This window comes from Rhincodon typus, chromosome 38, assembly GCF_021869965.1.
Source record: "Rhincodon typus isolate 14 chromosome 38, sRhiTyp1.1, whole genome shotgun sequence".
Taxonomy (NCBI): domain Eukaryota; kingdom Metazoa; phylum Chordata; class Chondrichthyes; order Orectolobiformes; family Rhincodontidae; genus Rhincodon; species Rhincodon typus.
The window spans coordinates 18,781,267-18,853,355 of NC_063369.1; the positions used below are offsets into that span (position 1 = coordinate 18,781,267).

Genomic DNA, 72,089 nt, shown 5'->3' on the forward strand with positions numbered 1-72,089 from the left:
TCTGACTATTTTTCAAAACTTCAGAAGAAGAGCCATCCTAAACTTGAAACAGAGGCATTCAGAGGTGAGTTCATGAACACAAATGTCTGTTTATGTGTGTGGATTTCAGACTGGCCGTCAATTGTTCTCCCAGCCTCTCCCATCTCCACTTCCCATCCCAGTTCAACAGATTGGTTCTGAGGCTGGGAACTGGACATCTGGTCTCCATTAGAGATGCAGGAGTTGAGAGAAATTCGAGGAAGAGAAATGTGGAGGTTTCAGAGGAGTCAAAGAGAGATTTAGGGGCAAATTGGGTGGTCTGATATTCAGAAGAGATGGAGGTGGTGTGAAGAGTAATTGGCAGATTTGAAGAAGTGATGGGGAAGAATTGAGGGGAGTTGGCAAAGGGTTTGAGGTAGATGGAAATAAGTTTGAGGGGAATGGAGCAGTTTTTGAGCAGGTTTTGACGGGACACTGAGGGAAGTATGAGGAGAGGTGGAAAGATGCTTAAGATGAGTTGGAGGAGTTTTGTGAGATGGAGGGAGGCTCAACGGGAGATGGTGGGAGTTTTGAGGAGTGATAGAGGGAGGCTTGGGGGGGAGATGAAAGGGTCTTGAGGGGAGTTGGAGAGAGTTTTGAGAGGTGATGGAAAGAATTTCATGGGAATGGGGGTATATTCAACAGGAGATGGAAAAGGTTTTGAGGGGATACAGTTGGAATTTGAAGAGCTTTCTGGCTGTTATGCAACACTGCTCTTTAACTTCTAGATTCATTTCAAAATCATTCTCTGATTTGCTTTGATTTCTGTGCAAGTAAAATGGAGAGAACAACCTGATCTTGGCTACAATAATGAATTTTTCATATTGTGATGCAGAGAATTATGGGGATTTTATTCCAAACAGTATCTCAGGTTTGTGCAGCTACAAACTCTGAAACTTGCAGTTTTTTTTTTGAATATGTTGTCACACCTGGAATCCTCCACAGTTAGTGTTTTCAATTCTGTGATGAGCTGGGAATGCATTCATTGGAATGGAAGTCTGCACCAGAGGAGCAAATGTTATCTTGGGCATTCATAGAGTGAAGAATGAACCTTAGCTCATGGTCCTGAGCTGATTACAAGGGAGTGTTGCACTGACAGAGGTATGACATCTGAAGGGTGAGGATGAATTGGGGAGGCAGATATCAAGATAAGTGAATTGGAATTAATGGGGGAGTGGACAGTTGCTGAATGGGGAAGTGAATGGTGCAATGATAGTGTTCCTAATCCTGAGCCATAAGGGTCCCTGACTTTTTAACTCCAGAGTTTATTAATACTATTTGAAATCCACAAGCCATAGTGGTGGGATTTGAACCCATGTCACCAGAGTATTAGCCAGGGCCCCTGGATTACTGGCCCAGTGATGTTACTACACTACCATCAATACATCCACATTCCAAACTACACAGGTTAATATTTCACCATCTCATCCTCAAAGGTGAACACAGTAGCATTGATCATATAAAGAGAAGAAACATCCTGTCCAAAGGGATTCAGTGAAGTGTTCACCGTTCACCATCTTCATGTGTATTGACATACTTCAATGTTAATATTTATATGAGATACTTGCCAGCTATTACTAGATAGTGCTCGATTCCAAATTCCTTAAATTAACCAAACTCTGTCCAGCACAGTTTTGAACTTTCCAATTGACCACAGCAATTTTTTTGGGGTGGGTTAGAACAGGGAGAAAGTTCTAGATTGCATTAACCTCAGTGAGAAGGATTGTGTCCTGACATCACAGTTATAGTGTTTTCTCTGCTTGGCTTCATAGTTCACTGTGTTGCACGTTTAATCAGCAAAAATCACAGATTAATAACCATAACAGGGGAAACCAAAGGTCTGTCACAACCAGAATTGAAATCAAACAGACCAGATCACAAGAAAATGGCATATAATTATGGGGAGCAAGAGTGATTGCCTCGATAAAAGGTTGCCACTGGCTAAACTCCACCAGGATCATTCAAGGGTTTCCAAAATGAAGATGCTGGTGAGAAGTTATGTCTGGTGGCCAGGCTTGGATGCCAACATTGCTGTGTTGGTGGGGCAGTGCCCAGAGTACCAACAAGAACAAAAATTATCACCGGAAGCTCCATCACATTTGTGGGAATGGCTGGGTAAACCCAGACTTGGTTATATGTTGACTATGCAGGTCCTTTCATGAGCTCAATGTTCTTAGCCATTGTGGATGCCCACTCAAAGTCGTTGGATGTGCATAAAATTCTTCCATAGATCTCTCAAAATTGCTACCCAAGTTGATAGTGTTGTTAAGAAGGCATATTGGTGCCTCTCAGATCGCGACAAAGACACCAATGTTCAGCACTATTCCTGACACCTCAGTTACTTAGTTAATCAGTTACTATGTCCAAATGCAGCAAGATCCAGGCTTGGGCTGATAAATGGCAAGTGGCGAGTCACATCTGTGTCACACCAATGCCAGGTAATGACTATCTCCAATAATTCCCCATGACATTCAATGACTTTACTATCACTAAATCCCCCCTTATTGACATCCTGGGGGTTAGCATTGACTAGAAACCAAATTGGACAGGCCACATATATATGATGGCTGAAAAATTACATCAGATGCTGAGAATCCTGGAGTGAATAACCTTCAAGGTATAAGTCAGAAGTGAAATGGAATACTCCCCACTTGCCTGGATGAATGTGGCTCAGGGCAAAGCAGCCCGCTTGACTGGTATTCCATCCACAAACATCCACTTCCTCTATCACTAAGACTCAGTAGTGGCAGTGTGTAACATTTATAAGTTTAACTTCAGAAATTTGGGGCAGCATGGTGGCTCAGTGGTTAGCACTGCTGCCTCATAGCACCAGGGACCTGGGTTCAATTCCACCCTCGGGTGACTGTCTGTGTGGAGTTTGCACATTCTCCCCGTGTTTCCGTGGGTTTCCTCCGGGTGCTCTGGTTTCCTCCCGCAGTCCAAAGATGTGCAGGCTAGGTGGATTGGCCAGGCTAAATTGCCAGTAGCGTTCAGGGATGTGTAGATTAGGTGGGTTATAAGAGGATGGTTCAGGGTGGGATGCTCCAAGGATCAGTGTGGACCTGTTGGGCCGAAAAGCCTGTTTCCACACTGTAGGGATTCTATGTCTTCTAATTCACCAATGTTTCTTAGACAACACCTTCTAAACTACCAACCAGGACAAGGGCAGCAGATACATGGGAACATCACTGGCTGCAAATTCCCCTTCAAGGCACTGACTTATGGAACATATAGCCATTCCGTTTGTGTCACTGGGTCACAATTCTGGAACTCCCTCACGATGTCATAGTGAGTGTACCAACAGCACATGGACTGCAGCAAATCAAGAAAGCAGCTCACACCACTTTCTCAAAGGTAATTAGGAATTTGAAATAAATGCTGGTTCAGCCATGTTCCATGAAAGAATAAAAACAAATTCCCATGCCAGGGGAAATATCCTCTCAGCATCAAGACCCCTCAGAATCTTACATGTTTGAATAACATTCTGTTGATCAGATGTTTATAAAACTTCATCTCTTCAGATTTTACTTGGCCTGTGAGAGACCTGGTTTCAGGATAATGGCTGTGTACAAATGCAGTGTGCCATTGCTTGTTCGACAGTCAAGATGTCAGAATCAGAGTAAGCCATTTAACCCCTCAAGCCTGTTCTACTATTCAATAAGAACATGGCTGACTTACGGCCGAACTGCATATCCCTCAATACCTTTGCCTAATAAAAATTTATCTACCTCATTTTAAAATTAACAACTTATCCTGCCCCCACTGCCATTTGTGGAAGTGAGGTCCAAACATCTATCACCCTTTGTGTGTCACATCTTTCCTAAATGGTGTGGCCCTAACTCTCAGATTATACCCCATAGTTCTAGAATCCCCAACCACTGGAAATAGTTTATCTTTATCTACCTCGTCCTTTTTTGTTAATATCTTTAAGACTTCAATTAGTTAACCCCTTAATCTCTTAAATTCTTGAGAAAACAGGCCTGCTTTGTATAATCGCTCCTCATAGCCCTTGAAGCCGTCCCTGAAGCCTAGGTACCATTTTTGTAAGCCTTAGCTGTACTCCCTCCAAGGAATCTATACTTCTTAAGGTGTGGCGTCAAGATCTGCTCACAGGTACTGTTCACTGTGGCATCTAACCAGTGTTTTATATAAGTGAAGGATAATTTCTGCATCTATGTACTCCAGTCATCTAGCTATAAAGGCCAGCATTAATTAGTTTCCTTAATTATTTTCTGCACCTGTTTCTGACACTTTAAAATATACATACCTGAACCCCCAAGTCTCTTTGGGTATTGACTGTAGTCAACTTCATACCATCTAGAAAGTACCCTGATCTATCCTTTATCGGTGCAAAATCAGTAACAGCACACTTACTTTCACTGACCTCTATCTGCTACAGTTTTGTCCTTTCATTTAGTCTATCAATATCCCTTTGTAATTTTATGCTGTCATCTACACTGTCTAAAATGCCAACCTATTTGTAACCTCAGCAAATTTGGTATGTGATGTTCCATGACGTTATCCAAGCCGTTAATAAATAGTGTGAATAATTGAGGCCCGCACAAAGATCCCCGTGGGCTACTACTGGTCATGTCCCAACAGAGCCCTTCAGTGTACTGATTGAGAGAAGGATCTTTGGTGCAAGTCCATAGCTCCTTGAAAATGGCAATACAAGTAGATAAGGTAGTAAAGAAGGTGTAAGGCATGCTTGCCTTCATCAGTCAGGACACTGAGTATAAAAGTTGGCAAATCATGTTCCAGCTGTCCAAGACTTCACTCAGGCCACATTTTGACTATTGTGCGCAGTTTTAGTTGCCACATTATAGAAAGGATGTAGAGGCTTTGGAAACTGTGCAAAAGATGTTTACCAGGATGTTGCCTGGATTGGTGTATAGCTTTAAGTAGCAGTTGGACAAATTTGGATTGTTTTTGCTAGAATGCTGCAGAATGATGGACGATTTGATAGAAGAGAGTCATGGATAGGGTGCATAGTCGAAGTATTTTCCCCGTAGTCATAGTCATAAAGATGTACAGCACAGAAACAGACCCTTCAATCCAACTTGTCCATGCTGACCAGATATCCTAAATTAAACTAGTCCCATTTGCCTGCATTTGGCCCATATCCCTCTAAACCCTTCCTAATCATATACCTATCCAGATCCCTCTTAAATCTTAGACCTATGCCCTCTAGTTTGGACTCCCCCACCCTGTGGAAAAGACCTTGGCTATTCACCCTATCCATGCCCCTCATGATTTTATAAACCTCAGCTTCCAACACTCCAGGGAAAATAGCCCCAGCCTACTCAGCCTCTCTCTATATAGCTCAAACCCTCCTACCCTGCAACGTCCTTGTAAATATTTTCTGAACGCTTTTAAGTTTCACAACATCCTTCCTATAACAGGGAGACCAGAATTGCGTGCAATATTCCAAAAGTGACCTAACCCATGTCCTGTATAGTTGCAACATGACCTCCCACTCCTATACTCAATGCACTGACCAATAAAGGCAAGTGTACCAAATGCCTTCTTCACTACCCTGCAAGATGGCGACAGGGTAAGTCGTTCCATTCGGAGCTCCACTGTGCTCGCCAGTTCTCCTTCTCTTTCTTTCTTTTTATGTCCTTCCTTTTTTTTCTCCTTTCTTCCCCCTACCTCTGTAGTAATTCTATTCCCCCACCCGTTTTAACTGCCTACCTAAGGAGTCGGGAAGGAGCCGGGTCATGAGTGAGAACCACGTGGTGAGAGCTGAATGCACAGGTTGTGTCCTGCAGCGACGGTGGATCAAGCGTGGACCAGTGTGATGACAACAGATCAAGAGTGGGCCGGCAAGAGTGGGCCGGTGAGGCAGCAGGGAGTGGGGCCGGTGAGGCAGCAGGGAGTGGGGCCGGTGAGGCAGCAGAGAATGGGACCGGTGAGGCAGCAGAGAGTGGGGCCGGTGAGGCAGTAGAGAATGGGGCCGGTGAGGCAGTAGAGAATGGGGCCGGTGAGGCAGCAGAGAGTGGGCTGGTGAGGTAGTAGAGAATGGGGCCGGTGAGGCAGCAGAGAGTGGGGCCAGTGAGGCAGCAGAGAGTGGGGCCGGTGAGGCAGCCGGGAGTGGGGCCGGTGAGGCAGCAGAGAGCATGAAGCTGGCAGCAGAGAGTGGGAAGCTGGCAGCAGCATGGCATAGGCTGGAAAGCCCTGAATGAAACTAAGGTGGAGGCATGGTGAGGGCTGGAAAGCCCTGAGTGCGACTGCGGCAGTGGAAATGAAAGTTGGACTCTCTTGTTTTCCTTTTCTTTCTTATCTTATTTTAAGTTAATGTGAATGGCGCCATGTATGTATGACGAAGGTACACAATTTTCACTGTATTTTTACAATGAATACACGTGACAATAAATGATTCAGTTCAATACCTCTCATTCCACTTTCAAGGAGCTATGAACCTTTACCTCAAGGTTTCTTTGTTCGGCAACATTTCTGACCATTAAGTGCTTAAGTCCTGCTCTGATTTGCCTTAACAAAATGCAGCATCTCACATTTATCTAAATTAAACTTGATCTGCCAGTCCTTGGCCTATTTGCTGATCTGATCAAAGTCCCATTGTACTCTGAGGTAACCTTCTTGGCTATTCACTACATGACAAATTTTGGTATCATCTGCAAACTTACCTCCTATATTCACATACAAACCATTTATATAAATGACAAAAAACAGTGGACCCAGCACTGATCCTTGCCGCACACCACTGGTCATAGGCCACCAGTCGAAAAAGCAACCTTCCACCACCACCCTCTCTCTCCTGCCTTCAAGAAAATTTTGTATCCAAATGCTCACTCTCCCTGTATTCCATGCGATCTAAGCTTGCTGACCAGTCAAGCATGCGAAATCTTGTTGAGTGCCTTGCTGAAGTTCATATAAACAACATACACTACTCTGCCTTCATCAGTCTTCTTTATCACTGCTTAAAAAAACTCAATCAAGTTAGTGAGGCACAATTTCTCACGCACAAAGCCATGTTGGCAATCCCTAATCATTCCCTGCCTTTCCAAAAGTAAATCTTGTCCCTCAGAATTCCCTCCAACAACTTACCCGCTATTGATGTCAGGCTTACTAGTCTATAGTTCCCTGGCTTTTCCTTACTACCTTTCTTAAATAATGACACCAAATTAGCCAATCTCCAGTATTTTAGCGCCTCATTCACGGGTAACAATGATGAAAATATCTCAGCAAGGGCCCCAGCAATCACTTCCCTAGCTTCCCATAAAGTCTTGGGGTACACCTGATCAGGTCCTGAGGATTTATCCACCTTTATGCATTTTAAGACGTCCAGCACCTTCTCCTCTGTAATATGGAAACTTTCTATTTATTTCTCCAAGTTCACCAGTTTCATATCCATCTCCACAGTAAAAACTGATGTGAAATACTCATTTAGTATCTCAACAATCTCTTGTGGTTCCACCCACAGGTGGCTCGTTGAATGGTACGGAACACAGGTTTAAGACGTACGGGGAAAGTTTAAAGGAGATGTGTGAGGCAACTTTTTTATGCAGAGGGTGATGGGTGCTGGGGTGGTGGGAGAAGCAGATGTGATAGCAAGAGGCATTTAGACAGAAACATGAACAGGCAGGGAATAGGGGGATACGGACCATGTTCAGGCAAATGAGATTAGTTTAGAATGGCATGGTGGTCAGCATAGACATGGTGGGACAAAGAGACTGTTCCTGTGCTGTACTGTTCTATATTCCAATCTTTATGCCATAATATCTGTACTCCAATCCAGACAACATCCTGATAAACCTCTTTGGCACCCTCTCCAAAGCCTCCAAATTCCTCCTATAGTGTGGCGGCCAGAACTGCACAGACTACTCCAAATGTGGCCAAAATAAAGTTTTGTACAAATGCAACATGACTTACTAACTTTTATACTCAATGTCCTGACTGATGAAGGCAAGTATACCGTACACATTCTTTACCACCTTATCCATTTGTCTTGCCACTTTCAGGGGTCTATGGACTTGCAACCCAAGGTCTCTCTGTATATCAATGCTCCTGAGGGTCCTGTCATTTACTGTGTATTTTCTTACATTTGACTCTCAAATTGCACCACCTCACACTTGTCCAGATTAAACTCCATCTCTCATTTACTTATTTGGATTTTAATTTGTATTTTTAAATTTCCTACTGGTATTTGGTTTTTAATCTGTAAAACATTTCTCCATTTACCTTTAATCCGAAAATAATTTAGAATAGGTATTCAAATTAGCAGTTGTTTACCAACTAACAAACTTACGGCTTTTCCTGTAACGTCACTTTTTTTTTTAACTGTTTATGATCTCTGTGTCTCCTTTCCATCAGGTCCTCTCTCTCCCGCTGAGCTCCCAGGCAAGTCTGTAGACCTATAGCCTCGACCACGCTATTTATTTCCTGCACGGTCACAGTCTCCTCCTCCATTGGTTCATTTTTACTCTCTGCCTCAAATTCCCTAAGACCATACTTTTCTATAAAAGATTGTAAGTAATTATCAAGGAAAGCATACAAGAGACTGATGACCTCGTCCCTTTTTCACCTAATGTCTGCTTCACAAGACTCCAGTCACACATTAATGCAACAAATGAACACTCTAGTGCAGACCACATTAAGGAGCTTCTGTAACAAATGTTGGATCAAGGATGGGCACAGTTACGGGTCAGAATAAAGGGAACTAACCATGTTCTGGGCTACTTGACAGAAGGAGAAAAACCAAGGAAATGGAGGCTCAGTAAGAGATAGGGAGAGACACAAAGTAATTTGAGAAACAATTTGGACAGGATCAGACCACATCTTTCACATATTTTAATTACTGTACATATTTGAATTATTGTACAATGTGTTTCATTAATAAGGCAAAAACAGCAATGCCATAGAAAACCATAAGAGATTAAGTGTCTGAATTGTATGAGTGTGGTCTGGAAAGCATTGACCCCCACTGTTGGCTGTATCTGTGCTGACTGTTTGTATATGTAAATGTCAAAATTTCCCTTTCATGGTAATTTACTGTAAGCTGATTCAGCCACCATACCTCCCGGCAATTAGTAGCATTCGGAGTAAGTTGGTCTGCAATCTGAAGCTCACAATTTCTCATTGACTTAAATGAATGGTCTGAAACAAAAGTTCTGCTTCACTCAAATAAAAGCAAAATACTGCAAATACTGGAAATCAGTAAAAAATACAAACCCTTTTGAAGAAAAGCCTTACTGGGCTTGAAACGTGAACTGTTTCTCTCAGAGATGCTACTAGACTTGCTGAGTTTCTCCAGCATTTTCTAAGTTTGTGCTTGCTTCACTGGCTGTGAATTTCTGACAATCCACCAAATGCCACAGTAACACTTTCAGTTCAGCTACTGTGCTGTCTTGATTGTAACAAGATCAGTCAGAGTACTTCATACAATATGAGTTCCTTGTTTGGGGCTGTTACCCTGGACCAATCAAGGAGCCATGGTTGACAGATATAAACAGGAGTGCCAGAGGTTCTAATCTCTCTGACAGGTGGTTCTGAGGCAGCTAGATCAGGTATCAAAGACTCTCCACGTGTAAATGAAGGGTGACTTGGTAACGGGATACCGGCCTTTGTGGGGTTATTTCAGTGGTGATGAGAGTGGTATTATTGATGTAACCATGCAAAAGTGCTGACTGACTGAAGCCCAATTGGATTCAAACAGGCATTACAACTGGTTTTATCAATGGAAAATGTGGCAAGTGAAGCATATGAGTTGTAGGAAATTCTGATCGAAGTGGACACCCTCACCAGTTTGACTGAGCTTGCGGAACACCACCTGAGTGAAAGCAATTGCATAACCTCACTCAGGACATATCCTGAACAGAGGGACTCCAGGTCAGCCCGCAACAAAACACCAAAACAAAGCCAAGTCTCAGCCAAATGGTTAATATTTTCCTTCAGATCCAGGCCAGCAAGCCATTATAGTTACATATTACATAGAATCCCTACAGTGTGGAAACAGGCCCTTCAGTCCAACAAGTCCACACCGACCCTTGGAGCATCCCATCCAGACCCATCTCCTTATAACCCACCTAAGCTACACATCCCTGAACACTACAGGCAATTTAGCATGGCCAATCCACCTAACTTGCACATCTTTGGACTGTGGGAGGAAACTGGAGCACCTGGAGGAAACCCATACAGACACAAGGAGAACGTGCAAACTCCATACAGACGGCCACCCAAGGGTGGAATTGAACCCAGGTCCCTGGCACTGTGAGGCAGCATTGCTAACCACTGAGTCACCGTGCCAGTATGCACACAGAAGACATCAAGAGTCCCACTAGACCTAAACTGAATAAGAGAACTCATGGTATCCAGGAGAGTGCATACACAGGAATGTCTCCTTACATCTGGTTTGGAACAGTTAAATTGCTTAGCAACATCCAAATCAGAACCACTCAAAATAAACGTCTGGTTAAATTGTCACCTGGATTGAATGGAGGTTGATACTGGCATGGCCATTTCAGTGATTGCTGAACAAGCAAACTCCCTCTGGATGCCAACTCTTAAGTTTGTGCAAGACCTCAGATTGGCGGAGAACCTACAGGAGGGAACCTTTACAGATTAAGGGTACAACTTTGGTTCTGGTCTCTTATGAGAAGCAGCTGTTTCAGATTACCACAGATTGTAGTGAAAGGCTTGGGCCCAAGCATAATGGGGCAAAATTGGTGTAGAAAGATTTACCTAGATTGGCTCAACATTTTTAAGTTTGGATATGGGATGAGGCCAGTGGTGGGGAGTTTTTGAAACTAATGAATTCCATATTGAGGCCATCGGACTGTAAGCTCCCGAAGCAGAATATGACGTGTTGTTCCTCCAGTTTGCGACTGGTGTCATTGTGACACTGGAGGAGGCCCAGGGTGGACATGTCACCAAAGGAGTAGGAGGTTAAAGTGGTTGGCACCGGAAGGTGTTGTTGATTATAGTGTACAGAGCACAGATCTCCACGAATTGGTCACCGAGTTTACGCCTGGTCTCACCAATATAGAGGAGACCACACTGGGAACAATGGATACAGTAGAGCAGGTTGGAGGATGTACATGTGAATCCCTGTCGGATTTGGAAAGTTTGTCTTGGGCCTTGGACGGAGGTGAGAGGGGAGGTGTATGGGCAGGTGTAGCACCTCCTGTGGTTGCAGGGAAAGGTGGCGGGTGTGGTGGGATTGGTGGGGAGTGTGGAGCAGATAAGGGAGTCGTGGAGTGAGTGGTCCCTATGAAAGGCAGATAGGGGTGGGGAGGGAAATGCCTCTTTGGTGGTGGGGTTGGATTGTAGGTGGCGGAAGTGGCAGAGGATGATGTGCTGGATGCGGAGGTTGGTGGGGTGGTATGTGAGGACCAGGGGGAACTCTGTCCTTATTTCTGTTGGGGGGTGGGGGTTTGAGGGTAGAAGTGCAGGAAATGCAAGAGATGCAATTGAGGGCATTATGTATCAATGGAAGGGGGAAGTTGCAATCCTTGAAGGAAGAAGACATCTGGGATGTCCGGGAGTGGAACCCTCCATCTTGGGAGCAGACGCGGCAGAGGTGGAGGAATTGGAAGTTAGGGATTGCATTCTTGCAGGAGGGTGATGAGAGGAGGTGTAGTCAGGGTAGCTATGGGAGTCGGTAGGTTTGAAATAGATGTGGGTTCTGAGGTGGTTACTGGAGATGGAGATGGAGAAGTCCAGGAAGGGCAGGGAGGTACTAGAGATTGTCCAGGTGAATTTGAGGTTGGGGTGAAAGGTGTTAGTAAAGTTGATGAACTGTTCAAGCTCCTCTTGGGTGCATGAGGCAGCACTGATACGGTCATCAATGTTGTAGAGGAAGAGGTGAGGGACAGTGGCCGTGTAACAGCAGAAAAGGGATTATTCCATGTACCCTCCGAAGAGGCAGGCACAGCTCGGACCTATACGGGTGCCCATAGTCACCCCTTTAGTTTGTTGGAAGTGAGCGGAGTTAAAGGAAAAGTTGTTGAGGGCAAGGACAAGTTCCGTTGGGCGGATGAGGGTGTCGGTGGAGGTCATGGGTTTGGAAGGTACTGACTAAGAAGCCTCGGAGAATTTCTGACGTGCATCTTATAGATGGAGCGCACTGGTGCTATTGAGTGTCAATCTCGAATGTTTGTGGATGTAATGCCAGTCAAGTGGGACTGTTTGACCTGGATGGTGTCAAGCTTCTTTATTGTTGTGTTGCCTTGTTGTGTGTATTTACTACTTAATTTCTGCCATCCTCTAATTTATCTTTGATCTTTCCTTTCATTCAACGTAGTCCTTTTCAACATCAGAAAACACATCACAGTCGATTGTGAAGAGGAACCAGATTGGAATTAAAAGTTTGACTCTGTTTCTGCTGCTAGACAGGTTGAGTATTTTCCAATACTTTCTGTTTTTATTTCAGCATCTACAGTTTTTTGCTTTTATAAAGCTTCACTAATCATGTGGTTAGAGAAAATGCCAAAATTGCAGAAGACACAAGGCCAGAGAAAATTGTAGCGGTCAAATGGGGTGAGAGCATGGGCTGATGTGAAGACAGAAGTGAGGATCTTAAGAAGAATGAGCCAATTTATGGTTTTCCTTCTCCCAAGCTTATTTTTGCAGTTCTTTGTTTGTGCTGCTGAATTCTCACTGTCAGTTTAATATGACTTCAAGAAATATCCTCATGAATGTTTGGGCACTTCCAAACACTTTTCAGTCTGTGTATTTATCAGGAGAATTAAGTGCAAGAAAACATTGTTCAAAAGACAGGATGAACCTAGTTGACATCCTGCAGAAAAAATCTCTGTCCAATTGTTATTGAGTACTTACTGTTACTCTTCATCTCAGGAACGTTCATCCTAAAATCAGCCTGGGAACGCCTTGCATCTTCGGACATTCTGGTAACTGAACATAAAGAAACGTATCATGGCCTGAGCACACAGCATATAATTTCTTCTCTTGCTTTCATTTTGTTTTCCTTTGTAATCGAATAAAATGTAGGGCCTGTGGTGCTATGTGTAGTATCCCTGCCTCTTAGGCCTGAAGAATGCAGGTCCCACTCCTGAATGTGATGAAAAAGGAATGTCTCTCATAACGCAGTCAAAAAGGCTGAACGTCAACCTGCAAATGCTTTCAACATATGCCAATGGCAAGTGGTAAGACTGAAGAGATTCCTGGCCAGCCATGTGATGGGAATAATAGGAGAGCCTTTCCCAATTCTCCAGTTAGAGGCACAGATACCTGGCTAGGTGCTCCATGAGAGTTAAACTGATCACAATAGGAGGATGGAGTAACACGCATACCAAGGGAATGCTTACTTTTACTTCAAAACAAAAACAGAAATTTGGTTCTGGCTCATTGCTTGTTGTATTTTGGGTCATGCAACCAATCAATGCCAGTCACTCGTACGAAATGTTGCCTCTGATTAAGCTAAATGCCTCAATGATCATGAAAAGGAATTTCTCCCTCATTAGTTTCTCTTTCTTCCCCCACCCCCGCTCCAATCCCTCCGTTAAACTCTTTCCCCTTATTCAATACCCTCCACCTGTCAAAAATGTGCTCTATTCTCTTGCCTATAATCAGCTTCCCCGACTTACCATTAGTCAGCTGTGAAAGTTGGGTCATGATACCATTGTGTGAGTTTCTCATCTCCTTTGAAATTCCTGTAACTGAAACGGGGGCAAAGCATTAGTTGCAGTCGTACAGGGGTATTACTGAAAAAAGAGACATGGTGTTGACGCTTTTGCGCCTGTATGCATCAGGACACCGGCAAAAACTCAAGTTTCAAAGGGGCAAAAGGGTACATGAGAAAAGGGGCTAATAGATTGGGCAATCAACTCTGATTGGTTAAGGCATTGCCATGTAGCGAAGACCAGGGAACAGTTATCACCATATTTTGCTTTAATTCTAAAGAGGCTATCGTCTAACATTATACATTGTGTTCTGAGCTTTGGAAGTTCCAAAATTTGACAGCATTTACTGAATAACCCTGACTGTGTTAAGAATTACAATAGCAAACAATTTAAAATTATCACTAGGGCTCATAATGTGGTTGACTTATGCCTTCTAGAACCTACATACTTTCATATGTAGGGACCTACCTTCTAGACAAAGGAGGAATATATCTAGGCACTGCACCTTTTGTTTGAATTAAACAAAAGCCTGGAGGGGTAAACATTTCCTGCCATATTTCCCAATGGCATTCCCTTGGCCAATCAGAATTGACTTTTGTAAACTAAACAGAAGTCATTCATTGTACAATATTGGTTTTGTTTCCTTTGAAATTTGGCATTCTTGCATCTGTCCAGATGAGGGCAACTTGAAAAGCTTCAACTGTAGGTCTCTTTTACTTCATCGAATATTCAAACTTCAATCCTTGTGATGGTCTCTGAATTGTGAAACCACAGCTTCTTCCAACAGCTCTACGAGGGGTGACTGGGATTTACCATCTGAAGAAATTTATAATTGAAGTTGTGTTCGGATCACTGATAGGGTTGCTTAAAAAATTCATGGAAAAGCTGAGTCATAGTGGTTTTACAGCATGGCAAAAGGTCCTTCAGCTCATTGTGTCCACAGTGGTCATCAAACATCCATCTTTTCTAATCCCATTTTCCAGCACTTGGCCCGTATGCTACTGCATCTCAGGTACTCATCTAAATGGTTCTTAACAGTATGGAAGGTTTCCCTCTCTACCACCCCTTCAGAAGATGGGTTCCAGATATGCACATGCCTCTGGGTGAAAAATACGTATCCTCCAATCACTTTTAATCCTCCTACTCCCTAGTTTAATGCTGTTCTCCCTGGTTATAGATCCCTCTTCAAAGGGGAAAGGTTTCTCTTAATCTATCATGTGCATGCCCCTCAGAACTTTGTACATTTCAATCAGATCATTCCCTCAGCCTTCTCTGCAATAACATAAAGAATCCAACCTATCTAGTCTTTTTTCATAGCTGAATTGTACCAGCACAGGAAACATGCTGCACCTTCTCTAGTGCAGTTACAGCCTTTCTATCTTGTGGTGACCAGACCTATACACTGTACCCCAGCTGTAGCCTAAGTATAATAAGTTGTCCCAAGGTACGATATTAGTTATATCGCAGTTTTCATTTCTTCATGCATGGGATGTGGGCATTGCTGGCTGAGCCATCATTTACTGCTCAGCTCTAGTGGCCTTTGAGAAGGTGGTGGTGAGTTGCTTTCCTGAAGCATTGCAATCCATAAGAGTGTAGGTAGACTCAACGCTGTTAAGAAGTGAATGCTTGTGTATGTAAAACCAATCAATGGGCTATTTTGTCCTGGTGTTAATCCTCTTGAGTGTTGTTGGGGCTCACATAATAAGTATTAATCCTTGCTGGAATACTATGAACAGTTCTGGTCCCCTTATCTATGGAAAGATTCACTGGCATTGGAGGCAGTCCAGAGAAGGTTCACTGGATTGATACCGGGTATGGAGGGGCTATCTTATGAGGAGAAGCTGAGTAGGTTGGGCTTGCACTCACTGGAATTCAGAAGAATGAGAGGTGATGTTATTGAAATATATAGGATTCTTGGTGGCCTTCTGAGAGATTTGTGGGATGTAGATGCTATATAAAAACATAAGAAACAGGAGGAGCAATGGGCTATTTTGCGCCACAAGTTTGCTTGCTATTCAACAAGATCATGGCTGATCTACCCCAGGCCTTAATTCCTTTTTCCTGCCAGCTCAAGAGAGCTGTTAACTCCTTGAAATTTCAAAAGTCTATGTACTCATAAAATGTTTTCACTGATCTAGTCTCCACAACTCTCTGGGGTAGGGAATTCTAGACATTTGCTATTCTCTGAGTGAAAAAATTCCTTTGCATCTCAGTTCTAAATGAGTGTCCTTTTATTCTGTAACAATGTCCCATAGTTCAATGCTCCTCCTCTAGTGGAAACAGTTTCTCAACATCCCCCCATGTCAAGCTCCATCAGAATCTTGCAGATTTCAATGAGATCATCCCTTTTTTTGTAAATTCTAAAGCAAACAGGCCTAACCTGTTTAGCCGTATTTGCTAAATCAGTTTCTTCATCCCAGAAATCAGCCTAGTGAATCTATTTTGAACTGTCTCCAATGCAGCATCCTTTTTGAAATACAGAAACCAACTGTACATAGTACTCCAAGTGCAACCACATTAACACTCTGTAGAGTTGTAATAAGACTTCCCTGTTTTAGATTCCAAGTCCCTAGCAATAAAGGACAAAATTCCATTTGGCTTCTTAATTATTTCTGCACCTGCATGCTAACCTTTTCTGTTTCATGCACAAGAACACCAAGATCACTCTATGCTGCATGTTTTTGGAATCTTTATCCATTTAAATAATAGTCTGTCTTTTGATTCTTTCCACCAAAGTGTGAGACCTTGAAATTTCCTATGCTAAACTCCAACTGTCCTATCGCTCAAACTAGTTATATCCTGTTGTGGATTCTTCATGCTCTCATCACTATATACCCTCCCTACAATTTTGACATTGTTCAACAAATATGGATATATTACACCCAGCTACTTTATAAGATCACAAAAGTACAGAAGAGGGCTTTCAGTTGGTCGAGTCTATACTGGTAAAAATATACTGACACAGGTTTCACTTTCCTGCACTAGGCTAATAGCCTTGATTGTTGTGACACTTCAAGTGTCCATCAAAGTACTTTTTAAAGGTTTAAGTGCAATCCAGACCCCCAACACCCTCTGAGTGAAAGGTCTTTCTTCAAATCCACTTTAAACTTCTTGTCTTTCACTTTAAAATGATGTGCTCTTGTTATTCACCCTTAAACCAAAGGGAATAGTTGCTTTCTATTCACCCTGTCTTTATCCTTCATAATCTTATACCGCTCTAAAGGGTCTCCCCTCAATCTTTCCTGCTCAAAAGAAAGTAACCTGAGCTTATCCAGCCTTGCTTCATAGCTGAAATGCACCATCCCAGTCTACATCCTGTAGAATCTCCTCTGCACCCCCTACAAGTCATGAATATAGATAGTAAATAATGGAGGTCTTAGGACTTATACTTGTGGCACTCTATCCTGAAAAAGACCAATTATAATCTCAACTCTATTTATGCTGATTATTCTTCAATCCAAGCTAAAAAAAAGTTATTCCCAATACCTACAGGTTAGACCTTTTAGAACTGAGACGAGGAGACAACTTTCACTCAAAAGGTAGTGAACGTATGAAATTCTCTATCACAGAAGGCTATGAAAGCCAAGTCAATAAATATATCCAAGAAAGATCTAAGGTTTTAAAGGCATCAAGGAGTATGGGGTGAAAGTGGGAATGTGGCACTGAAATAGAGGATCAACCATGATCATACTGAACGGTGGAACAGGTTTGAAGGGCTGAATCGCCTACTCCTGCTCCTAGTTTGTATATTTGAGCAGATAGAGTCATACAGTTGTACAGTACGAAAACAGACCCGCGGGTCCAACACATCCATGCCGACCAGGTTTCCCAAACTAAACTAGTCCCATTTGCCTGCGTTTGGCCCATATTCCTCAAAGCCTTTCCTGTTCATGTACCTATCCAAATGTCTCTTAAAAATTATTACTGTACCTGCATTGACCACTTCCTCCGGCAGCTCATTCCATAGACAAACTACCCTCTGTGTAAAAAAGTTGCCCTTCAGGTTCTTTTTAAATCTTTCCCCTCTCAACTTAAACCTATGTCCTCGTTTTGAACACCCCAACTCTGGGAAAAAGGCTACTCACCCTATATATGCCCCTCATGATTTTATGAACCTCTGTAAGGTCACCGTCAACTTCCTATGCCCAGCCTATCCAACATCTTTTTATAACTCAAACATTCCAGTCCTGGGAAAACACTTTTAAACCTTTCAAGCGCCCTTACCAATTTAATAGCATTATTCTTATAGCAGGGCAGCCAAAACTGTACGTTGTACTCCAATTGTGGCCATACCAATATCTTGTACAGCCATAACATGGCATCTCAACTCCTGTAATCAATGCCTGACTGATGAAGGCAAGCGTACCAGAGGCCTTTTTCACCACCCTGTCTATCTGTGATGCTACTTTCAAGGAACTATGTACATGCACGTCCAGGCCTCCCTTTTTGACAACACTCCCCAGGGCCCTACCATTAACTGTATAAGTCTTGCTAGGCTTGTCTTACCAAAATGCAACACCTCGCACCTTGCATCTATCTAAATTAAACTCCATCTGCCATTCCTTGGCCAACTATCCAAGTTGATCAAGATCCCTTTGTACTCTTAGATAATCTTCTTCACTGTCCACTATACCACCAATTTTGGTGTCATCCACAAACTTACTAATCATGCCTCCTATATTCATATCCAAATCGTTTACATAAAAGATGAACAACAGTGGATGAAGCACCGATCCTTGCGGTACACCACTGGTCACAGGCCTCCAGGCAGAACAACTACCCTCTACCACCACCCTCCGTCTCCTACCATCAAGCCAATTTTGTATTCAGTTGGTGAGCTCTCCCTGCATCCCATTGTGATCTAACCTTACCAACCAGTCTACTATGCGGAACCTTGTCAAAAGCCTGACTAAAGTCCATGAAGATGTTTAATGCTCTGCCTTCATCTATCTTGGTTACCTCTTCAAAAAATGCTATCAAGGTTATGAGACACGATTTCCCACACTCAAAGCCATGCTGACTACTCAGTCCCTGCTTTCCAAATGCATGTAGATCCTGTTTCTCAGAATTCCTCAAACAACCAACCCACCACTGACATTAAGTCTGTAGTTCGCTACCATTTTGTTGCAACCTTTCTAAAATCGTGACACAACATTAGCCACCCTCCTGTATTCCGACACTCACCTGTGGAAATCAGTGTTAGGTGTGACCAGTGGTGTGCCACAAGGAAACAGAACCAGTATGTATTCACCACAGAGTAAAATTAAACTGTTGAAGATCTCCACTACTCCAATGGTTCCTAACCAGACTTTTGAATAAATAATTACACCTCAAAGCAAAAGGCTTAATGATTTATTAAATACAGAATAACTCTGGCAGAGGAAAAATTAAACAATGTAAGCTGATTAATGTCTTAAACCACCCACAGAAAAGACAGACAAACAAACACAGCTAAGGGATAAATAAAAGAAAATAAGAAAACTGGCCAGATTACTGAAATAGTCTTCACAATACGTTGTTTCACGGCATAGATGTGGACTCCTTGGTTGCTTCCTGAAACATTGATCAGGGTCATTTTCACAGTTCACCCAGGCAAAGGCGGTAATAGTTCCAAATCAGCCTTCTAATCTTTGGACTTCCAAAAGCTGGTGTGGGCGATTAGATAGAGAACTTGCAAATTTTCATGCTGTGTTGTCAGCAATCAAGCTTGTCCCCAGAAAATACAGTTCAAAAATAACTTTAATTCTGGTTGCACCCTGAGAAAATGACCACCTCTTCAGGAAGTCTCAATCTCCATTCAACAGCTGCCATCTGCTGGAACATAGGGTCTCTTCCAGACTTCCCAGCTACTGACCTCATTAATAGCCCACTTCTGCTATCTGTTTAACATAATGCTCTTCCCAGGAACGCTGGGTCTGTTGGAAGCCTTTTAATCAAGAATCAGCCTGCAATTAGCCTCCAGCCCTGGGCTCACAAACAAACAAAGCTCCTTTGGGCTGTCCTTTTCCTACTACCACAAGCTGTCCTAACATCCACAAGTCATTTCCAGTTGATAATGCCCAGTTCACAACTCCAAACCAAAACTGAAAATAAAAACAAAAGTAATGAAATAGCAGCGAGAATTCTAACACCTTCCATGAGGACTACTATATTGTCAGTCCCACTCCCTTTGAAAGACATTGTAGCTGGGGATTTCAGTTGTGATGCTGAAGTCCTGTAATATGTTAAGATTAATAAGGAGGAGGTATTAGATGTTTTAGCAGGCACAAAAGGTTCATAAATCACCAGGACCTGAGACAGGGTTATAGTTATCCTTGGCTGCTATGGGAAGCAAGGAAGGAGATTACAGGGGCCCTGGTGGAAATATTTAATAACTTACTGGCTACAGGTGAAGTGCCAGATGACTGGAGAGTAGCTACTGTGGTTCCTTTGTTCAAGAAGGGCAGCAGTAAAAGGCAAGGTAATTACAGAGCAGTTAGTCTGACGTCAGTGTTAGGGAAATTACTGGGAAAAAAAAATTTGAGGGACAGGATTTAGCAACACTTGGAAAGGCAGAGATTATTCAGGGATAGTCAAGAGAGATTTGTTGGAGGGAGATCCTTTCTAACTAATTGAGTTTTCTAATGAAAAGTGACTAAATATATTGATGAGGGCAGTGCAATTAATGTAGTTAATATGGACTTCAGTAAGGACTTTGACAAGGTCCTACATGGAAAGACTAGTCCAAAAGGTAAGAGCCTATGTGATCCAAGGCAAGTTGGCAAACTGCATCTAAAACTGACTTGTAAATAGGAAGCAAAAGGGGATGGTGGAGGGTTGTTCTGTGATTGGAGGCCTGTGATCTGTAGTCTACCACAGGGATCAGTGCTGGGACCCTTATGTTGTTAGTTATGTACAATAATAACTTGGATGTGAATGTAGAAGGTAAAATGAGTAAGTTTGTAGATGATACAAAAATTGGTAGTGTTGTTGATAGCAAGGAGGATGGTTTCAGGCTACAGTCTGACATTTATTAGCTGGTAAAATGGGCAGAGCAATGGCAGATGCAATTTAATCCTGGTAAGTGTGAGGTGATGCATTTTGGGAGCTCTAAAAGGTGAACATTTACAGGTAGATAAGATAGTGAAGAAGGCATTTGGTATGTTTGCATTTATTGATCAGTGCATTGAGTATAGGATTTGGGAGGTCATATTGCAGCTGTACAGGACATTGGTTAGACCACGATTGGAATACTGCATGCAATTCTGGTCTCCCTACTCTAGGAAGGATGTTGTGAAACTTGAAAAGGTTCAGAAAAGAATTACAAGGATATTGCCAGGGTTGGAGGGTTTGAACTATAAGGAGAGGCTGAATAGGCTGGCGTTATTTTCGCTGGAGCATCGGATGCTGAGGGGTGACCTTTTCAACATTTATAAAATCATGAGGGGCGGGATAGGAAATAGACAAGGTCACTTCCCAGGGATGGGGGAATCCAAAACTAGAGGGCATAGGCTTAAGATGAGAGGGGAAAGATTTAAAACAGATTTAAGGAGCAACTTTTTCACACAGAAGGTGGTGCGTGTATGAAATGAGCTGCCTGAGGAGGTGGTGGAAGCTGGTACAACATTTAAAAGGCATCTGGATGGATATACAAATAGGAAGGGCTCAGAGGGATATGGGCCAAATGCTGGCAAATGAAATTAGAATTATTTAGGATATGTAGTCAGCATGGACAAGTTGGAGCGAAGGGTCTGTTTCCATGTTGTATATCTCTTTGACTCCATAATGAATGGTAGTTCCTCCCCTATGAGGCTTTTAAGGCTTGCTTCAGGGTTCATACAAATCTCTCCGCCCAACTGTTTGCTTCTGGGTGATATAGAGCCAATCTCACATGTCTGATCGAGTGATTTTCCAGATACTCCTTAAAATCTTGGCTACAAACTGTCGGACCATTGTCACACACAACTCATTCAGGATTCCTAAACCTGGCAAATATTCCACCCATCGTTGCTTCCGCTGATAGTGCCTTAATGACCGCCACCTCAGGCGTCTCAGAGTGGGCATCTATTACAACTAGCAGCATCTGTCTCTCTACCAGTTCTGCAAAATCAACGTGAATTTGCTGCCATAGTGTTTGAGGTCATTCCCGTGGATGAAGGGGGCAATCACAGCGACGCCTTTCTTACTAATGTGCAGGATTCATACGATCCTGCTTTCTCCTCTATCTATAAGTCTGCATTTGGCCACCAAAAACAGTTCCTTACTATCTCTTTCATTCGCACCGTACTGCAGTGCCTTTGGTGCACTGTTCTAGCACCTTTTCTCTTACTGGGGGAAGGAGTAACAACTCTCATTTCCCCAGATTAAACACCAGTCTGGTATGGACAACTCCTACCTCCTGGGCAGGATTTGGACAGGTTAGGAGATTGAACAAAGAAGTGGCAGATGGAGTACAATGTGGGAAAGTGTGAGGTCATGCACTTTGGTAAGAAGAATAAAAGCATGGACTATTTTCTAAATGGGGAGAAAACGCAGAAGTCTGAAGTGCAAAGAGACTTGGGAGTTCTAGTCCAGGATTCTCTCAAGGTAAATTTGCAGGTTGAGTCAGTAGTCAGGAAGGCAAATGCAATGTTGGCATTTATTTGAGAGGATTTGAATATAAAAGCAGGGATATACTACTGAGGCTTTATAAGGCTCTGGTCAGGCCACATTTGGAGTACTGTGTGCAGTTTTGGGCCCCATATCTCAGGAAGGATGTACTGGCCCTGGAGCGGGTTCAGGCGAGGTTCACGCGAATGATCCCAGGAATGGAAAGCTTAACACATGAGGAACGTTTGAGGACTCTGGGACTATACTCATTGGAGTTTAGAAGGATGAGGGGGGATCTAATTGAAACTTACAGAATACCGAATGGCCTGGACAGAATGGAAATTGGGAACATGTTTCCATGGGTAGGAGAGACTAGGACCCAAGGGCACAGCCTTAGAGTAAAGGGAAGACCTTTTAGAACAGAAATAAGGAGAAACTTCTTCAGCCAGAGAGTGGTAAATCTATGGAATTCACTATCACAGAAGGCTGTGGAGGCCAGGTCATTGAGTACATTTAAGACTGAAATAGATAGGTTCTTGACTATCAAGGGGATCAAGGGTTATGAGGAGAAAGCAGGAGAAAGGGATTGAGGAACTTATCAGCCATGATTGAATGGCACAGCAGACTCGATGGACCGAATGGCCTAATTTCTGCTCCTATATCTTATGGCCTTACGGTGTATACGGGACTTAGGCTGTCCCCGTGACCAAATATGGGACTGAGAGCGTCCCCGTGACCTCTACTAGATTCTTGTTCAGAACAGAAACCTGGTCCTGGGATTAACCTAGGTCTGTCAATCAAGTAGTTTAGGGAATTGTGCGTACTTATTTTAAAATATTTAATTTCTGCAACCACTCTGAGAATAGTGTGGCTTGATTTCCAGCACACTACTCCGGTGAGCAGTGAAACATCCTACCGACCATCACCTGCCATCCTGCCACTCTACCCAACCACCATCAATTGCCACTCTACCCACCATCTGCACTTTGATTACCAGGCACCAGTTCCCTCACTCAATCTATACAAGCAAACATTACTAAATTACAGCGAATGTTAAAATAAATCTGCATAAACTAATTATATTTAGAATGATTAAACAATAATAAATATTAAGAATATGAAAAGTCATTAGCCTTTCAATTAATCAGTGAAAATAACATTACATGTTGAAAAGAAAAAGATAAAATATTAAAAGTTCTGTGATACTTGTAGATGTATTCATACACTTATTTCTCTGTGTTAATCTCAATGCTGTTTGCTGGTGCACTTAAGAGGCTTTCCAGTCCTCTAGCATTTTGAGGGGCACTACTTTGCTTTTTGTGCTGCCTTGATGTCTGGGCATCAGGCCGTCACTGAGACATCCAGGAGCAGCCATCCCTGGAAGTGTTGTGGCAGATGCATCTGTTCTGACAGTGAAATAACTGCACAGAGGCTGGTATCCCGTCACCAAGTCACCCTTTATTTACACCTGTACAGGACATGGACTCTGACCTACTATCTCACAGCCATTCCTCAGAGTGGGGAGACTGAATCTCCTGATTTCTTCTCAAAGCCAGTCCTTAGACTGAGAAGCCCTTCTGAATCTTCTGGGATTTTTTCTATCAGCCAGCTCAAAGCTAGCCCCCAGCCTGAGGAGGCCTTCTGATTCTCCTGTTTATTTATTTATTATTTATTCGCCACACTACTGCACAGCAATGGTGCTTATTTTTTTCCCCCACATCACCCGTGCTTGTCTGTGGGTACATAGAATCTGCTGTTTATATCTGTCAGCCAGAGGTCCCTGATTGGCCCGGGTTAACAATCCCAATTGAGGATCTCAGTCAATGAGATCAACTTGGCCCTGGTTCAAATCACTACAGACAGTAAACAGAAGTTCTGGCCCTAAGTTTTAAGTGATTACTACAGTGTTCTACTGCATTTGTTGCTCTCCTTAGCAAACTGTATACACTTACCATATAGATTTCAGAAATGGTCAATCTTATACCAAAGGTATCCCTGCCTTTTGTTCAGAAAAGTCATGTAATTCTCATATACCTTGTGCGTAGGCCACTCCAACTGTTAGCCAAAAAATGCAAACTCTTTATCTTTGATGCTGAAGTCAAACTTGCCCTGGAACAAACCTAGTTGATAGAATAGCACACCACTGTTTTACCTGGCGTAGTAGTGCTTATATTGTGGATTTCATGGTATTGAAGAATCCAACACATATATATTACAGCTAACTATTGTGTTCAAATATTACATTCTAACAGATGAACATGGTGTCTGAGTTAGGATTAAGGTGGCGAGTTACACAGAGGAATATGTTTCCAATAGAGCATCATGCTTCAAGTGATCCTGGGGTAACATGGAGTTTGAGACGTTAAAGCCTAAGGTCCCATACTGTGAAGCTGTGATAGTGTCATGAGACTCTCTCTTCAAGGTATGCTGACATACAGTCCATGTGACATTAACACAACACTTTTAGTTCCTTTGCACTACTTTTGTAGTCAGATTGGCAGGAACAGTCTACAAACTGGTGACCTTGTGATAGTAAGGTGATGGGTGAGGATGGATTTCAGTTCCTCCAAAACATTACCCATGGAAAAGTCAACACTCTAATTTTTGACCAAAACCAATAAATACATAAGGGCTGCATGGTAGCTCAGTTGTCAGCGCCAGGGACACAGGTTCAATTCCAGCTTTGGGAAGCTTCTTAGAAACTTGATGCTTACACCAGTACATACAGTAATCCGATCATTCATAGATTGTGCAGGCAGGATGGAAAACCTACCAACCATTCAAAATTCTCCCTGACAAGTACAGAACATAAATATAGCTGCCTTTTTTGTATGTTGTTTAAGTGTGAAAGCAATGAGACAGTGTGGAAAGCTGAGTGGAAACAAAAATGAGGAGAATGAGAGGAAATCATAAATAGACAGAATGAGGAAGAAAACTAAAAAAAAAAATCCAGGAAACAGAGGAGAGTGACAAAAAGTGGAACTAAAAAGAAAAGTGTGCTCAGTTTTGCTCTAGTTACAGTGGGAAGAGGTGAAAGTAGTGGAGCACGGCAATGTTGTTCAGATGTCGGGAGCTGCCTTAAGAGACGCTGGTAAGACTGGATACAAACTGTGCAATCTGAAGCATTGCAATCCCCTCCTCCTGAGAGAGAGCAGGGCTGTAACACACAACTAAAGAATTTTTTCATCAAATTCTGTTACTTCCCACAGACCATTCTCAGTAAATCATTTGGGATCCCTAGTTTAAGGGAAATCAAAATCATATGGATATAAAAACTGAGGGCAGGCATGCCTTTGACTTCCACTTTGATGGAAATTATGGCATCTGTCACTGTTTCTTTGTTGTTGCTGCCAATCTGTAGTTCAGGTTGGGCAGGTGTTTGAAAGATTTCCCAATGCAGGATTTTTCTATTGGCAATGATGATGTCTGATTCATCAGACCATTTCTAACTCCTCATCGAGATAAGAATTACACCATGGTGGATGACCTTTGAATTACCACAGGTGTACAACAAAGCCAGACAATGTCGCAGCTCCCTGATACCCACAGACATGAACACTTACAGTGTAGGAGGCTAGTTGGCCCACTATGTCTGCACTGGTCAACAAAAATATGAGTAGACTAATTCCATTTTCCTGCTCTCAGTCCATAGCTGTGGAGGTTACAGCAACTGCTTCAACATAATGAAAGTTTCTTACTCAACCAGCCTTTCAGGCAGTGAGTTCCAGACTCCTATCACCCTCTGGGTGAAGACATTTCTCTTCTACCCTTCTCTTAACCTTCAACCTCATACCTTAAATCTATGCCCCCAAATTACTGAATCCCTTACTAATGTAAAAAGTGCCTTCCTATCCATCCTTCCTAAGCCCCTCATTATCCTATACACGCATATCATGTCCTCTCTCAACCTTTGCTGCTCCAAGGAAAACAACCCCAGCTTACTGAACCTTTTCTTATAGCGCAGCATCCTGGTAAATCTCCTCTGCACCCTCTCCAGTGCAATCACATTCTTCATATATTTTGATGATCAGAACAGCACACAATACTCCAGTTGTGGCCTAACCAGTTTTGTTATACAGACTCAGCTTGATCTCCTCACTCTCGCATTTATTGCCGTGGCTATTAAAGGCAAGTGTCCCATATGCCTTCTTAACTATCTTATCTACCTGCCTGCAATCTCCAGGCATCTGTGGATATGCACACCGAGATTCCTCTGACTTTCAGTACTATGCAGGGTTCCACGGCTAACTTCAGTCTCCCTGCAAAGATCAAGCCTAGCACCTCAAAGTGATTTCCTTTTTGACATTAATGTGAGCCAGACACAATGAGATATTTTGATAAACACGTACTATTAGCTTTCATCTGGGAAAGTTCCAACTTGGTATGGTCCTGCGAGTTACTGACATTGGTGAACATCTCTGTCACTGAAAAGAAAACAGATTTAAAATCATAATTCAACAAAGAATTTTGTTGCATTTGCTCAATATTATCTATCACCATACTACAATGTAACTGCTCAAATCATTACATTTCTCTAAGTTTTACACTGGTTAATTACAGAACACTTTGATAAAATTGATATAGTGAGTGAATTATCCTTCCTGTAGGGACACCACAGATGAAGGAAGCAGATTATCCTGCAGGAACACACAAGAATACACTGAGTGGACTGTCCTGTAGGACACAAACATGGGAACACAGCCATTCACGTTGAGGCACTGCTGAGGTACCTGAAGATGGAGGGATTGCAATGTTGCTGTATGATATAGATTTGTTAATCCACATACATGTACAAATAATCCAGTTCAAGACCAAACTGGCAATTTGAAAATATCAATTTATTTTCTTAAATGAAAAGATCGACTTTTAAGTGATTAACAACAAACTGCAGCCACAAATACCAGGCCATCATTGAGGGAAAAGTAGAAAAGCAGAACATTAAAAATTGTAAATCAACATGCTGGTCATATTGGAGCTCCAATTTTAAGTGTACAAGGTGAGGTGGACCATATATATCATTTGCCAATTTTATTGGACTTTCTTTCTGAGGATGGGGACCCTTCTCCACTGGACTGCACCTACTGCTGTGGCTCTTTCACACTCAAAGTCTGGGGGTGGAGGTAATGTGGGTGTATTAAAGAAATCTTGCTGTTCTTCTGGTCTGTCGCCAGGCAGGGCTGCTTCCAGACATTTGCCAGGTTTATTCCTCCTTTGGGTGTTGGGGAGGATCCTGTTCTCCATCAGTGAAATCCTGGGGCTGTTACCCAGGCATAAGCAACCAAGAACAGTGAACATCAAGAGTAAACATACTCTCACAATCAACTACAGAACAATTGAGTACTATAGTGTCTTACTGAAAGCATCTCTTGCTTTGATGAAATTACTTGCACTCGCAGTCAATAAGACTAGAGGTTTTTCAAAAACAATTTGAGAGTTGCAAAGTGCCCCCAGGTAGTTTGGAACTCACATTCTCACAGAGTCAAATAGTATAGAAACAGGCCCTTCCATCCATCATGTGCATGGTGACCAAAAAAACACCAAACTATACTAATCCCTTTTACTTGCACTTGGTCGATATCCTTCTGTGTCCTGGCATTTTAAGTGCCTGTCCAGATGCTTATTCAATGTTGTGAGTGTACCTGCTTCTATCACCCTCTCAGACAGCATATTCCATATTTCTACATCGTCTGGATGAAAGAAAATGTTTCCTCAGATCTCCTCTAAACCACTTACTCCTCATGTTAAACTTATCCCCTCTGGTCTTAGACACGTCTGCCATGGGGAAAAAATTCTCACGATCTACTCTCTCTATGTATCTCATAATTTTGTATACCTCTATCAGATTCCTCACTATCCCGCTTTCCCATCCCATCCAGCCTCTCTGCTCCAGGGAAAACATACCCAGCCTACTCAGCTTCTCCTCATAACTGAGACTTTCCATCCCAGACAACATCCTGGTGAATTTACTCTGTACCCTCTCCAGTGTAATCATGTCCTTACAGTAGTGTGGCAACCAGAACTACATACATTATTCCACCTGTGGCCTCAGTAATGATTTATAAGGTTGCAACTTCCCTGCTCCTATATTCTGCCGCCTAGCTAATGAAGGCAAGCTTCCCATGTGCCTTCTTCACCAACCTGTCTACCTTCAGGATCTATGGGCTTGTACACTTTTATTCCTCAGTAGTCCTTTGGGACCTGCAGTCTATTGTGTAAATCCTGCCCTATTTGACCTCCCAAAATGCAATACCTCACACTTATCAGGATTAAATTCCAACTGCAATTGCTCTGCCCAATTTACCAACTGATCACCATCAGATTTTAATCTAAAACAATCCTCCTCATTATCAACAACACCACCAATTTTCATGTCATCCTCAAACTTATTAATTATACCTTCTACATTATATCTATGTTTTTATATTTTTAGCCACCTTTTGCAAAAAAAATCAATTAAATTAGTCTGACAGGATCTCACTCCAACAAATCTGTGCTAACTATCCCTGATGAATCTTTGCCTTTCCAAGTGCTGATTAATCCTGACCCTCAGAACTTTTCTAAGAATTTGTCTACTACTGACGTTAGACTAACTGGTCTGTACTTACCTGGCCAAAACCTTCCACATTCACATCCAATCCATTAATATACATAACAAACAGGAAGGGTCCCAGTTCTGAAGAAGGGCCATTTGACCCAAAACATTAAATTGTTTCCTCTCCACAGATGCTACCAGACCTACTGAGTTTTGCCTGCAATTTCTGTTTTTGTTTCAGGGTCCTAGTACTATTCCAGTGGTATACTACTGGTCAGAGGCTTCCTATCACAATAACAACTCCCCCCCATCCCCCTTTGTCTCCTATTTACAAACTAATTTTGATCCAGTTCGTCAACTTGCCTTTGATCCAATGGTTTGTTAGTTTTTGGACCTGCCTTCCAAGTGGGACCTTGTCAAAGGCCTTACTGAAGTCCATGTATACCGCTTCAATTGTACAACTGTCATAAATAATATTTAGTCACCTGCCTTCCGAAGGTACACAAAGCCAACACACCTGGACATCCCATTGTATCACATAATGAGACCCTGTGAGAGAACCTCTCTGGCTATGTCAAGGGCATCTTGAAACCCATTGTACAAGGATCCCCCAGCTTCTGTTGCGACACTGCAGATTTCTTACAGAAACTCAGCACCCATGAACCAGTTGAACCAGGAACATACCTCGTCACAATGGATGTTTTGGCACTCTACACCGGCATCCCCCATGATGACAGTATCACTGCAACAGCCTCAGTACCCAATACCAACAACTGCCAATTTCCAGGCGCCATCCTACAACACATCTGCGTCACCCTAGACCAAAACTCTTCACCTTCGACAAACAGTTCCTCATCCAGACACACAGAACAGTCATGGGGACCAAATCTGCACCCTAATATACCAACATTTTCATGCACAAGTTTGAGCAAGACTTCTTTGCTGTGCAGGGCCTCCAACCAATGCTATACATCAGATACATCAACGACATTTTTCCCTTCGGACTCACGGTGAGGAATCACTGAAATAACTACATAGTGATACCAACAAGTTTCAGTCCCGCATCAGACTTACCATGGGCTACTCTTCAGAATTAGTCTCATTCTTGGACACATAGATCTCCATCAAGGACGGACACCTTAGTACCTCACTGTACTGCAAGCCCACAGATAACCTCATGATGCTTCACTTCTCATATTAAAGAATTAAAGAATATTAAAGAAATCATCTGCTACGAACAAGCTTTGCGCATACACAGGATCTGCTCAGATGAGGAGGAACGCGGCAGACACCGAAAGATTTTAAAGGATGTCCTCATAAGAAAAGGATACAATGCTCAATTCATTGATCGCCAGTTCCAGTATGCCACTGTGACAAAATGCAACAACCTCTTCAGAATATACAATCGATCGAGTACCCTTCGTCATCCAGTACTTCCCTCGAGTGGAGATACTACGCCATTCTTCACAGGCTTCTACATGTTATTGATGATGACAAGCATCTCGCCAAGATCATCCATTCGCCTCCATTTCTTGCCTTCAAACAACAGCCAAACCTTAAACAGACCATCTCTCACAGCAAACTACCCAGCCTTCAGGACAACATTGACAACAACACCACACAACCGTGCCAATGACAACTTCTGCAAGACATGTCAGATCATCGACATGGACACTACCATCACACATGGGAACATCACCCGTGATGTACACGGCAGATACAAATGTGGCTCAGCCAATGTCGTCCATCTCATACAATGCAGGCAAGGCATGGTATATTGGCGAGACCATGCAGACGCTACGAAAGCGGATGAATGGACACCATTCCACGGTTGTCAGACAGGAATATTCCTTCCCAGTTGGGGAACACTTCAGCGGTCAAGGGCATTCAGCCTCAAACCTTCGGGTAAGTGTCCTCCAAGGTGACCTTCGAAATACACAACAACGTAGAATTGCCAAGCAGAAACTGATAGCCAAGTTCTGTACTGATGATGACGTCCTCAACTGTGATCTTGGGTTCATGTTGCGCTACATGTGACCCAACCACACTTCTGTATTTGTAAAATCTTCCTTACTGTCCTGTTTTGACACCATCACCTTGATAAAATGTTATGGTCTCTCTTCCTTAATTAGTTTGTACAGTTTTGGATTATTTATTACTTCAGTTAGATCCTTGTCATGCAACTTTTATACCTATCATGTTATTCCAGTCATTTAGTTTGTCTCCAGCGCCACCTTATTTTTAATTGTTTGTAATTATCTCTCTGCCTCATTTAATCAGATCATTCGTTTGTTTGTTATTCAGCTGTTGACACTTTACTCACACCATCTAACACATTTGATCACCTGCAGAGACTTATTATTCGACACTCTATTCATACCATTTGTATGATCTTTTGATCTCTCTGCCCTTTGTCCACCCCAGTCCAACACTGGCACCTTCACATTATCACTGATCAATCCCTGCCTTTCCCAGTGTTGATAAGTCCTGTCTCTCAGAATCTTTTCCAATAATTTCCCCACCACTGATGTCAGACTAACTGATATGTAATTACCTGCCTATCCTGCTGCCCTTCTTGAACAAAGGAACCACATTAGCTATCCTCCAGTTATCTGGCACTTCACCGTTGGCCAGCAAAGTATTAAATGTCTCTACCAGGATCCCAGTAGTCCTCTTCTTGTTTTGCATAGCAGCCTGGGGCACATCTCAGAAGGCCCTGAGGATATGGGAAGGCAACAGCCTAATGGTATTATTGCTGGACTATTAATCCGGAGACTCAAGTAATGTTTTGGGGACCTAGGTTTGACTCCTGTCACGGCAAGGTGAATTCAAATTCGACGACAATCTAGAATTATGAGTTTAATAATGACCATAAATCCTTTGTTGATTGTCAGAAAAACCCATCTAACTCACTAATGTCCTTTAGGGAAGCAAACTGCTATCCTTATCTGGTCTGGCCTGCATTGAGTCCAGACCTACAGTCATGTGTTGATTTTTAACTGCCCTCTGGGCAATTAGGGATGGGCAATAAATGCTAGTCTAGCCAACAATGCCTTCATTCCATGAATAAATATATAAAAAATACTTACGTACCTGTATGTCAAATAAAATATCTAATACCTCCTCCTTATTAATCTGAATATGTTCTAGAACCTCACCATCCCAACTACAATGTCGTTCTACTTTGTGAATACAGATGAGGAATTTACATTTAAGACCTCATGAAGTCCACACACTCCTTTGGTCTCTAATAGGCTCCAGACTCTTTCCCTAGCAATCCTCTTGCTCTTAATATACTCATAAAATGCCTTGGGATTTTCCTTAATCCTATCTGCCAACAATATTTTCTGGCTCCTCTGTACCCTCCTATTTAATTTTTTTGTGCACCCCCTACACTCTACATACTTCTGAAGGAGCTCCCCTGTTTTCAATGCTCAATAACTAACATACACTTCCTTCTTTTTCTTTATCAAACTCTTGATATCCCTTGACATCCAGAGTTCACTGAATCTACGGCTCTTGCCCTCCATTCTTGGAGGTACATGCTGACCATGTACCAACTGCTTTTAAAAGCCTCCCATTTTCCAAATGTAGATTTATCTGCAAGCAGCTGCTTCCATCCTCTGTTTGCCAGATCCTGCTAATGATATTGAACTAGCATTCCTCCAAGTTAGACACTTCTGCACGATCCATACCCCTTTCCATAATGACTTTGAAACTTACAGAGTTATGGTCATTATCCCCAGAATGCGCATCCATCGACACTTCAGCCACTTGATCGGCTTCATTTATTAGGATTAGGTCTAGCACTGCCTCATCTCTAATAAGACTATCTATGTACTGACACAAAAAGTCTCCTGGATGCACTTCAAAAATTTCACCCCATCTAATCCTTTCACAATATGCCGATCCCTGTTAATGTTAGCAAAGTTGAAAATCCCCCACTATAACACCTTTCCTTTCACACCTCTCCTTTCACACCTCTCTGTGATTTGACCACGTATCTGCTCCTCTATTTCTCTCTGGCTGTTGGGACGCTTGTAGCATAATCCCAGCAAAGTGAAGGCCACTTTTTAATAATTTCTAAGATCTACCCAGGTGGTCTCATTTGAAGATCCTACTAAGACATTATCCCTCGTTACTGCAGTATAGGTCTCCTTTATCAATAATGCAATACCCCAACTCTCTTACATCCTTCCCTATTGCACATGAAAGTCTTATACCTAAACAAGTGGCTCTCAATAGCAGTAAGCTCAAAAATGATTGAATTTCACATTCAGTTGAAAGGGAGAAGTATGGGTCCAAGTCTAGTATCTTAAACTTAAATAAGAAGCACTATGTTTTGTATTAAAGCTGAGAAAACTGAAGTGAACTGGGATACTAGGCTAGGTGACAAACTAATAGAGAAGCAGTAGCAGACAATTAAAGACATATCTCAGAATATTTAGAATAGGTATATTCCTACTATAAAACAAAATTCCAAGGGGAGGGCTGACCATCTGTGGTTAACTGAAGCTTTCAGAAAAGCATTAAACTTGAAGAAAAAATCCATATAATGTGAAAAAGTGAAAAGCAGGTCAGATGAATGATCAGAGTGCAAAGAATGGCAGAGAATAACGAGAAGTTTAATTAGGATAAATAAATTGGAGTATGAGAAGCTAGCTATGAATAGAAAAATGGATAGTAAGAGTTTCTCCAGTTGTTAACAAGGAAAAGAGAGAGTACAGTGTCCTCCAGAGGGTGAAAATGGGAAGTCAACAGTAGAAAATAAAAAAAAGCAATGAATTAATATTTTGCTTGTCTTCACAATTGATTATACGCAAAACAATCTCTGTTTAAAAGCCAAAGGTTGCTAAGTCCTGACAGATTTCATCCTGGGATCTTAAAAGAGCCGGCTATTGAGGTAAGAGGTACTTTGGTGTTAATTTTCCAAAATTTGTTAGATTTGGGAAAAGTAAGATATCAGAATTCTTCATTTAAGGAGGTTATACACAGGTGCTTATAAAAACGTAAGTTAAGTGGGAAGAGGCATTATAATTTTGTGAAAGAGAAATCATATTTAAGCAAGTTATTTGAGTTTCTTAAAGAAGTAACATGAGTTATGGATAAAAGAAAGCTTGCAGATATAACTTATTGGATTTCCAGAAGGGATTTGGCAAGGTGCCACATAAAAGGTTATTGTACAAAGTAAGAGCTTGTGGTGTAAGGGTAATATGCTAGCATAGATAGGAAACTGGTTGTTTGGCAAAAAATGGAATATGTATAAATGAATCTTTGTCAGATTGGCAGGGTGTAATGAGTGAGGTCCCACAGGGGTCTGTGCTATTTTACAATTTAAATCAACAACTTAGATGAGGGGAGTGAGGACATGGTGGCTAAATGGAAGATCCACTCCTTGACCAGTTTCACTTCCAGGTGGTCCTTCCCTCTCCACACCTTGAGCCTGGATTGAACAGCAGTCTATGTAAATAATGTGGACACTGTCCGTTTATAATCAGCTGGGCTATGAATCTCTGATTGTGGATAGATGAAGGTAGTTTCACACAAGATCTTGCCAGTTACTACTCACTGTTAGTTTTCACCTGTGACAGTTCCATCTTGATATCACCCTGTGAGTTTCTCACATCAATGAACATCTGTCCCACTGAAACGAAAGCCAAAAATCAGCTCACATTGCCTGAGGGAACAGGGGCTGTACCTCAGCAATTGGTAGAAAGTTTTGCAGAATTGTTGGGCTTTTATACTTAACAACCCTTTGAAAAATTCTTGTCTCCAAAGAGCTTTGGAGAATTCTGATTTGTGGTTTCTCTCTGCAAAATTTAGTCTGCAGGGTTGTCTGTGATGAAATTCCTGTAGTGCTGGAGAGTTGCAGGTCAGTCAATCCAGAGAGACTCAATCTGAACCTCAGCCTCAATTGTTCCAGGGTGTAAACGAGATACGGGTCTCATTGTGACAAGTTAATCACAATTAAGTGTCGGACAGGTTCATGGATTTAGAGCTGGAAGATTGTGAGTGAGACTTAAATAGGCTCCATCAGCTTCATGAGCAAGTCCCATAATGGAACTTCACCAGGTCAATGCACCTATGGTGTTTTGTTCATGGACTGAATTGGGACTGTAGACAGGCAGTGCCTTTGTTTTGATAATGACAAGATATCCCCAGCTTCATGCCAAATAAAAAAAAAAAACAAGGTACAAAATAAAATGCTCCAGATGCTGGATATCTACAATAAAAGCAAAAAATGCTGGAAATACTCAGCAGGTCAGACAACATTGGTGAGGAGTAAAATGACGTTAACCTTCAAGCCAAAGATAGCTCTACATTGAATTATCATGAATGATGAAAATCCATCTTTGACCTGAAATGTCCCTTCCAGACCCCGCACTATACTGATCTCTAAACAATGGAAAGTGAATCACTGCTTCATATCTTTCAACGATGTCCCAGAATCACTTCTTAAGGACAGCCTCAGCTATTCTGCACTTTCCTTCCGATCTTTAATGTTACAGAGAGGTGTTCTGGATGACATACAAAAATTTCTCTGACAAACGTTCACACCGAGTGCTCATCAGCTGTGGAAGTTCAGTCTTAAGTTTGCCAAGTAAGCTTCTTGTTTCCTCTGATATTCCTGCAACTGAAAGTGGATCTGTCTATCTCTATTTAAAATGTCTTAGGTAACCTCCTGCTGTACGTTCTGATGTTAACCACTGGTGGCTTGTGGTTTGGACAGAGTGCAGCCACCAATTCTTCTTTCCATGCTGAATCTAAGGGCCTAACTTGTAGAAAAAAATACAACAAAGAGGGACTTTTAATTTCATGTATTAGGCAACCACCAACACCAAAGTAAACACGAACCTATAGTTGGGTCCAGAGAGGAGTTGGGAAATACTGAATAAATCCTGGCTATCGAGACAAACATAACCTTGTTAAACATAATAAACACTAACTATGCATAGCTCAAAACATCACCTCCTTTCTGAAGAAGGGTCTAGGCCCAAAACGTCAGCTTTCCTGCTCCTCTGATCATCCAGCTCTACACCTTGTTATCTCAGATTGACCAGCATCTGCAGTTCCTATTATCTCTCACCTCTATTAGAAGGCTGCTGGAGATGGTTATTGGATCTTACATCACTTCTCATGTATTACCATTAACCCTTTACCCTACAATATGCCCTTCAGTCCTCCCTGCTCCTTCAGATTCCCTCCTGCTCTGGGTAATTGCAGGTAGCTGCACATCTGAAAGTCATGTGTGTGGAGGGTCTGAGAGACAGTGCTATTCTTGGATGCTTGTTGTAACTCCAAGATGGAGCCTGTAGTGTGGGCAATGATATGCTTGGGCTGATAGGTGGCATGTTACATTTGTGCCACAGAAGGGCCAAAAAGTAACTATCTCCCGCAAGATAGGATCTAAATCATTGCCCTTTCACCTCATTATCAATATCTTGAGGGTTACCATTGAACAGAAACTGAACTGGACTACCAAGTAGTTAGCTCCCATCTCCCCAAAATCTATTCACCAATCGTAAGGTATAAGTTAGGATTATGAAGGAGCACTCTAGACTTGCCCAGGTAAATGCAGCTCCAACAACACTCAAGTAGCTTGATATCATCCAGTACAAATCTTGACTGGTACCACATTTGTTATGATTATAATGAGGTCAACTAGGTGCACCTCATAGAATATGAGTTTCCTGATTAGGGCTGTTAGTCTGGTCCAATCAGGGAGTCCTGGCTGACAGATAAGAACTGGAGTGTCATTGATTGTGGGCATTTGCACTCTCTTTGTAGTTACCTGAAGAACCTTTTGCTCTGTTTATGGTTGCACTTCAGCCTCACGCTCCTGATCTTTGGGCACCTGGTACAGAGGGGTGTGGGCAGGTTAGAGGATCTCCTCATGGGTCTACTCCTGGGCCTGGCCAGGCTGGCTATTAGCAGATCCAGGCAGCGGGCTGTGGAGGGGGTCATTTTGGCCGACTGTCTGCCCCTCTTCTTCAGCTATATTCGAGCCTGGGTGTCCTTGTAGTGTCAGCACATGGTGTCTACCAATGCTTTTGATGCCTTTAGGGAGATGTGGGCACCGTGAAGATGGAGTGTTTTATTTTCCTCTCCAATTCTATTTTGATTTAATCCATACCCTCCCGCTCCACTTTTTTCACATAAACATTGCCACTATCGAGCTTTGCTTGTTACTGGTTCCCAGGCCACATGGGTGTTTTTCCTGGTGGTGAAAATATTGAATAAAATTATTTGCACAACGGTGTTATCACTAAGTCCCTGCACTTACACATAAAAATGACAAAAAAATAACAGGACCATCAGTTATCCTGTTTACTCTGACAGCTGGCTCTGAGGGGAGCTGGATCAGTGTCAAGTACTCTCCAAGTGTAAATAAAGGGTGACTTGGCAACAGGATACCAATGTTTGTGGAGTTATTTCAGTGGCAATGAGAGAAAAGCAACAAGTAATTCTCCTGACAGCTTGTGGATCTGCAACTTTTCTGATCATTAGGAGCCTAACTTTTCCTGAGGCACCAGATACTAAAACCTTACAAAAGTTGATGGATTTAGTTAATGAATATTATGACCCCAAGGTTCCTCTAATTCTGAGACGCTATCGGTTTTACTCAAAACTTTGAGAACCGGGGGAATCTGTATCAGGATCTTTGACTATGTTAAGATAACTGGCAGAGGCATGTGACTTTGGTTTAGCCCTTAATGAGATGCTGAGAGATCGTTTGATTGGTGGGATTAATGACGTAACCACGTAAAAACGCCTACTGGGGGGAGACGGGGAGCGGTGTCCTTCACGAAGCTGGACATGAGCCACGTGTACTTGCAACTGTGGTTTGATGAGGATTCCCAGAATTGTTGTACAATTAATACCCATAAGAGTTTGTACTAATATGCGCGACTTCCATTTTGGGTATCGTCAGCCTGTGCCACTTTTCAGCAGACAATGGAAAACATTTTACAAGGTCCAACACAGGCCGCTATTTATCTGGATGATGTGCTAATAACAGTGAAGTCCAATAAGGTGCACTTAGGGAATTTGGGCACAGTCCTCAGGCATTTCTTCCAGGTGAGCGTACACCTAAGAAGAGAAAAATGTGTGTTTCACGCACCCCAAGTGACCCACTTGGGCTACAGAGTAGACAAGACCAAGTTCCACCCGTTGAAAGATAAAGTGAGGGCACTGAAAAGTGCCCTGGCTCCCACGCCTGTACTAGAGCTTAGCTTTATCCTTGGGCATCAACTCTTCAAAACGGGTCAGCCTTGGAAATGATCACGTCACCAAGCCATAGCTTTCAGGAAATTGAAAGAACAATTATCATCCTCTAAGGTGTTGGTACACCGTAATCCCAAGTGAGATCTGGGATTGACATGCGCTGCTCCCTGTATGGCATTGTGTAGTTTTAGCTCATAGGTAGTCAAACCTTCAGACAGGAATGCCCAATAGCCTATGCTTCCAGGACATTCAGGCTAATGCAGAGTATAAATATGCCCAGACAGAGAAGGAAGGTTTGGCGGTCATATCTGAAGTCAGGAAGTTCCACCAATACCTTTACGGACATAAATTTATAATAATAATGGACCACAAACCCTTGCTTAAGGAGACAAGGCAGTGCCACCCATAACTTTAGGCTTAATTCAGCAGTGGGCTCTAATACTAAGTGTGGGTAATTACAAGTTGGATCACCATAGCCAAGTAGAAAATGTAGAGGTGCTGAGCTGCCTCCTGGTAGTCTGCCACTGGGAAGAGTGCGTAGCGGTTTTAACTTTTCTGGACACACTTTCATTCACAGCTGATAATATCAGACATTGGATGCAGAAAGATCTGGTGCTAGCAAAACGGAAGCAGGAGATGGTGATGGGAGAAACCAAAGGGCTGACATAGCCAGAATTGCTAGCTTTTTGGAACTGGAGAGACCAGATCACAATTGAGGGCGGCATATTATTATGGGGAACAAGCATGATTGTCCTGTTCATATGCTGCCACCATTTACTGGCTGAACTCCACCAGGGTGATCCAGGCATTTCCAAACTGAAGATGATGGCAGGAGGTTATGTCTGGTGGCCAGAGCTGGATGCAGACATAGCCTTGTTAGAGGGGCAGTGCCCAGAGTACCAACAAGGGGCAGCACAGTGGCTCAGTAGCTAGCACTGCTTCTTCACAGTGCCAGGGACCCAGGTTCGATTCCACCCTGGGGCGAATGTCTGTGTGGAGTTTGCACATTCTCCTTGTGTCTTCATGGGTTTCCTCTGCGTGCTCTGGTTTTGTCCCACAGTCCAAAGATGCACAGGTTAGGTGGATTGGCCACACTAAATTGCCCATTGATTCCAGCGATGTGCAGACTAGGTGTGTTAGCCATGGGAAGCGCATGAATAGGGTGGTGGTGTGGCTCTGGGTGGGATGCCCTTCAGAGGGTTTGTGTAGACTCAATGGGCCAAATGGCCTGCTTCCAAACTGTAGGGATTCTATTCTATTCTAAGGACAAAAAATACCACCAGCAGCTTCCCCCAAAATCGTGGGAGTGACTGGATAAACCCTGGATTTGGTTACATGTTGACCGTACAGTTCATTTCATGGGCTCAATGTTTTTAGTCATTGTGGACGCCCACTCAAAGTGGCTGGATGTACATAGAGTTTATCCATCAAACACAGGGCCAGCAATAGAAAAAAAGTGCACATCTTTTGCAATACACTGAAACCCAGAAGTATTGGTCACAAATCATTTACCAATAGGGAATTTGACTATTTCCTAAAGTTAAATAGCATTCGACATATAAGGATAGCTCCATACCATCCATCATCCAATCATCTGGCAGAAACAGCAATCCAACTTTTAAGGCAGGCTTAAAGAAACTGCCTACAGCTTCGCTGGATACCAAACTGTCCTGGTTCCTATTTGATTATAGGACCACTCCTCACGCAACTACAGGGATAGCTCCAGCAGAGTTGTTAATGGAAAGAGGACACTGCACCAGGTCAAATCTGATTTTCCCGGACAAGGGGGAATGAAAGGGAATCAGGAATGCCTATGCTGGACACAAGACTCCACTAAGCGAGAGAAATAGTTTACTTCAGGGGACAAAGTTTGGTGTAGGAACCACTGGAATGGCCCCATGTGGGTAAGAGGCATGGTCGACACAAGGTCAGTTCCAGTGGCGTATAAAGTTTGGGTGGGTGCAACGGTCCTGAACAAGCACATGGACCATATGAAAGCTGAAAACTCACAAACGGTGCGGGAGCAAAATGTGCCCACCGCATGTTAGCCTTTCTGACTGTTCCAAAACCTGCGGGTTGTCCCTCTCTGCCAAGCATTGAAGGTACCTCGGAATCTGAGAGGAACACAGCAGCTGACCTGCTCTGATGTCTTTGCCACCTGAAGAAAAGAATGAATTTTTTCCGAGACAGTCCAGGTGCAAGAGGCGAGCTACTGTGTGTTATACGCCACCCATATCAGAGGCAGAGTTGAAGGAGCCTGAACCTGTGCTAAAACGCCCCAGGAAGAGCTACAAACAAAAAACAACCGGCCTATGTCCTCAGAGATTGGACATCAGCCAGGTGGACCTCATAGAATATGAGTTTCCTGATTTGGGCTGTTAACCTGGTCCAATCAGGCTGACAGATAAGAACATCCTGTTCACTCTGAGAGCTGGCTCTGGGGGAGCTGGGTCAGTGTCTCCACGTGTAAATAGAAGGTGACTTGGTGATGGAATACTGATCTCTGTGGAGTTATTTCAACATTCACAAACATTCACTCCCTGAACCACCAATGCTCAATAGCAAGTCTATAGTGTCTACAAGATGCAGAAACATAAATCATCAAAGCTCCTCTGACAAGTGTCTTCCAAACTCCTGACTGCTACGATCTAGAAGGGCAAGGTCTGCAGGTACATGGAAGACCACCATCCTGCAAGTTCCCCTCCAAGCCACTCATCAACCTGTCTTGGAAACATATCACTGTTCCTTTAGTATTATTGGGTCAAAATCCTGGAATTCCCTAATGATATTCTGAGTGTCCCTACATCTGTGGACTTTAGCATTTCAAGAAGGTAACTCACCCCCACTTTCTCCAGGCTACTTCAGAATAAAATAAAAACAATCTATTATTCATCCACACCACAAATTCCATGATCTCTTGGATTTGATTCCTACCATGATCACATTTCTGCTGGAAACATGCAAGATAGTCAACCTGCTCGGATATGTTAATGCACAGACAACAGTTTAAACGTGAGGAACAGACAGTGAGGCCAAGAATACTCAACTTTCCTTTCGAATTGTGATAGGTTTGCCTTGACATCAGCCTGTGAGGCACTCACTTCACTGAACCTCTGTGTCACTGAAACAGAGGTGAAAATGTCAATTCACAGCACAGAAGACAGACTTAACCTGCACTATGCTTATTTTGGGCAATTTTCTGTCTTGTACTCAAATGCAGTTGTATGAAGTTGTGGCTGGATGTGCATAGAGTTAATTCATCAAACACGGGGACGACAACAGAAAAACTGTGTGCATCTTTTGCAATACACTGACTCCTGGAAGTGTTGGTCACAGATAATGGGCCATTGCACCCTGCGATCCCTAGCTCTGATCTCAGCCTCCTACACTCTTCCAACAAAGAGCAATAAAAGCTTGAGAGACAACACCTCATTTTAGTACAGCATGTTACAAGGTCTTAGGGAGTCTAATAGCTTTAGACTTAACCAGTGGCCCCTGTACCTCCCAGGTGAAAGGGATTGCTCAGAGACGGTTACTGCATCGATAGTCTGGTTGTGGAGGAGGATGTGAGTGGTTGGGATCCCTTGCTGATACATGGTCAGCACTATACAACCATGGAAACACCATGGTGTCCCACCACACCCCCAGTTAGCAGAAACCTTTACCAGTGTTGAACATCTCCCTGATATTGTGTTATTGTGCTGATGGTAATCACATATTCTCAAGTACATCTTTAAATTCGTTAGTTTCTCCTATGTCACCACATTTGGTTTTGTATCATCATTGTCACAATAGGAAGATTTGTGATGTGGTGATAGCCTATTTCTGGGTCAGACTTTCTGGATTCAAATCCTACCTCAAGGTTTGTGGGCTATGAAGGGAGGTGGTTGAGCAAGCTGATAATTACCCTGGAAATCCTGACACCCCTCTGCAACATTCTCCAAAGGGAAAGAGAGGTGTGTGTGAGGATACACTTTAAAAAAACCCTTGCTTTTGTTCACACTTGCAGACTATTCCTTATGCTCCCTTTTCCCACTGATACTCCTTCCTGATAAATGGCCGCCTGGAATACCTCCAAGTCCTGATGTAAAGTTATGAAAAGCTGCTGCTTGATTTGCTTTGACATTTTATATTTGTTTCCCTTCTGTTTGCTGGCTGTCTTGTAAAAGACAACATCTGCATTTATATAGGATCTTTCATAACCACCAACCACTTTACAGCCAATGAAGGTATCTTCTTTTTTGAAAGTGAAGTTACTGTAATAATGTGGGAAACATGACACCCAGTTCGCATTCGGGAAGACCACAAACTGCAATGCAACAATGAACTCATAAACTGTTCTTGTGATAGCAGTTGGAGGGTAACATTTTCCCAGGATGCAGGGGTGACTCCCTTACTCTTTGTCAATCCAGACCCTGGGGTCTTTTATATCCAGCTAAACAAACTTTGGTTTATACTGTACCTGAAAATAGTACCTTTGACAATGCGGTACTCCCTCAGCACTGCATTGGAGTAGACAAGCTTTTGTATTTGTGATGCAAGATCTGCAGTGGCACATAAACTAACAGGCTTCAGGTTCAGATTTGAGAGTACTGAGTCACAAATTGTGTGGTTCTTCACTGTACAGGTTGGCCTTGCCCTCCCACCTCTTCCTATCTCTACTGGATACAGTCCCAGCTATCTGAATTTGGGCTTTGGTGTTGAACACTTACTGTCTTGCCTCAGATGTGAAAGATCCATTTTGCAATCAACCTGGAGGTTCCTTAGTTCGCCAAGCCTCACTGCAACTGGAATAGGAGTGTAGATTTAGAAAGGAAGATCTTATATTTATCTAGAATCCTTCAGCACATCAAAGCAATGAAATTAAGCCAGTGATCTCAGATTGTCCGAAGAGCACAGCAGGATCCTACAGTTGGCAAATGAATGAAGGACCAGTACATCTGCTTTTGGTCATATTTGAGGGATGTGTTTCGACTGTGTCTTCAGTGGAATTCGCCTGATCTTCTTTTATTTTAACCTTTTTATTAATCACCCTGTTCAGAGATGTTATGACACACCTCTGGAGCAGGTGAAACTTGTTGAAACCAGGCCTCTAGGTTCAGGGGTAGGAATGCTACCACTCACCACAACTGGAGCCATCCCCTGCTTGTCTTTTTCTTAATTTAACCCATTTTTCTAATCAACATATTCAGAGATGTTATTGCACACTTCTGGAGCAGGTGGGACTTGAGCCTAGGTCTCCTGATCCAGGGGTAGAAATGCTACCACTGCACTGAAGAGGGCCCTTCCCCTGTTCCAAGATGTATTTCACCTGAACATATGTAATGTTGCATTTTAACGTGGGCATCTCTGACAATGTAACATTCCCTCAGTGCCACAGTGGGAGCATAACTTCACCTATCCATATCAGTGTACATTCTCACACTTAAGCTCTGCAATGGAACTGGAACGCACAATGGACTAAGAAAGCTGCCTAAAATCTACGTCCCTCCCATCAATGTTTTTGAAGTATTTGTCGAAGAGGTACCGTGATTTGCGATCATAGGCCAAAAGCCAACATGATACACAACTCACTCCATTTTCATACAATGGGGCTTCAGCTGCTAGTGCAAACACTGATGCAGTTTTCCAACAGCATAGTCTGAACACTTAGATTTATAATCTCCTGAATCAATGTATTTAATGTCAAGAGAAGAGGAAAACTCACTGCTTTCAGAGTACACAGTGGTCTAAACCAAGAACACTCTGATGGGCTAGTCCCTCCTAATGTAAATTTGGCAAAAGTGCGTCTCAATGTAACTTTGCTGCTTGTCAGGTGTTACTTGGAGGATCCTCATTTCATAATCATTATAGTGATACAGAACCGGAATACTGCTGTTAAAAACAACTTTGTCAAAGCTTTTCATCCAGTACTCATCAGGACAATTTTCAAGAATACCAATGAAAAGGGAATAACAATTATATGCGTATGAGAAGTGCATGCTGGCTGGATGAAAAGTGGACTCTGATTGGTGGCGGATTTACCAGGGGGAATGTAGCCTCTTGGCATTTCTTCATGGATGAAGACTTTAGAAATGTTGTTCTCATTGATGATGGACCCGGTGGTCACTAGTTAGACCCATCCAGGAGCAATAAATTCTCCCACATCGTTGCAAGTTAATAAATGGCTGCTGCTGGGTAGAATGCAGTTATATGATGACTGATAGTTTACTGCTAAGCTTTGGTTACATTTAAACCAGAACAAGCTAACTCTGAGTAGTCAAGACATTGTCCTGATGAAGGAATCAGAGAATGGATGTTGACCACTTTAGAATCACAGAATCCCTAGTGTGGAAGCAGGCATCTATCCCATTGAGCCCACAACGACCCACTGAAGAACGTCCCACCCAGACAAGGGCAATGGTGCAGATAATTTGGCGGAAATGCAAACACTTGTTTTATTGTCACACTTACTGTTATCCTTCATCCGTGACAGTTTGGTCTTGATATCAGTCTGGGAGTTGCTTATTTCACCAAACATCTGGGTAACTGAAATGGAAACAAAGATTTTGTTCTGATCCCCAGAGAAACCATCTTCCCTACTGATCTCTGTATTTGACACAGACATTCAGAGGTATAACTATTCAAATTTACCATACCCATTTCAAAATCGTTTGATTTAAAGTATTTGATGTTTGATCTTTTTGCACTGAAGTGAAGATATATGTCAGGTGCATGTATACTGACAGGAGTATATATCAGTGGGTTCTGTATCAAAAAAATGGAGAAGGTGTATATAAAGGGAAGTATATGCAGGGAAGTTGTACATTGCAAGAGTGCATTTCACCCAACATGTATTTAAATGTATATCATTGGATTTGGCCCAGATGAGATTTATTCTAGGCTGTTGTGGTACGCAAGGAGGAGCTTTCAGGGGCCTTAATAATGAACTTTAAATCTTCTCTGGTCACAAGTGAGGTGCCAGATGACTGGAGGACTATTAAGACTGAACAATTACTAAAAAAGGGAGGAAGAAATAGACAAGGGAATTACAGGACCATCAGTCCAACCTCAGTGGTGGGAGAGCTATAAAAAATAACTCCAATGAGCTAAATATATCTTCGGGAAGAGAGACAATGGTTAAACAGAGAAAGTATGGACTTGTTAAGGGAAGGCTTGTTGGACAAATTTGACTGAATTCTTTGAGGAGGTAACCAGCAATGTTGCTGCATGTAATGCATTTGAAGCAGTCTACATGGAAATTAGCAAAGCTTTTGATAAGATTCCCTCATAAAAAACTGGTCAAGAAAGTAAGAGTGAATGGGGCACAAGGCAACGTGGCATATGGGATCCAAAATTTGCAGAGGCAGGAAGCAGAGTGTGATGGTAAGGGATGTTTCTGAGAATGGAAGTCTGTTTCCAACAGGATGCCACAGAGCTCGGTGCTGGGGCCCTTACTGTTTATGGTGTACAATAATGATTTGAACTTGATTGTGTGGGGGAGTTGGGTGACCAAGATGTTCAGGAACGATATGAAAATTGGTTGAGTGGTATATAGTAAGAAGGATAGCTGTAAACTGCTGGAGAAAATAGATATGTCACTGCTGGTCAGATGGGCAGAGCAGTGATAAATGGAATTCAACCCAGAAAAGTGTATGGTCATGCACTTGGGAAGAGCTAACAAAGTAAGGGATCACACAATGAATGGTAGGACTCTGGAATGTACTGAATTTCAGAAGGACCTCGGTGTACATATCCACAGATTCCCAAAGGAAACACGGAAGGTAAACAAGGTTATAAGAAGGAACATGGGATTTAATAGCTGAAGCACAGAATACAAGAGCAGGGGGATTATGATGCAATTGCATAAAACATTAAGTTAAAAAAAAAGTGCCATGTGCTGATTATCATATTATAAGAAGGACTAGATAGGATGCAGAGGTGATTTACCAGGATGCTGCCTGGACTAGATAGTCTGAACTGTCAGGAAAGATTTGATAGCCTGGGCTGTATGGCAGGCAGTGAAGAAAGGAAGTGGTATGTTGGCCTTAATAGCAACAGAATTCAAGTATGGAACAGGGATCTCTTGCTGCAATTGTACGGGCCATGCTGAGACCACTGAAGTATTATGCACAATTTTGGTCTCCTTATCTGAAGGATGTTATGACTCTGGAGGGAGTTTACCAGACTAATCCATGGGAGCGCTGACATATGAAGGAAGACCGGATTGGTTAGAACTACATTCCCAGGAGTTTAGAAGAATGAGAAGTGAACTCATAGAAAGCTATAAAATTCTACCAAGACTAGACAGGGTAAACGCAGGAAGTATGTTCCTGATGACTGGAGAGTTCAGAACCAGGGGTCACAGTTTAATGATACAGCATGGGCCATTCAGGACAGAGGGGAAGAGAAATTTCTTCACCCAGAGAGTGGTAAGCCTATGGAATTCTCTGCCACAGAAAGCCCCTGAAGCCAAACCATCTGAATGTTTTCAAGAAGTTAGACATTGTTTTTAGGGCTAAAGGGAGGAGGAGAAAGCAGGAACAGGGTACTAAATTGGATGATGAGCCATGATCATATTGAATGAAGGAGGAAGCCTGAAGGGTTGAATGTCGTACTCTTGCTCCTATTTTCTATATTTCTAGTTGTTTTCTTTGCAGCGGTAAAGGTTGAGAGGCATCCTGCTAGAAGGTCACAGATAGGGTGGATAGAAAGGCTCTTTTTCCATTAGTTGAGGGGACAATAATCAGGGACATAGATTTAAGTTAAGAGGCAGAAGGTTAAGAGTTGAGGAGAAATATTTTCACTCAGACGGTGTTGGGAGTCTGAAAATCACTGCTTGAAAGAGTGGTTGAATCATAAATCCTCGTAACATTGAAGCAATACTTAAATACTTAGATCACTTGTGTTGCCATAACCTTCAAAGCTATGGCAAAAGGTTGGAAAATGGGATTAGTGTAGTCAGATCATTGTTGACAGGTAAGGACACAATGGGCTGTGGCCTACTTCTATGCTATTAAGATCTAAGTTGACCAGTGTTTGGGGGAAGTGCTATATTAGGGAAGTGCTTTAGCAAGGGAAAAGCAATATCGGAGGAGGAAGATTGGTGTGGACAAATCTTGTGCATTAATAGATGAGATTGAATTGCACTTTGCTGGAGTGCAAATTAGAAAGCGTAAGTTGGGGGTATAATTTAAGGGTATTATAAATCTTGGGGATGGAATGAGTATATGGGTGAAGCCTGTTTATAATGAAGATTTGGTGAAAAGATTGAATAACGATATGTTCTTGAAATGTATATAGGAGAGCTTTTTATATCAACATGTAGATGGTTCTACAAGGGACGGTACAGTCCTGAACCAGATTCTGGGTAATGAAACCGGAGAGATGTTCAAGGTGACAGTGGAGGAGCATTTTAGTGAAAGAAGAAAGATGGTCTGCAAAAAATTTGTTTTGGATTGGGGTAAGGCAAATTTTATTAAAATAAGGCAATCAGGCCAACTTAGACACTAGGAACAGCTATTTACAGGTAAATCTACAGCGAAACAGTGGGCGATCTTCAAAAATACACTGGGGGAATTTAGACCCAATATGTTCCCTTTAGGGTAAGAGCAACAAATCCAGAGAACCATGGAAGTCTAGGAATGTTCAGGACTGGATAAAAAGGAAAAATAGAGAGGTTTAACAAGTGCAAAAAGAGCAAAACATTGGAAGCCCTAGAGGATTACAAGAATGGAGGGGGTAGCTCAAAAAAACAATTAGGAGAGGCCAGAGGGGCCAGCAAGATTAGGGACAATCCCAAGATACTTTACAAGCATAATCAAGAGAAGAACCAGGGAAAGAATAGGGCCTATAAGGGACCAAGGGGACAATCAGTTTGTCAAGCCAGACAACATTGATAAATGAGTATTTCACATCCATTTTTACTTGGGGGAAAGATGCAAAGTACAGAATTCAAGAAGACATATTGTGACACTCTGGAGCAGTTGGATACAAGAAGCAGTTAGGGACATTATGTTTGAGATGTACAGAGCTTTGGTTAAGTCACAGCTGGAGTACTGCATGCAGTTCTGGTCACCGCACTATAGGATGTGATTGCACTGGAGAGGGTGTAGAGATTCACCAGGAAATTGCTTAGAAGGGAGTATTTCAGCTATGAAAAGGGGCTGGATAAGCTCGGATTGTTTCTTTGGAGCAGAGAAGGTTGATGGAGGACCTGATAGAGGTATATAAAATTATGAGGACAGAGTGAATAGAAAACAGCTGCTCTCCTTCAAGAAAGACTCAACAACAAGGGAGCATAATTTTAAAGTGAAAGGCTTAGAGATGATTTGAAGAAAAATGTTCTAATCCAGAGGGTGGTGGGGGTCTGAAACGCACTGCTTGGGAGGGTAGTTGAGACGGGAAATTTCACAACCTTTAAAAAGCTATTTGGAGGAGCACTTGAAGTTTTATAACATTCAAGGCTATGACCCTAGTGCAGGCCAGTGGGATGAGTGTGGTTTACTGTATTTTTGGTCGTAGAGACTCAATGGGCTGAAGGGCCCATACTGTACAGTATGATTCTAAGAGCAAGAAGAGGGAAAAGATTAAATAAAATAAAAGCACTGATCAAATATAGAAGAGACTAAACCATTCTTTGCTGTGTTCTGTCGAGGGATGTAATAAGCGTGGGGCTGGTCCATTCATGAAACAGTCTGCAAGCACTTACAGCTCAGTAAATAGTTGAGAGTTTATAAGGTGAAAAAAAAGTTTAGATTGGAGGAAGAAATGGCGATTGTAACCTCTGCTTTAGAGGTAGGTACATTGGTTTTAGTGGATGGTGAAGTGAGGCAAATATGTAACAAAACAAAACATGCTGGAAAGAACAACATTTTTGAATAATATTGATTGGTTCACACACATTTTTCCTACGGAGCAAAAAACAGACCTGTGAAAGATTGGGAGATGAGAACCATTGGCATGATTAGTTCAACAGACAAGAATATTGAAAAATTAGAAATATAGAAAACAGATAAATGGGCATGATTTAAAGTAATTGGACAGAACAGTTCATGAACAGATTGGCTGGAAGGAATCTTCAGTTAAGTTTTGGATGAGACAAAGGGATGCTCCAAAAGTTAAAATTCTGTGCCCAAATAGATAAGTCAAAACCAAATAAACATTCAGATAGGAGACATAAATGTTTGGGCAAAAGATGATTAAGGAAAGTATGTAAGTAGGTAACAAGTTGACGGGAATACAGAAACATGTCATCAGATCACGTAAAAGAAAATGGTAAAGGTTTTTAAAAGCAGTTAAAAAACAGCAAAGTTAGAGGATAATTTTCCACTTTAATTTTACAAGAAATAGTTTTTTGAACTTACTTTTGTCTTTCATCTGAGAGCGATCCATTTTGAAGTCAGACTTTGAGTTTTTTATTTCGGTGAACATTTGGGCCACTAGGATGTAAGAACAGAGTTAGTACATTTCCTAGGGATCATATCTAGAATGTTATTAAACTGGAAAGACTGCAAAAGAAATTTACAAGGATGTTGACAGGACTCAAGGGACTAAGTTATAGGGAGAAGTTGGACAAGCTAGAACATTTTTCTTTAGAGCATAGGAGTCTGAGGGGTGATCTTACAGAAACGTGTAAAATCCTGAGCAGCATGGATAGAGTGAATGCACTCAGTTTTACATTCCCCCAGAGTTGACGAATCGAGAACTAGAGGGCGTTAGTTTAAGGTAAGAGGGGAAAGAATACATGGGAACCTGAGGGGCAAATCTTTTAAACAGACTGTGGTACTCATATGGAATAAGTTGTCAGCGGAAGTGGTCGAGGCAGATACATTAACAACATTTAAAAGGCATTTGGACAAATACATGGATAGGAAAGGTTTAGAACAATATAGGCTAAGTGTAAGGAAATAGGATTAGCATGGATGGACATTTTGGTTGACATGGACCAGTTTGGATCAAAGGGCCTGTCTCCATGCTGTAGGACTCTATGACTCTGGATCGCTATACCTCCTCCAGGCTCCCTCAAACTCTCCATTTCTCTGATCCTTGCTTTGAGCATTCTATCAATCCCTTTACCACTAGATCATACTTTCAGTCATTGAAGCCTCATGCTCTGATACTCTGCCCCAGTCCTCGCCATCTTTGCATCTCCTTCTCCTTCTTTAAGATATTTCTTATAACTCATTTTAGAGCAAGCCTACAGCAGCAATTGTGGCTACTATCTTCTTTGTCTCAGCCTCTGATTTATGCCTGTTCATCTGAAGAAGATTGAGATGTATTTCCATGTTTAAGCAGCTGCATACTTTCTTATGAATAGAAACAGCACCTCTGCAACTCTATACCCTGAGAACAGAAAATCCATTTCTGTCTTTCCTTGATCAATTTCTTCTTGTTTGGGGCTCCATGCAGTCAGTTCAGGGGAGAATTGGTAAAGAGATATTTTACATACATATTGTAATGAACCTGTAATGTTTAGATATGTATCAATTTTAATAATTAACATACCAGCAAATACTGCAGAATTGAGTGCACCTACACTCACGTTTACTGGCTCCATCCCCGCCTCTTTGACCTGTCTGTCTCCTCTCCACCTATCTTCTCCTCTTTCCATCTTCTATCCGTCTCCCCCTCTCTCCCTATTTATTTCAGAACCCCCTTCCCCTCCCCCATTTCTGAAGAAGGGTCTAGGCCCGAAACGTCAGCCTTCCTGCTCCTCTGATGCTGCTTGGCCTGCTGTGTTCATCCAGCTGTACATCTTATTATCTCAGAATTGAGCGCTTATGTTTTGTATAAGATCACCTTTGTATCTAGCCAGGTAAGGAATCTGACATATCTGGTAGGAACATCATCTAGACATTCCCAATAGCAACTGAGGACACTGAGTTATCATAAAGATATGATCCTATTCCTCTTGGTTGTAGGGTCCATAACAGGGGACATAGGTTTAAGGTAAGAAATTAGAGGTTATGAGGAGATCTGAGAGAAACATTTCTCACCCAGAAACTAGAAAAAATCTGGAATTCACTGAGCTCTTCCTATTGGGATTTGACACTTACTGTTACTCTGCATCTGGGTAAGTTCCAATTGTGAGTTCCTCGTTTCATTGAATATCTGTGTGACTGAAATTGGAAAATACTTTAGAAAACATCCCAGCAAAACCTTTGTAGAAACCTCTACCCCCACATATTTGAATTCCATCCAAATGGCACAAACCACTCAGTTGGGCAAATCTGATGAGGGCAATCACCCACGTGCTTTGGTGTCCCTGCTATCCTGCTCTACTCAATGCCAATTCGATCTTTCCAGAAAGCTAGCGGGACAGCTGCCAGGTAAAGTTCTCTTCATATGTGGAGTGGAGCCCAAGGTCAGAGTAGAGAAGGTGGAGGGGAAGGGAGAGAGAATAGAGAAGGGGACAGAAGCAGGAAGACAAAAAGGAATATTGTGTGGGATTCAAGGAAATATCTATCATTTGGTGCATTCTATGCTCCCGGTAAAATTAAATAGTCTTCTATGAGTTCCAGTGAATCTACTGCATCTCTGATTTGTTTGCTGTTTAACATATTTAATAATTTAACATATATTAAATTGCATATGGTGCTCTGACTGAGGGCCCAGTTGTCACTTCTAAACCCTTGGATATGAGACATGATGATTTTTTATAAATTCATTTGTGGGATAAGAGCATAGGTGGTTGAGCCAGCATTATTGCCTGTCCGTAATTGTCCTTGAGAAGGCAGTGGTGAGCTGCCTTCTTGAATCACTGCAGTCTATTTGCTATAGATAGACCCACAATGCCATTAAGGAGAGAATTTTATGGTCTTGACCTAACAGCGAAGGAACAGTGATATATTTCCAAATCAGGATGGTGTGTGACATGCAGGAAAATGTGCAGGAGGTGATATTCCCTCTTATCTGCTGCTCTCACCCTTATTGAGGGTGGAAGACATGGGCAGGCTGAACATACCACTCCTGCTGCTGTGTCTTATAATTTTAGAAGATACTGTTGGATGAGCTTTGGCGAGTTGCTGCATTGCATTTTGTAGATGGTACACATGCTGATACAGAGCATTGGTATGGAGGGAGGAGATGTTGAAGGTGGTGGTTGCGGTGTCAACCAAGCAGGTTGCTTTGTCCTGGATGGTGTCAAGCTTCTTGAGTGATGCTGTAGATACATTTATGCAGGCAAGTTAGGGTTATTTCACAACACTCCTGACCTATGTTTTATAGATGGTGGACAGACTTTAGTGAATCAGAAAGTGAGCTACTTGCTGCAGGAGTCCTAGCCTCTGACCTGCTCCTACGGTCTGATATAAGTCTTGTGGTCCAGATCTTGCTACATTTGGATATGAACTGCTTCAGTATCTGAGGAGTTGTGAATAATGCTGAACATCATGTAATCATCTGCAAACACCATTTTTGACCTTATGGTAGAGGGAAGGTCATTTATGAAGCAAATGAAGATGCCTGGGCCTTGGACACTATCCTGAGGAACTCCTGCAGAATATCCAGAAGCTGAGATGATTCACTCCAACAACTACAACCATGTTTCTATGTGCCAGGTATGACTCCAACCAGCACAGAGTTTCACCTTGAGTACCCCCCGACTCCAGATTTGCTTGGAGTCCTTGATCTCCCGATGCTGCTTTTGATGTCAAGGGCAGTCACTCACCTATTTTCCATCTTCGCATCAAGGTTATAACGAGTTGAGAGGCCCTGGCAAAGGTCAAACTATGTGTCAGTAAACAGATTATTGTTGAGTAACTGCTGTTTGATAGCACTGCCAACGCCAATTTCCATCACTTGAAAATCACATGATGAAAATCGTAAATTAACTAATAGATTGATGATGGGTTGGAATTAGATCTGTCCCGATTTTTGTGTAGAGGACATAGCTGGGCAATTTTCCACATTGTCAGGTAGATGTCAGTATTGTAGGTGTACTGGAACAGCTTGACTAGGAGGGTGGCAAGCTCCAGAGCACTGGTTTCCAGTACTATTGCCAGAATATTGTCAGGGCTTGCACTCTTTATAGTATCCAGCGCCTTCAGCCACATTGTGATATTGCATGGAGTGAATCAAATTAGCTGAAGTCTGGCATCTGCGATGTTGGGAACCTCTGGAGGATGGTTCATCCACTCGGCACTTTGGGCTGAAGATTATTGCAAATGCTTCATTTTATATTGTGCATTAATGTGCTGGGCTCCCCCATCACTGAAGATGGGGATAGTTATGGACCCTCCTATTCCATGTGTGACTGTTCACCATCATTCATGATAATATAGGACTACAGTGCTTAAATCTGATCTGTTGGTTGTGGTAATTTTTTTTAGCTCTATCTATCAATTCCTATTTATGGTTTTGGGCATGAAAGTAATCCTATTTCATAGCTTCACTAGATTGACACATCATCTTTAGGTGTGCCTGGTGTAGAATCTGACATGCAACCCAGCACTCTTCATTGAACCAAAGTTGACCTTGGCTTATATAATAAAACAACTGCAGATGCTGCAGCTCTGAAGCAAACAAAAACAGAAATTGCTGAAGAAACTCAGCAGATCTGGAACCATCTACAGATAGAAAATATAGTTAGTAACAAGCATAAATACAAGATGATCTTATATTGCAACTACACATGTTTAGTACGAGGCATAAATACATCTTTCAAGTCCACTGACCTTTCTTCAGAAGTGGGACTTGATCCCTGGTTTGATGGTAATGGTGGAGTAGTGGATATGCTGGTCTGTGAGATTACAGGTTTAAATACTGATGACCCACAGTGCTTTATGGATGCCTGGGTGAGTTGCTAGATCTGTTTTGAATCTATCTGCTTTAGCGCAGTGATAGCACCACACAATAGGGTAGAAACAGGATTGAAAGTATCCTCAACATGAGAATGGTAACTTTCAGGAAGGCCCTTCTGTCTCTCCCTCTGTTGACTTCAGAAGGTGTGAAGATCACAATAATAACTCTGGTTTACTGCCACATTATTAGTACATTTAATGGCCCATACTATCATTCACTTGTCTATGGTCTCATAATTCATAGTGAGAAAGAGATGCTGCGTTTTACAAATCACTAGAAGATGCTGACTGATTTGCACTGTTTGCCATTGGTTTTGCCAGTTTACTATCCTCCTCACCAGAAGAATTGCTGACTTTGCTATGTTAAATAATCACTACTCTCACTGCAGGTCATTAGGATTGGTTGTTAATGGTGCAAAAAAAGTGACCATCTTAAACTATGATTTTCTTAATTTTCCTTTGTTGATTTTTCTTCCCTCTCATCCAGTTTTCTTTCCCCTCGATTTGAGATTCCCCTTACCCTCTCCCTCAGACTGAGATTCTTTCTCAATCTGGATCTCTCACTGATCAAGGAGATCGACTGTTACTCGCACTGTTCACTCAAATCCCTAATCTTCTTTACCCCTCACTGCATCACTATCAGTATGCACATCCAGCAGATTACACAGTAAACCATTTTAGTGCTAAAGGATGTAAGAAGAAAAGTCTAAGTGAATGAGACACAGCACCACTGCAGGAAATCTGCACTACAATAAGCTTAGAACATTGACTATAAGGGAACATACACATGATGACTCCAGTGATGAGAATTCCTGTTGACAGCAGGGTGGAGAGACCCAGGAGAATGTAAACAATCAGAGGCTGACGTTTTCCTTGCACTATAGCTTGGTCAGCATATTCTGCAAAATGTAAATGACAATATGAGGATGAAAAGGGGCAACAGCTCAAGACTAGCACTTCAGAAGCCTTTGGCAGGGTTCTGAGTTGCGTGTTCTTTCCATTCCGATAACTGATTGGATCAAAATTCTGGAACACCCTCCCTATGGCACTCTGGGTGTCCCTAGGCCACATGGACCACAGTGGTTCAAGAAGGCAGCTCACCATCACCTTCTCAAAGGCAACTTGGGCTGGGCAATAAATGCTGGGCCAGACAGTGATGTCCATATCCTATCAAAGCATAACATGGAACCAATCCCTATGATTTACTTTATTTTTAAATGATCTATTCTAGTCTCAAATGAGGACATTACTAGAAAGGCCAATGGTTTTAGACATCTCTTATTGCCCTTGAACTGAGCTACTTACTAGGTTATTTCTAGGGCAGTTCAGAATCAATCACATTGCTGTGGGTATTGAGTCGGGGTAAGGAGAGAAGATATTCTTCCCTAAAGCACGTTAGTGTTCAAGATGGGAGTTTACAACAATCATTCCGGAGTGGGCACTGCTGGCTGGATCAGCATTTATTACCCATTCTTAATTGCCCTTGAGAAGGTGCTGATGAACTACTTCCTTGAACTACTGCAATCCAGTTGGAGCAGGTGCACTCGCATTGCTGGTCAGGTGACAATGAAGGACTGTCAATATATTTCCACATCAGGTTGGTGAGTGGCTTGTAGGGGATGTTGCAGGTGGTGGTGTTTACATGTACCTGCTGATTTTGTCCTTCTAGGTGGTAGAGGTCATGGGTTTGGAAGGTGCTGTCTAAGAGCCTTAGTGAGTTACTGCAGTGCATCTTGTCAATAGTACACACTGCTGCTACTGAGTGTCGGTCGTGGAGGGAGTGGATGCTTGTGGATGTAGTGCCAATCAAGTGGCTGCTTTGTCCTGGATGATGTCATACTTCTTAAGTGTTGCTGGAGCTGCACTCATCCATGCAAGTGGGGAGTATTCTATCACAATTCTGATTTGTGCCTTGTTGACACATTGTAGGAATCAGGAGGTGAGTTACTTGCTGAAGAATTCCTAGCCTCTGATGTGCTGTTCTCGCTATTGTGTTTAGACAGCTTCTTCAGTTTAGTTTCTGCTTGATGGTAACTTGCAAAATGTTGATATCCATGGCCACAATTAACAAGACCAGCTACTTTTATTATTGAATTTTAATTCCATCAGTTTCTGTGGTGGGATTTGAATCCATGTCCCCAGAGCACTAACCTGTGCTTCTGGATTATTAGTCCAGTTACATTATCATTATGCCACTGATTCCCCTTGGCATACAGGGGCATCTCACCCTTTGGCATGGTGCTAAGCCACACAAATTAGGAATGTCACAGAGATGGTCCCTAGCTGATAAGAGATTTTGAAAGTTGTTAAGATTGACTGAGATTCACCATTAGGGAGAATAAGAATTGACCAAGGTTTGTTTTCTGACCATGATCTTGTGGCTGCTCCTGAAGCTTGCTGGTGGTTATTAGACACAATTGCATCTTTCAACAACAATAAACACAGACTCCCACAGTCAAATATCACATCAAACACTCACTGACAACTTGTGAAGTTATAGGGCAACTTTGACAATGCATCAAGAGGTTTGTCCCTAGGACCACACACCAGAAAATGTCTTTCATATTTTCAAGAGAAAATTGGATCTCTATCAGAAAGGAAAATTTTGCATGCTTTCAGGGGAAAGGCAGGGAGCGACCCTGGGTGCACTGCTCTTGCAGCGAATGTAAACAGCCATGATGAGATGAACAACCTCTACCTATACTGTAATCATATAACCTGTGCTATAATTTCACATTACTCTCAAGGGACTTAGGGATCATTTTAATTTATCATCCACTCTATACTACTGATGACTGCCCTTTGCCCATCATTTTAGGCTGAAATCAAATAGCATTATGGAACAAAGTTGGAGACAAAATAAAGTGGCAAGATCCAACATGTTGTGCTCAGACGAGTTTCTAAGCTCAATGCTGTATTTCCCAGTTTATGCTACAAACACAATTTTATTAAGGGATGGTCCCAGGGTAGGATTGGGCAAGAGATCATAACTCATGATAGTGATTATAACTCCATGACCTTTACTATAGTCATGGAGAGGGATAGGAGCAGACGGTATGGGAAAGTATTTAATTGGGGGAGGGAGAATTACAATGCTATTAGGCAAGAACTGCGGAGCATAAATTGGGATCAGATGTTCTCAGGGAAATGCACGACAGAAATGTGGAGGTTGTTTAGGGAACAGCTGCTACAAGAACTGAATAGGTTTGTCCCACTGAGGCAAGGAAAGGATGGTAACGTGAAGGAACCTTGGATGACAAGACATGTGGAACATCTAGTCAAGAGGAAGAAGGAAGCTTATTTAAGGATGAGGAAGCAAGGATCGGATAGGGCTTTAGAGGTCTACAGGGTAACCAGGAAGGAACTGAGGAATGGACTTAGGAGAGCTAGAAGGGGATATGAGAAAACCTTGGCGAGTAGGATCAAGGAAAACCCCCAAAGCATTCTATGCTTATGCAAGGAACAAGAGGATGGCCAGAATGAGGGTAGGGCCAATCAGGGAAAGTGGAGCAAACTTGTGTGCGGAGTCAGAGGAGGTAGGGGAGGTCCTTAATGAATACCTTGCTTCAGTATTCACCAGTGAGAGGGACCTTGACGTTTGTGACGACAGCATGAAACAGGCAGATATGCTCGAACAGGCTGATGTTAGGAAGGAGGATGTGCTAGAAATTTTGAAAAACATGAGGATATATAAGTCCCCTGGGCCAGGCGGGATATACCCAAGGTTTCTATGGGAAGTGAGGGAAGAGATTGCTGCCCCTTTGGCAATGATCTTTGCATCCTCACTGCCCACTGGAGTAGTACCAGATGATTGGAGGGTGGCAAATGTCATTCCCTTGTTCAAGAAAGGGAATAAGGATAATTGTGGGAATTACAGACCAGTCAGTCTTACTTCTGGGATGGACAAATTATTGGAGATGATTCTGACAGACAGTATTTATGATTATTTGGAAAAGCACAGTTTGATTAGAAATAGTCAGCATGGCTTTGTAAGGGGCAGGTCATGCCTCACGAGCTTTATTGAATTCTTTGAGGATGTGACAAAACACGTTGATGAAGGTAGAGCAGTGGATGTGATGTGTATGGATTTTAGCAAGGCATTTGATAAGTTTCCACATGGTGGGCTCATTCAGAAAGTAAGGAGGCATGTGATTCAGGGAAATTTGGCTGTCTGGATACAAAACTGGCTGTCCAATAGAAGACAGAAGGTGGTAGCAGATGGAAAGTATTCAGCCTGGAGCTCAGTGACCAGTGGTATTCCACAGGGATTTGTTCTGGGATCTCTGCTCTTTGTGATCTCTATAAATGACTTGGATGAGGAAGTGGAAGGGTGGGTTAGTAAGTTTGCCAATGACACGAAGTGGATAGTGTGGAGGGCTGTTGTAGGTTGCAATGGGACATTGACAGGATGCAGAGCTGGGCAAAGAAGTGGCAGATGGAATTCAACCCAGAAAAGTGTGAAGTGATTCATTTTGGAAGGTCAAATTTGAATGCAGAATACAGGGTTAATGGCAGGATTCTTGGCAGTGTGGAAGAACAGAGGGATATTAGGGTCCACATCCATAGATCCCTCAAAGTTGCTACCCAAGTTGATAGGGTTGTTAAGAAGGCATATGGTGTGTTGGTTTTCATTGGCAGGGGAATTGAGTTCAAGAGCCGAGAGGTTATACTGCAGCTCTATAAAACCCTGGTTAGACCACACTTGGAATATTGTAGATAACCAGGTGTAGAGCTGGATGAACACAGCAGGCCAAGCAGCATCAGAGGAGCAGGAAAGCTGACATTTCAGGTCTAGACCCTTTCCTGTTCCTCTGATGCTGCTTGGCCTGCTGTGTTCATCCAGCTGTACACCTTGTTATCTCAGATTCTCCAGCATCTGCAGTTCCTACTATCTCTGAAACTATCTTGGAATATTGTGTTCAGTTCTGGTCACCTCTTACAGGAAAGATGTGAAGCTTTAGAGACGGTGCAGAGGAGATTTACTAGGATGCTGCCTGGACTTCAGGGCAGGTCTTATGAGAAAAGGTTGAGGGAGCTAGGGCTTTTTTCATTGGAGTGAAGAAGGATGAGAGGTGACTTGATAGAGGTGTACAAGATGATGACAGGCATAGATAGAGTGGATAGTCAGGACTTTTTCCCAGGGCAGAAATGACTATTACGAGGGGCATAATTTTAAGAGGATTGGAGGAAGGTATAGGGGAGATGTCAAAGGTAGGTTCTTCACACAGAGCGCGGTGGGTGTGTGGAATGCGCTGCCAGCAGTGGTAGTGGAGTCAGATACTTTAAAGACTTTTAAGCAACTCTTGGATAGGCACATGGAGGATAGTAAAATGTAGGGTATACAGGGTAGATTGATCTTAGTAGGATAATAGATCGGTTGTGAAGGGCCTGTACTGTGCTGTACTGTTCTATGTTCTATGGATCAGTATCTGAAGCACCGAACCCCATCACCCAACATCTACCTCTGATGAAGAGTCATCTAGACTTGAAAAGTTAGCATGTTCTCTCTCCATGGATACTGTCTGACACGCTGTAATCTCCAGCATCCCCCAACCTCTATACTTTATTTCACTTTGTGTTCTTGACACTATCAGTTAAAGGGGGTGGCCCCATGCGAGGTGGGGTATAGGTATAGGCAGGGTTGTAGTAGAAAGGTGAGGATCAATACATTTCGCACCCATGACTTTATTTCAGTGTTTAACTACACTGTTTAATATTTGGGAGAATAATACATTCTCTGGCAGAAACGTTATCCAATCAATTGGAAAATAACTTGTTCCCTGTTGTTAATTGATCTGTAGGTTTATATTCAAGTGTAAATTATTTACAAATGGACTTTGGCCTAGCTGAGATCAGTTGCAAGCAGCTGTGAGAAGTAGGTATACCTGACTTAATGTTACTCTGTTCCTTTTCTTCCTTGTTCCAGTCTTCAGAACACACTTTCTGAACACCATCTCCGATCACATCAAGATCCATGATTCCTGCCCAATGAATGTATTCCTTCTGAAAAGAGAATATGTCAGAGTCAGTTCATAGATTTGACCATTCTCATTCTTTTAGCTAAACACCACTGGCTGCAAATTGTGAGAGTGGTATAAAACAGAAGTTTTCTACCATTATCAAATCAAAGGCAGAACACCATGGACAGTGGAGATCTGAAATAAATCAGAAAACACCAGAAAGAATCAGATGTCTGGCAACATGAGGAGAGAGAAATAGAGTTAATTTGAGTCCGATAGGACTCTTCTTTGGAACTGGGTGATACATATCATACTGTAGAAAAAAGTAGGGAGGGGCAGAAGAACAGAAGGAATAGTCGGGGAGGGTAGGGTTGCTGTAAGAAGGTGAGGATGTATGTATCTCAAAGAGACTAGAGAACACAGTTGTCATAGACTAGAGGCAAAGTAATTGTAGAAAAGTGACAAAGCATAGATTTACAGTAGGTAAGAGCCAATTTAAAAGTCACCAATTAACAAGTTATCAAGCTAACTGAACGGATATTTTTTGTTACCCACTGTTTTCCACACATCTTCTGGGAAAAGGTTTCTGAGAATTTGAAAACAGATATGCGAGGCGGCTCAAGTACACTTGATAAAAACCCTTCCATTTGTCCTTGGCTACCGAAGGAGCAGGTTTGGGTGATGGTGATAGAGGTCGGAGGGTGTTGTAACATCGGTATGTTATTTTTACATAATTTATAAATTTCTTTGGGTCTGCAATAAGAAAAGACATATTTCAGAGAGCAGGGACCTTCAAATTTGGAGACGCAACTAGCTCTTTTTAGCAGCAGAGTCTTTAGCCACACAGTATTTGTTCACTGTATGTGGAGATACCATTTCTCCTTCTCACCTTCCACTGTCATCTCTACATTCATCCCCATTCCATTCCTGTCTCCAACCCTTCACCTCCTACCCTTCCACTCTCCACATCCACTTTCGCACACGCCTCACCCCATTCTCCGCCACCCACTCCTTCCTCCTCCCATTCCCTAGCTTCCCTGCCTGCCATTCTCCCCTCCACTCCGTTGCACCATTTCCACCATTCCTAGTTGTGTAAAATTCTTGTTCTCAGTGATGAAGTCCTGCGAAGAGGCTCAACTTTTGTCCAAGAATTCTGAAGAAGGGTCTAGGCCCGAAACATCAGCTTTCCTGCTCCTCTGATGCTGCTTGGCCTGCTGTGTTCATTCAGCTCTACACCTGGTTATCTAACTTTTGTCCAAACTGAGCTGGGAGTTTATATTCAGGTATCTAATAATGTGAAGCCATCATTAACAGATAGGCTGTAACAGCAAACCATTCAGTAGCTCAATCTGTTTCTGTAGAATGTATAACATAGTCTCTCCTCAGGTTCAAAAATAACAGAAGATGCACTTAATTAGCACAAAATAAGATGCTGGAAATTCTCAGAAGGCCCGGCAGTGTCTGTGGAGAGAGGAACAGAGTTATTTAACATTTCAGAGTCATGTTCTTTTGATCATAATGTTTTGTCCCTCTCCAGAGAAAACACTTCTAGTTGACTGATTGAATAATTGTCCAGCTCCGTGGCATGAGCTCCATGAGGTCTGTACCACAGCCATTACAAAATAATGTGACTCATTGCACACTGTGAACTGAATCTAACTCTAATATAAACCAAAATGCTGAAGAAACTCAGCAGGTCTAGCAGTATTTGTGGAGAGAGAAACAGAGCTAATGTTTTGAGTCCAATATGTTGGGGTATGGAGCTGACCCTGAGACGACATGGAGTCTCCTCCCATCCCAAGTACCCACTGGATTAAGTAGGATTCCCTGCAGGTTCTACACAGGAGAAAGGGAAAATATATCATTTCATATTTGAATGGTTTGTTTCAACTCCCAAGCTTCTTAACATCTGGAGATATTTCCCAGTTGGTGGCTGAAACATTGAACAGAGAAGTTAACCTGCCTGGATCCTTTCTGAAATTTTATTTTGGTCCTATTTTTGTTCTGTTTTGGTCACACATCCAAACAGCTGGACAGCTTTCTGTGTTGAGTTTACCCAGCTGGTTGGTAGATGTTTCAAAGGCAGAGAGTCTTGAAGGCTGTAGCTGTCCTAATCTGATATCCACACATACTCTGACCAGAGCTGAGTGGGGTGATGTGATGGTTCTTGTGAGGATCACTGATCACACAGCCAACAAACTCAGAGCTCTTAAGATTCCAATCCCACTGTTAATTTGCTCTCAGCTGCTGTCAAACATGAGTATTTTTGGCTATTATCTGAATTGGCTGCAACATCAAGTGAAATCTCTCTCTATGTTTGACTCTAAGGCAACTTTTCCACTTGAACCTGTTGATATTGTCAGGAGGACAATAGTTCAGTAATGATTCTATGAGCTGTCTGTCTTATTATCACAATAATTTGCAATTTACCAACACATTACCTTCCTTCAGTAAGTGAGATAGCCAATAATTTGTTCTATATAATGTGATTCATGTTGTTATGACCTATTTTGGAAGTTGATTCTTAAGCCCCACTCTTCCCAGGTTTGCCACAAAAGCTAATGATCTAATCAAAGGACACAAAGTCCCAAATTTACCTGACCGTTGGAATCAGGTTTTCAGAACATTGACCATGTTCGTAAACTTAACACAATCTACTACTAATCACAAGTATGCAGCAGGGTGGCTCACTGCTGCCTCAGGTTTGATTCCAGCCTTGGGCAATTGTCTGTGTGGAGTTTGTATGTTCTCCTCGTGCCTGCTTGGGTTGCCTCTGGGTATTCTGGATTCCTCCCACAGTCCAAAGCTTAGGTGGATGGTAGAAAAGGTTGGGTGGATTGGCCATACTAAATTGCTCATAGTGTGCAGGGATGTGCAGGCTAGTGGGTTAGCCATGGGAAATGCAGGGTTACAGGGATGGGGAGGGTCTGTGTTGGATGCTCTTTGAAGGGTCAGTGTGGACTTGATAGGTTGAATGGTCTGTTTCCACACTGTAGGGATTTTATTTATACTTAAACATCTAAGAACTTACTCACTTTTAAGACCCCTACACACAGTACAGAAATACACAGACAAACAAAAAAAAAATGGTTTTATGGGTGGAGGAAAAGAAAACTGGGGACTACAGCTCAATAGTGCCAGTACACAAGAAGTCTTTTAGATACCAGTTAAAAACAACAGCTTACAGCAAAAACCGACCTATTTCAAGCTTCAGTTATTTTTACTGCAGAGAGAGGGAGGAATTAATCAGAGAATCAGGCTGATTACCTTTAACATTCACGACAGGTCATAACTGCATAAATCAATTAGCTATCTGTTGCAGGACAAATTCCACACTCCAAATGCACCTGGGACATGTGCCATCTACAAATAGCAGCTCTCTCTGAACAAAACAGCAGCTGGGTAAACACTGCACACAATGAGTTTCAATAACTCACTTTCGGAACTACTGCAATACCTTCCATAATCCTTTAGTTTTAAAACTGCCCTTCTCTCCACTTTAGTCCACAAACAGAAATATGCAAAAAAAAAATACAGTCTTTACAATAAACATTCACTTAAAGCACAGTTTGCACTTCATGGGTCTGTTGCATAGAGAGATATTGTCCATTTAAAAGAAATGCACACTGCTCCATTGGGTTCTATAGTTAACTCTCTCCCGCTTTCTTATACACTCGGTCTCTCCTTCCTCTCTCTTTACACATTCCATCACTCTCACCCTATCCCTCTTTCTTGCTATATATTGCATTTCTCTCGCCACCTTCTTTCATTCACTCTGTCTCTCACACATCATCCTGCTTTTAGTTTCAACACTGTCTTTAATTCTTCTCCCTATCCACCTCCAACCATTTCACATCCTTTCCTTCTAACTTTCCACACACTGACATTACATGTTCCTCTCTCCTCACTCTCTGCCCCTTAGACACAGTCCTCTCTTTATAATCCAAATCTTTTCTCACTTTCTTCAACATTCTCATCTTCTTACTCCCTCTCAAACTTTCAACCCTCTATTTCTCACACCCTCCTTCCTTTGAGTTTGAATTTGTTTAGACAGCAAACCTGGCCATTATTTACCTTGGCACATCCAGATTCAACACATCCACTCAGTAGTCCTGTGCAATTAGTCAGCTGCTGAAGTACAGGAACTTTGTATTGTTCGCTTTTTACTCAGGAATCTGGGTGAGGAAACCAAATCTTAGTGACAAAATTCCAAGATTGTCCAGTCATTTGATGAAAACTTCAGCACTTCAATGAAGGCCTGTACACGATAAGATAAATTGCTGAAAACCTCTGTGGAACATTCCTTGGCTGCTGGCACTGTGGAAATAGAGCAGGAGCTAATCAGGTTAAATAATATAGGGTGTCAAATTATTGGTATTCTGATTTCAGGTAATGTACAGGTGACGACTGCATAATTCCTTTTACCAGGACACTGGTAGGGCCAGTGACACAGTGGATGACCTGTCCCTGGGACACAGGAGGCTCAGGCATCATTAACTCATAAAGTCCTTTCTCATGTTTCCTTTTAAAATGACTGTAATTACAGAAGTGCAATCTGTGCCATTTTCACTTTGGGCAATTGTTAATCAAGTTAATGGCTTGCTACTTTTCCTGTACAACATTCTCATTCATTCACTAATGGAATGGAAAATCAGCAGAAATATAACAAGTACTCAGTTCAAGATTGCCAGTTCCCATGGATTTCTGCTAGTTAAGGGTCCTGGGATTTGGAGCAAAGGCAGGTAATTGCAGTGATCTCCTTTGGGTGTAGACATTCACCATTTGTTACACAGGGCCTGACTGAGTGTTAGAATGTGGGGCAGGGGAATCCAATAACAGCCCAGACTCCTCTCCAGCGACCCCTCTACTCATCTATATCCTTCTCCCCAGAAGGTTAGGTTTCCCATCTCTGTGGTCCTGCCTAGTGGTATTATTCACTATGCTATTAACCCAGTGACCCAGATAATGTTCTGGGGACCCAGGTTCAAATACCATCACGGCAAAAGACTGAATGAGGGAACACAACAGCACCTCAGCCCAGCTTCAAACTGTGTCTGTGCTTTTAAGGTTCAATAAGGAGGTTTCTTTTTGATTTGTATGTCAATGTTCAAATCCTGCTGCTACGTTGCCCTTCGGCTTTTCTATGACCAACATTGGCGCAGGCTTGGAGGGCCGAAGGGCCTGTTCCTGTGCTGTGATTTTCCTTGTTCTTTGTTCTTTGTTCTTGACATTTAACACAAAGCTCCTATAAGGCTTTCTCAAAATCCATCATCACCACACCAAGTGAATTTCCCTATCCAAGATCCTTCAAAGGGGTTTATACAATATCGACGTAATTTGTTTTTACTGCTTTACAATTGCTGAATGCTGATTTGTATTGATTGTCTCATACCTCAACAAATCTTCTCTAACTGAATACTAAAGTTATATTGTTTGAAGAATTGTAGAGAGTTCTGTTATTTTAAGGACTTCAAGACCTTGGGACAACATTGAGAAGATGTCATCGAGCTGCATATCACTGAGCATAAACAGCACAGAGTGGCTGGAGTAGACAACACCAGCCTACAATACATGAGACAAGAATGGAGAATTTTAAGAGCAGCAAATTGTAAACATACAGATGAATACATAGGTTAATCCAAAGGTAGTGTAGCCGTTAGATCAGAACTTGCTAAATGCCTGATTTTGATGTATAGCACTATTTAGTATTAATATATAATAAATAATATTACTTTCGAAGCTTAAGCAGAAAGACTTGCCTTGAAGCCTTGATATTCCTTTTCCCTGAAAGCCTGCCTTGAACCCAATCTCATAGGAGTCATCAAATCACACAATAAATAAATTTGTCTAGTGTCCAGGCCTTCATTCCTCAGTCCACCTGCCTTTACAGGTTATATCAGTTCCTTGTGATAAAACATTTGTTTCTTCAAAAAAATCCCCTGCAAAGTGATATCTCCCAAACTTGCTCCTCACTGTCTCAGCATCCATGTTAAATTGACAGTTCCTAGCTCCTCAAGCAGAGACTATATTGCAGTCTATAAGACAGCACTGAAATTTAACCATGTTGGAAATGGTACCACAAATGGATTGGTGAGCTCAAATTTTGATATTGCGAGCTCAGAGGTAGCAATGGCAAAGCTGTCCCATCCTTCCCCAATCCCCATTGTCCACTGAAATACCTCAGTTTTCTCGAAAGAGGTGACAACATTGTTGAAGTTTCACAATAGTGTCATGGGGGTGAAAGTTTGGAAAGCTCTGTGCTAGAGAGCTGGGGCTCATTGGAAATGTGGCTCTTTAAAAATATAAAGATTCGGATTTGTTACAAATTCAATTGCTCCAATGCCTATCAAGTGACAAGCAGTTATAAAACTAATCAGCTGGATATTATGTGAGCAATGTTCAGCTTGTAGAACATCAGATACAGGAGTTCCAATGGAAACAGTAAACCATTGCCAAACTGAAAATGAACAATGGAAACCGAGAGTGGAACCTAAAGCTACACATACAATAAATTCCAGGTCAAATTCCCAATGCTGAAAAGGAAACCGCCACTAAAGGAAGAATAAACGTAAAACTAGCTCTTTCAAATGAGAGGCTAGGAAGGGATCAGGCTGGCTGGTTGGTCGATTATTAAAGAGGCAGGAGGGATCAGCCAATGTGGGCTCAGAGTTTACCACAAATTCCTTATATTCACCAACATCCTGGTGATATGCTTAGCCACAGGGGCCAGGCAGAAATCACAGGCTTGGTGCTGGACCTGACCTGTGTCTCCTGCCTGGCCCTGGCCCTGGCCCTAGCCCCAAGCAGAGCAGCCATGATCCCTAAACACAAGGGACCTTCATCCCTAGAACCACAGTCCCTGATTATTGGGCTTTAATATACTCTCACTATCTGGGTCCTGGCTTGGTGGTAGGATTAGGGCTGCAAAAGTGGAAGGGGAGGCCATGTATTTGGATGTTTCCCTGATCCGTTCCCAATACCAGGGAGTTTTCACAGGGGAGGGTTAAGAAGAGGTTGACTTTCCAGCTGCGCAGAGAGGGTCAGTCGATTTCAGTATTGGTGGAGCAGCTGAGCACAATTTTCCATTTTTTAAATGATTTTTGAGTGGTTCATTTTCCCTGTTGTGTGCATGCCAGCTTCACACTCATGCTACGTTTTCCTGGGGCCTATCAACTGAAAATCTGAAACAGGCCCAGCAAAGTTTTTTAATTAGCTCCACCACTTAACAGTTACTTAATAGCAGCAGGTTCCAAACACCTCAATCCCCTGCCCTCTCATGAAAACTGCATTACATTCAAGAGGCAGCAGAATCTAATGTTTCCCTGTGCGAATGCAGTTTTCAAACTGTATCTGCTCCAGATCCTATCATTAACTGAATATTGAATCCAGAGGTTGAACTACATGAGACCTTTATAGCTGCAGGTTCAAGGAAAACCAGTGGGTAGCAGCTACAGTTAGTGTCAGTGACCCAGCTGAGAATCCAACATGGAAGAAAAAATCAAAGAGGACCACTGAGCAACAGGAAGTCTGACAGAATCCTGAGACAAGAACCACAATCAATAACACACGGACCGAAACTACCCTGACCCAAGGAGCCCAGGGGTTTACACTTGACAAAATTAGGGTTTTGGAACATACAGAGAGTCACCTCATGTATGGGGAATGAGGAAGGTCAGGCATTTTGTTTTCTTTTCATGGTCTTTCTTAAAGAACACTATCTCCAAATCTGCCTGTCAACATTTAACACCCAGTTGGCCTTGGCAATATCACCATATCCCAAGCTCGGGGTGTGTCTGAGACCAAGAAATAGAAGCAAGGCTGTTGCAAACAATTGAATATTTATTAATAATACACTCAATTTACAGAGGGGACAATCACAGGCTGTATCAGAATCTTCTCCTTTGGTCTCCCATTACATGTGATCTAACACATAGAACATAGAACAGTACAGGCCCTTTGGTCCACGATGTTGTGCCACAATTTTACCCTCAACCTAAGGTCTATCCAACTTCCACCCCTACCTTATACTATCATCCATATGCCTATCTAATAGCCGCTTAAATGCCCCTAATGTGGCCGACTCCACTACCCTCTCCGGCAATGCATTCCATGCCCCGACCACTCACTGAGTAAAGAACCTACCTCTGACGTCTCCCCTATATCTACCTCCACTCACTTTAAAACTATGCCCCCTCATAATAGCTACCTCCACCCGAGGAAAAATTCTCTGGCTTTCCACTCTATCTATACCTCTGATCATTTTGTACACCTCTATCAAGTCACCCCTCATCCTTCGTCGTTCTAAAGAGAAAAGCTCTAGCTCTCTCAACCTTTCCTTGTAAGACTTTCCCTCCATTCCAGGCAACATCCTGTTAAATCTCCTCTGCACCTTTTCCAACACTTCCACATCTTTCCTGTAATGAGGTGACCAGAACTGGACACAATACTCCAGATATGGCCAAACCAGGCTTTTGTATAGCTGGAGCATAACTTCATGGCTCTTAACTCAATCCTTCCATTAATGAAAGCTGACACACCATATGCCTTCTTAACAACTCTATCCACCTGGGTGGCAGCTTTCAGGGAACTGTGGACATGAACCCCAAGATCCCTTTGCTCCTCCACACTGCCAAGAATCTTTCTGTTAACCCTGCATTCTGCTTTCAAATTTGTCCTTCCAAAATGAAACATCTCACACTTTTCAGGGTTAAACTTCATCTGCCACTTCTCAGCCCAGCTCTGCATCCTATCGATGTCCCTTTGTAACCCAGAACAGCCCTCCGCACTATCCACAACTCGACCCACCTTCGAATCATCCGCGAACCTACTAATCCACCCTTCCACTACTACATCCAAATCATTTACAAAAATCACGAATAGAAAAGGATCCAGAACAAATTCTTGTGGTACACCACTCGTAACTGAGCACCATTAAGAATATTTTCTGTCCATTACCACCCTTTGTTTTCTAAGGGTCAGCCAATTCTGAATCCAATCTGCCACGTTTCCCCCTGTCCCATGTCTCCTTACTTTCTGCATGAGTCTACCATGGGGAACCTTATCAAATGCCTTAATTAAATCCATGTATACCACATCCACTGCTCTACCTTCATCCACGTGTTTGATCACTTCTTCAAAGAATTCAATAAGAATTGTGAGGCATGATCTACCCCTCACAAATCCATGCTGACTATCATGAATCAAACTATGTCTATCCAAGTGATCGTAAATCCTATCTCTCAGAGCCCTTTCCAATAATTTGCCCACCACTGAAGTAAGACTAACTGCCCTGTAATTTTTGGGGTTACCCCATTCCCTTTTTTGAACAAGGGAATGACGTTTGCCTCTCTCCAATCTTCCTGCACTATACCCGTGGACAGTGAGGATGAAAAGATCATCGCCAAAGGCCCTGCAATTTCTTCCCTCACTTCCCATAGAATCCTTGGATAAATCCCATCAGGCCCGGGGGCCTTATCTATCTTCAAGTTCCTCAAAATTCCTAGTACATCTTCCTTCCTAACATCCACCTCCTCTAGCTTACCAGCCTGTTTCACACTGTCATCCCCTACAACTAGGTCCCTCTCAGTTGTGAATACCGAAGAAAAGTATTCATTCAGGACCTCTCCTATCTTTTTAGGCTCCATGCACAAATTCCCTTTACAATCCTTGTTTGGCTCTACCCTTTCTCTGGTCATTCTCTTATTCCTCACGTACATGTAAAAAGCCTTGGAGTTTTCCTTGATCCTATCTGCCAAGGTTTTCTCATGCCCCCTTTCTTGCTCTCCTAAACCCTTTCTTCAGCTCCTTCCTGGCTAACTTGTATCCCTCTGGAGTCTTTTCCGATCCTTGTTTCCTAAACCTTATATAAGCCTCCTTCTTCCTCTTAACTAGTCGTTTGACCTCTTTCGAGAACCAAGGCTCCCTCACTCGACCGCATCTTCCCTGCCTGTTAGGGACAAACATATCGAGCACACACAGTATGCATTCCTTAAACAATCTCCACATTTCTACAGTGCTCTTCCCTGACAGCATCTGCTCCCATTTTATGTTACCCAGTTCTTGCCTAACAGAATTATAATTACCCTTTCTCCAATTATAAGCCTTACCCTGCTGTATGTACTTATCCTTTTCCATGACTATTGTAAAAGCATCAGAGTTATGATCGCTACCGCCAAAATGCTCTCCTACCAACAGGTCTAACACGGCCCGGTTCATTGCCAAGCACCAAATCCAAAGTGGCCTCTCCTCGTGTTGATTCATCTACAGGAATCCTTCCTGAACGCACTGGACAAAATTCGCTCTATCTAAACTATTACAACTAAAAAGTTTCCAATCAATATTTGGAAAGTTGAAGTCACCCATGACTACAACCCTGTGACTTCTGCACCTTTCCAGTATCTGCCTCCTAATCCGCTCCTCCACTTCTCTGCAACTATTACGGGGTTGTTTTTAAAAAAAACCAACAAAGTGACTGCTCCTTTCTTGTTCTGGATCTCAACCCAAACTGACTCTGTAGACATATCATTCTCAAACTGCCTTTCAGTAGCTGCTATACCAGCCCTGACTAGCAATGCCACTCCCCCGCCTCTTTTTTTCCACCATCCCTATTTCTTCTAAAGCATCTAAATCCCGGAACTTCCAACAACCATTCCCAACACAATCTGACATTACCGATGATGCACATTGGACATCAGTGAAATAGCTATTAACCCTTTATATCAGTCTCTACTAGCTTCATTGAAAATCATGCTCTGTATATCTTATTCTTATCGCAGATACCCACCACTTCTATCCCCAGCCTACACTGCCTCTGCATTTGCATGGGAGGTAATGGCCTTGTGGTACTATCGCTGTACTGTTAAACCAGAGACCCAGGTAATGTTCTGGGGGCTCGGGTTTGAATCCTGCCATGGTAGATGGTAGAATTTGAATTAAGTAAGAGTCTAATGATGACCATGAAACCGTGTTGATTGTCAGGAAAAATACCCATCTGGTCCTTTAGGGAAGGAAACTGCCATCCTTACCTAGTTTGTCCTACTTGTGACTCCAGACCAACAGAAATGTGGTTGACTCTTAACTTCCCTCTGGAATCAGCTGGCTAGTGACACCCTCATCCTGTGAATGAATAAAAAAAATTGAAACATTGTAAAATATTAAAAAGGAACTACACTAACAATGCTGTTGTGAGGAAGTTTGGTTCAGACTACCTTTAAATGATTTTAGTATGGAACTATTTTGCGTGCCTTTCATTCCACTGTCATTTTGAACTCAATAAACTGAGACAAGAGCAATGTTGCTGGAAAAGCTCGGCAGGTCTGGCAGCATCTATGAAGTACAAAACAGAGTTAACGTTTCGGGTCCGGTGACCCTTCCTCAGTTCTGAGCTTTTCCAGCAACTTTGCTTTTCTTTCTGATTTACAGCATCCGCAGTTCTTTCAGTTTTTATTCAATAAACTGAAAGGCTGGCTCTCTGTACAAGCAAACACAGCTTTTCTAATTAGAACTGAAGACAACGAATGCTGGTGAACACAGCGGGTCAGACAGCATCCATGGAGAGACAGCAAGCTTTCAAGTCTAAATGACTCTCCATCAGAGCTGATGGCCAGATTCGAAACGTTAGCTTGCTGTCTCTCTATGGATGCTGCCTGACCTGCTGTGATCTCCAGCATTTGTTGTTTTCAGTACAGATTCCAGCATCTGCAGTAATTTGCTCCTACACTTTTTATTTAGAAATTGAGTAGAAATGTTTACTCAGTCTCCCAAACAGTCTTTGTCAGCTTTAAAACTACTTAATTGTTTCTTCTAACAGAAATCAAATTGGAATGAGGACACAAACTGTAAGGTTCTCTCTTTCTTTGTTCCACCATATATCTTGGATATAGAGATATTGGTGTAATCTGCACGGCCCCCGAGTTTATAGAAGGGTGAGCAGGGTTTTTAACTGCATGGGGACTAAAATTCAGGTTTCTCAAGGGGGTTTAAGTTCTCAAAACATTTCAGGCAGTGTCAGTTCTCCAGAACCTATTTGGTGGGAACATCTTTGGCATTAACACATTATGAATATTCAATTACATCGGAGCCCAGTTCACAGGTACAATGACTGTTGCCCAACGCTAGGACACTTGTCTGTTCACAAGCCTGACAACATGCCACTGTCTTTGCAGGTGCATACCTGCTGGGGTGAACTTTTTTCACCAACCTGGTCAATGCAATGATTTTCACTAACTTAAGTCCCTCAGGAAGAAATCCATTTCTTTGCACATAAATGTGCAGTGTGAGGGCTAAGTCCTCTCCATGTTGATCAGTTCAGGAGAACTCTCATTCATACTCAGTAGTAGTTAAAGTGTTAGGGATGAAGGCTTCATGGGACCACTAACTTGATCAAGTGAGGCAACCAAATGGG

The 72,089-nt window shown here is 42.4% G+C and overlaps 1 protein-coding gene across 1 annotated transcript; it reads right to left on the reverse strand.

Moving 5' to 3' along the window:
• Window positions 1–8,283: 8,283 nt before the first annotated feature.
• On the reverse strand, window positions 8,284–59,721 carry LOC125487229. The gene is made up of 9 exons (XM_048617845.1): window positions 59,612–59,721; window positions 50,982–51,044; window positions 49,290–49,364; window positions 44,398–44,472; window positions 42,657–42,731; window positions 26,537–26,611; window positions 13,584–13,655; window positions 12,817–12,891; window positions 8,284–8,495 (listed from the first exon to the last, which is right to left on the reverse strand). The coding sequence occupies exons 1-9, from the start codon at window positions 59,700–59,702 to the stop codon at window positions 8,284–8,286; spliced, it is 813 nt and encodes a 270-aa protein (XP_048473802.1). The 5' UTR covers window positions 59,703–59,721.
• Window positions 59,722–72,089: the final 12,368 nt, after the last annotated feature.

Bases quoted from the DNA above. Each gene is read 5' to 3' on its own strand.
- LOC125487229 (XM_048617845.1), bottom strand. From the start codon at position 59,702: ATGGATCTTGATGTGATCGGAGATGGTGTTCAGAAAGTGTGTTCTGAA. The intron at 44,473-49,289 runs GTAAGTTCAAAA...TTTCCATTTCAG, and splicing joins CTCTCAGATGAAAGACAAAA to TTACCCAGATGTTTGGTGAA. The intron at 8,496-12,816 runs GTAAGTACTCAA...AATCTTTTATAG, and splicing joins TCCTGAGATGAAGAGTAACA to AAAAGTATGGTCTTAGGGAA.